Source organism: Adiantum capillus-veneris, chromosome 14 (assembly GCF_014529385.1).
Source record: "Adiantum capillus-veneris isolate H3 chromosome 14, ASM1452938v2, whole genome shotgun sequence".
NCBI lineage: Eukaryota > Viridiplantae > Streptophyta > Polypodiopsida > Polypodiales > Pteridaceae > Adiantum > Adiantum capillus-veneris.
Genome location: NC_140944.1, coordinates 126,402,183 through 126,474,271, shown reverse-complemented (window position 1 = coordinate 126,474,271; position 72,089 = coordinate 126,402,183). Strand labels below are relative to the sequence as shown.

The following is a 72,089-nucleotide window of genomic DNA, read 5'->3' as shown; positions in this document are numbered from 1 at the left end:
AGGTTGTTCTGTGTTGGCACATAAGCCAAGCTGATCTCTCCTGCTGAGAGCCTCTCCCTGACATAGTGGTAATGCACCTCAATGTGCTTTGTGCGAGCATGAACAACTGGGTTCCTCGCAACTGCCAATGCGCTCTGACTATCAGTGTAGATTGTGTTGGCAGTGTCCTGTCCAACACCCAAATCAGCCATAAGGCGTCTGAGCCATACACACTCAACCGTAGTTGTGAAGACTGCCCTGTACTCAGCCTCACAACTCGAAGTGGCCATAGTAGGTTGCTTCTTGCTCAACCATGATATACATGAACTGCCAAGCATGAAACAAAAACCACTTGTGGACAGTCGCGTGTCAAAACAACCAGCCCAATCTGAGTGCGAAAAAGCATGTAAGTCTGGCGGCAATGATCCCCCCTTGGGATAAAACAAGCCAAGATGTAAAGTGCCACTAAGGTAGCGAAAAATCCTCTTGACAGTCTGCCAATGCTTAGACCCTGGGCTATGCATAAATCTGCTGACCTGTGAGACTGAAAACTAAATATCCGGCCTCATGTTGCATACATAAATGAGGCAGCCAACAGCAGGATCTCCAGCATCATGTAGACTCAACTTCAAACCTGTTTCCATGGGAGTGGCAATAGGTTTGCAATCCTCAAGTCCAAACTTACATAGCAATGTCTCTATGTAACTTTTCTGACACAAGGCAATACCACCATCACACTGCTTAAACTGTATACCCAAGTAATGATGCAACAGCCCCAAATATTTCATCTTGAAAGTAGCATTCAAATCAGCCTTAAATTCAGCAATATGTCTCTCATTTGGTCCAGTGATCAGCAAATCATCAACGTAAAGAACCACAATGAGAAGTACATCACCCTCACGCTTTACATACAATGTGCTTTCTGTTGGACTGTTACGAAAACCTCGTTTAACCAAATGAGTGTTAGCTTTCTCATACCAGCACAAGGAGATTGCTTCAACCCATACAAAGCTTTCTTACATTTGCACACTTTGTCCTCTTGTCCTTTTATGACAAAACCGCGACGCTGCGTTACATAAGCTTCCTCAAATATGTCACCATTCAAGAAAGCAGTAACAATGTTTGATTGATGTACATCCCAACCAAATTGAGCTGCCAATGCACATAGAAAACATACAGTAGTCATACGACAAGTGGGAGCAAAAGTCTCTTCATAATCTATGCCTTTTTGTTGTGCATAACCTTTTGCAACAAGTCGAGCCTTATGGCGATCGATCTCACCATCCGGCTTGCGTTTCAACTTGTAAACCCACTTCGTACCAATGGCCTTTTTGCCAGGAGGCAAATCACATAAATTCCATGTGTCATTTTCTATAAGTGCATCATATTCTGATTGCACGGCAGCCATCCAATTTTCTGAATTCTATGCTTCATCAAAAGACAGAGGCTCCTCAACATCATGTAAGCTAGTGAGGCGGTCCGGGGCGGGCAACAAGAAGAGCAGCCTCTAAACACCCTTTGAGGCTCCCGTGCTGCTCAATTGGAGCTGGGGCAAGCACAATCAGAGACAACAACAACCCACAGCCAGAAACCAAACAAGAAAAGGGGCACCACCTAGTTGTAGATGCGAACTAGGACACACGTGATATCTCCTTGTACTCAACGCACAAAGAGAGGGGAATGCAAGATAGCCACACACACCAAACACAAACATTCACCACGCCAGAGAGAGGTAAAGAGCACAAATCAACTTGATCAACTCAGTCTTAGCCTTAAAGACTAGATGCACACAAAGCTTGATGAGAAATAGAGAGACAACACAAAACTTGACCTTGTTGCCAATACTCAAATTGTTTTAGGGTCACGGGAGCCCTCTCACCGAGCACCCTCTTACAATTTACCTTTTAGGCAAACAATTCAAAAAGCCCTCAAACCACCAAGCATGAAATGGCACAACAAACTTCAAGGACAATATACCTTCAACCACCTGATGAGCCAACTTATCAAGTCAATTTGGAGAGAAGAGTCGTAGTTGCAGCATACAATTGCACCCAAAACTATGAATCTTATTTATGGACAAGAGTAGGCTACAAGTGTGATTGCAGAGTATAGTATCACTCCACTCCTCTAGATGGCATAACTAACTTCAAGCTTCTCCATGCACCTATGTGTAGTGATGGAATAGAGCACTCACAGTGCACACACTCTACACAACTAGGCTTGAAGAGTGGTGTGTTATGTGTTGAGAATGGTGTGGTGTAGTGTGATCATGTGATCATTTACAAGGGAGAGAAGGGCTCTATTTATAGGTTTTAGAAGCCCTGATAAGGATTAGGCTTAATCAAGTTTATTTGAAGGAATAAAAGATTATGCATTTTTATTTTTTATTTTTAATGAGGGTGGGTCTCTCTTGTCCTTTGAGTCACATGGATGTGGGCTCAAGGGAAGAGAATTATTGAGGATGAAAGGAGAGAGGGATTGAGTGAATAATTGGGAGTGCCTACTCTAGTAGAGGGTGCATTTTACAATAAGGTTAGTGGTTAGTAGTTAGTAATTATCACTACAAAATATTTACAAAATCATTCACCAAATGGTGAGATATATGATGAGAAAAGTTAGAGAAGGGATAAGCTTGTAAAGCAAAGTTGAAGCTTGGAGAAGTTGACATTCACCTCTTTACAGCACCGGTAGAAGAAACGGTCAGCATGGCGAAGTAGCGCGTGTCGATGAAGCTATGTTATCTTCAAACCTTGGAAAATTCATGATAAAAGCCTTTACTTGCAGAGGTTATCCTTGGATTTTTGCTGATTTTTTGAAGTTCTTTACAAAGCTGAAGAGAGTATGGTAATATGGACATATATGTAGAGAGAAAGGGGGACACATAGGGTGTAGAAATGGAGGATGAAGGCTATGGAGGCGTGAGAGATGTGGAAATGGTGAAGAGGGTGAATTAGGACATGGGAGTTGCAGGTTTGGGAGTGGGAAGGAGAGGGAGGAGTGTGTGTGAAAGAGGAAAATGATAAAGTGGAAGAGGGAGTGTGGCTGCATAGCATGGGCAAACTGGGGTCCACCAATAAAATCATAGCTCACAGCTCGTAGCTCAAATAAATATGAAAAAATTTGAGAAAAAAGTTCAGCTCAGGAGATACAACTTTTGTTTGTATCACCTTTTCAAATTCGGGGAGCATGTGATCTTTAAAAATTCAGCAAAACCGACTGTTTTTTCCACTGCACAAGGTCCTTGTGAGGTTCTTCTTTGGATGATTCTTTTGAATACCTCCAAGAGTGAGCTCCCCATGGTGCATGCATGCATTCCACATACCCTTGACCTTATTTGGTAGGTCTATAATTGAAGATATTGTTGAGATCATGATATAAGTGAATAGTATAACTAAGAAAATCAAATATTGAGGGGTCTAAAAAAATATGTATATGTCAAATATAAATAATATAGGTGAAAAAAATATAAAGGGGTCAAAATAAATCTCTCTCATTATAAGTCTACCATAAAAGATGAATATTTTTTGTGGTCTAATTTATGAGAGTAATAGAGAATAGATGTAGGAAGGAAAAATGACAATAATGAAAAAATATACACATAAATAAACTAGTTTTTTTGGATTTTTGTTGGGATAGAGTTACACCAAAAATAAGAGAAGCTTGCATGAAATTATTTTTATATGGAATAAAGAGTATGCAAAATGGTAAGAAAAAATATGGTAATGGTGAGTCAATGTACATAGCATAAATAACACACCATAGGTATAAATATTTAAATAAATACCAAAATAATTATGAAAAATCCTTTTATTTAGGCCCTATATACAATGAAATATTTACACACAAATGGGCCATAATATACTTATATTTTTTATATTTTTTTGGCTCAACTAGCCCAGTGACTAGCTAGCTGAGGGTTTTTATGAAGATATCGAAAAAGTCCCCTAACTCACACACACCTATATACAGTGAAATGGTAGGGATAGCCACAGTGTTTGGATGATTTTGGTAGGGTGGGTTAACTCACTATGGCAATTACGGAGAGCCGAAAAACGGCTATCATTAGCCCCCCCCTTAGATAATGGTACATTCATGTACCATTTATCCGATCATACAACATGTAGATTGTGTAACGTCTGTCTTTGTCTGCTCTCATCTTTGAAGAACCTTTGTTGTATGATTAAGAAACCTTGTGTGATATGGAAGGTTCTCAGAGCCAATAGCAGGATGTAATGAAGTGACAGAGTAAACCTCCTCCATTGAGAAAGTTTCCATAAGCACCCCCCAGGATCAAAGATCTTGAAATATCTTTTCCAAAGAGATATGTATGGTATGGAATCACTTACTGATTTCGGTTGAAGAAACTTGTAGATTTTATTGTTGTCCATCATTGCATCTATCACTGTGAATGTGATATAAAAGATTGGTTGCTCTTCCTCCTGTGTAAAGTTGATGTATCTGCTACGATCTTCAATAGCTTATATGAGCAAATTCCTGAACTGTAGCTCATAAATTTCATTCAACCTGGGTAGGCTCATCAAGTCAAAATTTCTATGATCTTCATGATTTAGGAAATCTTGATCCATGCTTTCAACTGCTATTGGAAGATATTGCAAATGGTTTACCACATAAGTAGATAATAGACGAAGGTTTCTATTGCTTCCAACACATTGGAAGAGAATAGATTTTGGTACCGATTCATGAAATATCCACATGTAGCAATCAACAAGTTTTTCATCTATGATGAAGACCAGAAGCATCACAATGTGTGACCTCCATACACCAAAGAACCAAATGTAGAAGGTTTGGAAACATCTGTTCATCACCAAGTATTCATTTCCTCTTCCACTTAAGAAGGTATGGTGCCCCCGATGAAAGGTATATGTGAAGAGAGGAGAAGTTGACTTTGAAGAGGTGAAACCCAATGTGAAGATGATTGGGGCTTCAAAAGTTTGGATTTTTTTGCTAAGAGATTGTCCCATGAATGAAGAGCCACCCACTAAAACACCATTGGAGAGAATGATACCCTTCTGACATTTTCCTTTTATGATTTTATTTTTTACTACTCTCCCATGTTCTTCATCCCCTTCTAAGCCCCCCCTTTGGCAAGGTTGTAACTCTTCACATTGTACCACCTCAAAGGTTGATGGATTACTGTTTGATTTTGTGAAAACTTTGCCTTCTCCTTGTCTTGTTTCTTTGCACTCAGCACCCACAATTGGTATCATCCAACTATGGATGCATCACTGTTCCCAAAGCGTAAGCACTTGCTACTAGTAGCTGAGCCCTTGATGTATCTCAAGATGTGCTTCACTGCTTCCCAATGCTTTCTGCCTGGATTTTCCATAAACTTGTTGACCACTCCCACTACATATGCAATGTGTGACCCTGTGATAACCATGGTGAACATAAGAGTGCCAATTGTCAAAGAATACGACACTTTTTTCATCTCTACCTTTTTAGAATCCGATATGGGACAATCGTGCTTGCTAAGTTTTTTGAATGCAGCTATAGGGGTACTCAATGCTTTCCCCCCTTGCATATTAAAACATTGCAAGACCTTGTGAATATACTCTTCTTAGGAAAGTTCAAGTATATCATGTTTGCGATCTCTCTTGACATGCATACCAAGAAAGTGATGTGCATTGCCCATATCTTTCATAGCAAACTGCTTGCTTAAGGAATCCTTGAGAAGTGCAATCTCATCTTTTGACTTCTCGATTATGAGCATATTGTCAATGTACAAAATTAGAATGATGAGGGAACCATTGTTCAACATCTTTGTGTACAAGCAGTGATCCTCTTGGCTTTGTATGTAACCTTGGGATTGAATATACTTATTAAACTTGATGTACCATTGCCTTGAGTCTTGCTTTAATGCATACAAAGATTTCTTGAGTCTACACACTAGCTCTGCCCTTGTCAAGCTTTATCGCAAAACCCTCTAGCTGTTTCATGTAATAATCCTCTTGAAGATCCCCATGAAGAAACACTGCCTTCACATCCATTTGAACCAATTCCCAGTCCTCGATGGCTACTAGACCAAGCACAAGATGCAATGTAGTCATCTTGACCACTAAAGAAAAGATTTCATCCAAATCCATGCCTTTCGTTTGCTTGAACCCATTAGCAACCAATCTTGCCTTATACTTAGGCTCGAGATCATCTGTGATATACTTCTTCTTGTACACTCATTTGCATGGCAATTCCGGTTTGCTAGTAGGTAAATCTGTCAAATCCCAAGTTTTATTGGCTAAAATCAAGTTATACTCAGATTGCATAGCCTCTTCTTGCTTCATGCTATCATCCATTCAAATGGCCTCTTTGTAACAAGTGGGTTCACCACAATCAGTAACTAGCAAGTAGTCCAAACCTTGCTCAAAATGATCAGGTGTACAAGATGTACGAGTATATCTCAAAAGTGCCTGACTGCTGGATTCCTCTCTCTCTGGATCAACAAGTGTGTGCGTGTGTACTAGTGGAAAGTGCATCACTAACACGTCCAACATTCTGTGTAATAGGTGGTGAGGAAACATCCTCAAACAGTACTCTGCGATACTCAATGTCTTTTATTGGATTTTTATGCATCTTAGACTCTTTGAATATCAGTTGTGAGCTGCATATGACCTTATTTGATTTCGGGTGCCAAAGATGATATGCCATCGCTCCGTCTACACCATATCCAATGGATATGCACTTGTGCGATTTGGGGTCTAGCTTTTGTCTAAGCACTTTTGGCACATGTGAGAATGCCTCACACCCAAAGACACATAATCTATCATAATTGGGCTCTTTTTCCGTCCACATTTCCCACGGAACCTTATAATTCAATGGTGTACTAGGTGACCAATTGATCAAGGAAGCAACCGTCGCAATAGCTTCTCCGCAAAATTCTTGAGGTAAGTTGGCCGTAGAAACATAGAAGTGACCCATTCCTGAATGGTTCTATTTATTCTCTCAACACACCGTTTTGGGTGGGTGTGTAAGGAGTGGTAAATTTTCTTCTAATGTCTCTTTTATTGCAAAAGTCCTTGAACTTGGAGGAGATGTACTCACCTCCATTAACACTGTAAAAAGATTTAAGCTTTCTACCTGATTGGTTCTCTATCAATACTAAGAACTTCTGAAAGATACTAAAGATATCGCTCTTCTGCTTCAAGAGATAAAACCACACCTTTCTAGTAGAGTCGTCTATGAATGTTAGGAAGTATAATGCTCACCCTAAAGACTTTCCTGGCATAGGTCCGCACAAGTCGTTATTTACGAGATCTAGAGGACTCCCTAACTCTTTGTCCAAAGATGTTGATGTCAACCTAGTTTGTTTGCCATAGATACAATGCTCACATAAAGAGAAGTCAGATTAATCTAACATAGGGATATAACTAGAACGCTACAAAATTTTCATTCCCTTTTGACTCATATGTCCTAGCCGGCTATGCCATAACTCTGTAGACGAAAGCTTGGCTACACAAATAGAATTCTCTTTCACAGAAGAGACATAAAATGAGTATAATGATCCATACTTCTAGCCTTTAAGCATGACCAGATTTCCCTTCTTGATAATCCAAGAACCATGAGCAAATATGGTAGTGTAACGCAAATCATCCAGTTGTCCAACTGACATCAAACTCTTTGTGTCAAGTTGGGTAAGCGCTCATGAGTTAGTAACTCATCACACATGTCGAACATGTGCTCATCCTCTGTCTTAAAGTGCAACTGAGACGCCATAGGAGAGCTGTTGAAGTAGAGTCAATGGGAGGATCACCATGAGGTACACCCAAATTGTCCAGTAGCTTTTGCCTCTGTTGTTCGGCCTTGCGCATCGGTGCACCACCACCGAACACAGACCAATGGGGCACCTCCTGAAGCGATGGGTGAGTGACGCTCTCATCTCTCCGAGCACTTTTTCGAGGATGCCAAAGCCCTTTGTTCTCCACGTGCTCCAATGCAATGTGCCTCAAGCAGGGATTGCCCTTTTGCACTTGGTGCAAGGACAAGGGAGTTTTTCCTTGAGCCATCGATCGCACTGAAGGCCTTCCGGGGGTTCACGATCATCCAGTCGATGTCCTGCACACACAATAAATTTTTTATTTAGTAATGTGTCTTAAAAAATAGATAATTAAAAATATTTATTTTTAAATAAAAATGGACTTAGAAAATGCAATTAATAAACATCTAAAAGTACTACAAAATAAAATACTCATAAAAAATTAAAAATCTTCATAAAAAACTCAAAAGGCTAAGAAACGAAATAATTGATATCTAAGGGTAGAGGGGGTGGTTTGTATATCCCCCCTCCCCGAACCTCGGATACGTTTGTATCCGTTTGAAATGACTTGTCATAGTAATATTGGCCGTAATAAGCGCAGGAATAAGAGCAGTAGTAAATGCAGTAATAACAGCGGTAATGCCTAGTGCCTAAAATAGAGAAGGAGGATAGAGTATGCCGCTTTTTGGCTACATACCCTGCCCTCCTTGCTCTCCACCATCGCTGCATCTCAAGCTCACTTCCCTCCCCCCCCTACTCCCTCTCTCCCTACTCCATCTCAAACACAACCAACAACCACACACACACACACACACACACACACACACACACACACACACAAACACACACATGCATGTTTGGGTCGAGGAGGAGCTCGTCAAAGGGGGTTTTCCGTGCTCGTCATTGGAAGCTCAACCTAACCGGCAACCGCGCTACAACCAAAGGTAATCACAAAACATTGCTCCCCCCCTCTTTCCCTATTATTTTCTACTCCACAAACACACACATAGTAACATGTGCGCGTGCACACACACACACACACATGCACACACACATACACACATACATGCATAAACTCTAAAAATTGACGAGAAAGATAGAGATATCATGACATTTTTCATTTGAGAAATGGTTGTGTTGTTGAAATGTCTCTTCATATGTGGTAGGAAATATCCGCTTGTTTGCAAATGTTAGATTTGTTAGGGTATCTTCGTGTTATATTTTTTTGATTTGAGAGAGAGAGAGAGAGAGAGAGAGAGAGAGAGGGAAAAGAGGGCGAGAGAGATAGAGAAAGAGAGAGGAAAGAGGGAGAGAAATAGAGAGAGAAGTAGAGGGAGAGAGAGAGAGAAAAAGAGATAAGGATAGAGGAAGAGCTCTAGAGAGAGGGAGGGAGAGAGAGAAAGAGAGATAGAGACAGAGAAAGAGAGATAGAGATAGAGAGATAGAGAGAAATAATATATATATATATATATATATATATATATATATTGATAGCCGTTTTTCGGCTCTTTGTAATTGCCACAGTGAGTTACCTCACCCTACCAAAATCACCCAAACACTGTGGCTATCCCTACCATTTCACTGTACATAGGCGTGCGTGAGTCACGGGACTTTTCCCATATCTTCTTAAAAAACCCTCAATTAGCTAGTCACTGGGCTAGTTGAGCCAAAAAAATAAAAATAAAAGTATATTATGGCCTCTTCGTGTGTAAATATTTCATTGTATATATGGCCTAAATATAGGGATTTTTTATAATTATTTTGATATTTTATTTAAATATTTCTACTTAGGTGTGTGTTTTATTAAACCTATGTACACCTTCTTTCATCCTCTTACACCATAATTATATTTTTTGCCAATATGTACATACTCTAACCTCATATTTTTCTTTTATACAAATCACTCCCACATTTTCACCCTCACCCTCGTGAAAACAAAAAATTGATTTCTACTCATTGGTTACTTTTATTATATTATTTACTTGCATACCTTTTCCTCTTTCACCCAAAATAATTCAAGGAGGGACCATATCATATGATTCCAATATCTTTCCATATCCATAACTCCTCCATATTTTTATTATTATTTTTACTCATTATTCTAACACCATGTGCTCATTGAGCTAAAGTCCATGAATAGTCCATACACTAGTCCCACCATGTATATATTTCTTATTTCACCAATAATCCTCCTCCATGCATGGGTCAAGGGCAACTTGAATGCTTTGTATTATAATATGACAAAGGAGGGGCTCACTCTTGGATGCATTGTACAAATTCAACAAAGGAGGGGGCCACTAAAAGACTTTTGCAGGCATAAAAAACAGGCTTTTTGGTGAGAATTTTGGCACCTATCTCCACTCCGAATTTGGAGCGGTGGTCAAAAGAGAAAATATAGCCCACGCTTTGAATAATCACCTCAAATTTTTTCATGATTTTTGGAGCTACCAGAAGTGAGCTATGATTTTTTGAGTGGACCCTAGTCTGCCCACTTTTCTCACAAGTAGCCCTTAGTCTTCTCTCACCCTTCCACACACCTACTCACTCTTACACATCCCTCCCTCTCCTTCCCTCACTCAAACCTGCAATTTCCATGGCTTCTCCCACCCTCTTCACCATTACCCTTCTCTCTCATCCCTATAGTTCTTTTATGAACCTCTACATACATACACCCTCTCCATGTCTCTCTCTATTGCTTCTATGTTACAATTTCATTTACCTCTCCTAAAATATCTAAAATTCAGCATCTTAACCATGATAACTTCTGCAAATTGAGGATTTTTCATCAACAAATCCTCTTTTCATCGTGGTGGTCAACTGCGGCGGCGGCGTAAAGAAGCGAAGAAGAAGAAGAAGACCAGCGGTCATTTTTTTCCACAATCTACACAAGGGTGAGTTCAAGCTTCTTCCAAGCTTCACCATCTCAATGATTCTCTTTTAATTCACCCCTCTTCCTTCATCAAATCAACTCACTCTACCCATTGTAAATGTAACATTAACCTTCTAGTGATTACTAACGACTAACATACTAACACAAAATAGCATTGACCTAACCATAAAAGACACCTCACCTCAAGACATGTATAGTAACTCTCTCTCTCTCTCTCTCCCTCTCCCCTTCTTTAAAACTTACTTTCACCTTATCTACCATCAATAATGCTTTCTTTTGAGCCCACACCCATGACTCAAGCAGACAAAGAAGGCCCGCAATGTTTTGATATTCAAAAAAATCATAATCCTGATTTGTTAGCTTGTAAATTAAGATTTCCAATAATCTTAATGAGGGGTCTCCAACCTATAAATAGGCCCCTCTCCTTCTTGTAAAACAACCTCCAACATCTCACATAGCACCCCAACACTCTATGCGTGAGGAGAGACTTAGGTGTAGCAACCACTTGTGAGCTTCACTCTTGGTGTGAGAGAAGCCTTCAAGCTACACATTGCAAGTGAGAGAGCGTGAGTTCCACAAATCTCAAAACCACTATTTTACATGCTCTTTCATCATCAATAAATTGAGGTTTGGTGCATCAAAGGCGTGATTCGACGTTTAAATCTTCGTCCTTCCATTTGTGCAATACGGTTTGGTAAATTCAAGGTGACTTGTGTATTTTGAGTTTTATCAGTTGATCTTGATTTTAGAAAGTGTTTTAGTGTGTTTTTCATTGCCAGTTTTGTGTCCATTGTAAGAGGGTATTGTGGTGAGAGGTCTCCCACACCCTAAGACAGTGTGTGTGTGTTTTGGCAATGATTAGCAATCACTAAGCATTGAGTGAGTTTTGTACAAGTTCTACGATAGCATCATAACGAACCATCTCCATTTGCAAGTCACAAATAAGGTATTACGCAAGATCCTTTCCTCTCTCTCTTCCCTTTGCTCTAGCTCTCTCTGGTCCATTTCATGTGTGTCTTGGTGTGAGGTTGTTTGTGTGTGTTGTGTGGTGCATCTTCTTGGTTGTGCCAAAATCTCTCTTGCGTCCTAGTTCGCATACCATAACTAGGTGGTGCCCCTATCTTGTTTTGGTTTGGCTGTGGGTTTGTTGTTGTGTTGTGCTTGTGGTTGCCCCAGCCCCAATTGAGCAGCACGGGAGCCTTGAGGGGTGTTTAGAGGTCGCCTCTCTTGTTGCCCGCCCCGGACCGCCTCAATTTTGGTGCCCCCACTGAGGAAAGGCTTGTGTATCTTTTTGTGTAGGTTCAACCTTTAGCATAGTCAAGTAGGTTGCATGAATCACGAGAATTTGTATGATCCTTTCATTCCCATTGCAAGGCAAAAGGTACACATAATTGTTAGTACTAAGTTGCAATTTCAGCGAGTAATTCGTAGGATTTTAGGTCCTCTTAGGTTGGCCGAGATAAACGCTTCAGTAAACCCTTTTATTTTGCCTCTGATTAGGTACGACCTTAGTTTGGACGTCTATATTTTTGTTTTGTTTTGAGTATTAGGTCATGCATAGACCATGGATAATGGCCCAAGAATAGAGGTTTTCCCCTTCCATTTCACTCCACACATTAGAATAAACATTGCAATTAGTAGAAAAATCCATTTTCAACAACGTATGGTATTCATGTTTGGTGCCCAAAGAGTAGGAGAAATTCTCGCATCACCAAACCCTGTCATTCTACCTCTTATTGATTATCATAGGTCATTTGATGTGAATATTTTTATTTTGTTGTAGAATAGATTGCAATTTAGAAAATATTATTGTGTAAATCTTTTAAAGAAAGAAAAAACAAAAACGCATCACTTTGAAATCAATTCAATGGAGAGCCAACGCCAAATGTCTGGATATCCTCTTTTCTTTGGAGAGCCTGGAGAGGATGCAAAATTATTTCTAGCGAATTTCAAGATGTCTTGCCGTATCAAGAGGATAGTAACTGATCAAGAACGTGTAGAAATGTTTGAGGTGGTCCTTAGGAAAGATGCTAGCACTTGGTTTGACTCTTTGCCTGAGGAATTTAAAGGGAATTACACGGAAGTTTTGAATCGTTTCAAGAAATACTTCTTTGATCCCCAAAACACTCAGAAATTATGGCAAGACATTGTTTCTCATAAGCAAAAAGACTTAGATGACTACTACTTGTACAAGCAAGAGTTCCTACGTCTTTGGGCTCTATGGATACGAAATGTTGCTAACCCTGGTGATGGTGCAGAATTTCTAAAGAAGGAGAGGTTCATAGCCGGACTCTTTCTTGACCTTAAGGTAAAAGTTGAGGCGGGTGCACCTGCTACCTTTGATGCAGCTGAAACTAGGGCTGCTGAGAAATATAGGAAACTCAAGTGCTTAAGGGGGGAGGTTCCAATAGAAGGTCTTAGACCCAAAGGTAAGTCACAAGCATCAACATCTAAGGAGCTTCCTGAGGTAACGGTGGAAGTGATTGAGAAGTTAAATGAATCCTTAAGCAGCCTGTCAATTCACCTTGCACAAGCCGTAGGTCCAAAGGGACAAGCAAAGAAGTCTGAAGAGCGAGACCCACGACCTAGGAGAGTCTTGCAATGTTGGAATTGCGGAGAGTCTGGACATGGGATGTATAATTGTCCTTGGCCCCGTGGAGAGCCAGGGAGACCTAACTTGAATTACCCAGTGATGAATGCAGGAGAAGGAGCTGGTCAACAACCAAGGCTTCTACAAAGGCCAAATGGACCAAGACCACCTCCACAAGGGGTAGAAGGAGTTCCACCTTTGCCAGATCCAAATGTGCATGTGGTAGAGGTGACAAATTCAAATGAGGTTGACATGGAAGCCAATGGCATTAAGCGTGGCCGACGAAAAGGTAAAGAGAAAGAAGGAGTCACATCACAGAGTGACCATGGACAAGGCAAGAAGGCAAAGGAAACCAAGGAAACCAAGAGGAATCGACGTCGTATCAACCTCCAAGACTTCCCTCTTGGACATGGTATGGCTCCGTACAACTTGTTGGAAGACATGAGAGGTAAGGGTCCTGATATTTCATGGCCTCAATTTCTTGCATTATGTCCACAAGTTAGGAGGGATTTAACAAGGGCAGTTAGCACTAGGAGAAAGGTAAAAGAGAGTGTGCCTATTGTAAAAATTGCACAAGCTGAAATGAATGAGGACATTACACCGGTGCTAGACTGTTACATCAAAGGAAGATTGGTTAGGAAAGGTCTAGTGGATGGGGGTGCACAAATTTGCATCATGACAGAGGGACTCATGCAAAGACTAGGCATGCACATCCATGAGACACCTGAAATCAAAGTGAAAATGGCAAACAATAGCAAGGCTAGGTGCGTAGGAATTTGTAAAAACGTTTTTGTGGAGGCCTTTGGCATTAAGAAGGCAGTGGATTTTTATGTTATGTCGACCAAGGGAAGTGGTTATCCATTTATCCTAGGAAGACCATGGCTAATGAAAATGCGAGCTTTGCAGGATTGGGAGAGTGGGAAATTAATTTGCAGGAATGACAATCATAAGAAGGTTGTCTTTGACATGAAGGAGCAACGCCAAGAGGAGCTCCATGAAGAATCATCTCAAAGTGAGACAGAAGAAGGTTGGACCGATAGCACTTCAGAAGAAGAAAGTAGCAGCAGCATTACTGAAGAGGAGTCTTCCATCGAAGTCATGGGGGTAAGGTTTAAGCCAAGCAACCAAGAGACCTCTTGTCAAGGCTTGGAGGAGGTAGGTCCTCAAGAGAGCGAAGGTGTTCAAGATGAAGGGATGCTGGAAGGTATGCTATCAACAACACTTACAAAGGATGAAAGAGAGGAGTTCAAATGTGTGCTAAGGAAGTTTCCTAGGCTTTTCGCTAAAGACTACACCGACGTGCGTGGGGTAGATGTTGTTCAACACAAGATTGAGTTAAAGCCTGAGGCCACACCTAAAGCTCAGAAGCTACGAAGGCTAGGAGTTATAAAGGAGCAGGCTCTACTCAAGGAGGTAAGAAAGCTTCTAGCAGCAGGTTTCATTTATCCAGTGGAGAATTCAGAGTGGGTCTCTCCTGTTGTTGTCACTCCTAAGAAAAACGGAAAGTGGAGGGTGTGTGTGGATTACCGTCCACTCAATGAGGCAACAAAAAGAGATCACTTTCCCCTCCCATTTCAGGATGAGATACTAAATGAGGTAGCTGGTCATGAGAAGTACACTGTGTGTGATGGCTACTCAGGCTACTTTCAAATAGGTATCGCATTGGAAGATCAATTGAAAACAACCTTTATCACTCCTTGGGGTTGTTATGCTTTTAGAGTCATGCCATTTGGTCTGACAAATGCTCCTGCAACATTCCAACGTTTCATGAACATGGTGTTTCAAGCATTCTTTGGAAAGTCAATTAGGGTGTTCATTGATGATTTCTGCATTTATAGCTCAAAATCATTGCATCTACAAAGGGTAGAAGAAGGTTTAAAGAAGCTCTATGACATGGGAGGTCAACTCAACCCCGACAAGTGTCACATAGGTGAGGATGAAGTGATCTTGCTCGGTCACAAGGTTTCCTATAAAGGCATTGAGGTGGATCCTTCAAAGGCAAAGGCTCTTATTGAGCTCCCATCACCGAAGAGTCTTAAGGAGGTCATCTCTTTCATTCAAAAAGTGAAGTATATGTCACGCTTTATTCACTTAGCTTCGGAGTTGCTTCATCCTTTGCAAAAGTTGACACAACAAGTAGAATTTGCATGGTCTGATGAGCTTGAAGAGTATTTTTGTAACATTAAAGTCATTTTGTCAGAGCTACCAACACTCATGCCTCCTTGTTGGGAGTACACATTCTTTGTTAGCTCTAGTGTTGGAAGGGAAACAATTGGTGCTGTGTTGCTACAACAAGATCCCCACAGTACCAGGATGCGACCCATCTACTTTTCTAGTAGGGTCATGAATGCTTTGGAGAGAGGCTACACGGAGGCAGAACTCATGATGCTTTCTCTCATGTTTGCGGTGAGAAAGTTTAGATCCTACCTGCTACCAAAACCTTTTGTAATTCTCACTGCAGAGAATTTGTTCCCTTGGGTGTCATCTCAAATGAATCTTAGTACTAGGATCTCAAAGTGGATTATGGAGTTGCAAGAGTTTCAATACTCTTTCAAGGTAGAAGATAGTGTGCGTGCACAATTGGCAGGGATTCTCACTTATAGGGTGCATGAAAAGGAGATTAAGGTGCCTGAAGTAAAGACCCTACCATTACCACCACCAAAAAGTATTCCTAATGCTTTTACCTTGTTCTTTGATGGAGATTTTCGTCGAGCCACAGGAAAAGCAGGGGGAGGGCTAGTGTTGCTCAACCCAAGTGGAGAGGTGGTCATGAAAGAGAAGGTCAATCTACCAGGTTCAACTAGCAACAATGAAGCAGAATACGACACACTACTTCATGGTTTGAAAATGTGCATTGGCCAAGGGATAAAACGTCTCATGGTAAAGGGAGATGCACTTCTCATTGTTAAACAGATTTTAGGCATTTGGGCATGCAAGAATGAAAGCTTAAGGACAAAAGTTCATGCCATTCGTAGGATGTTTAATCAGTTTGAAGAAGTGCAACTATATCATATTCCGAGGAAACAAAATGAAGATGCCGATTTACTTGCACAACAAGCAGTTACATGTGTTGAGAGAGAAGTGCAGGTCATCATGGTGGCAGCAGCTGTCAAGCAACCGAGATACCAGGGATTGGAGTCATTGACTCCCATTATTGGCTACATTTTGGAGGGTGAGTTTCCACAAGACTTCACGAAGGCTCAGAAGAGGAGACTCATGAAGAAGGCAAGTTTCTATCTCTTCCTAGAAGGCTCCCTCTATCAAAGAGGGAAGGATCAAGTGTGCAGAAGAGTACCAACTATCGAGGAAATTCCAGCCATTCTAAAAGGTTTGCATGAAGAGGCATGTGGTGGTCATTTTGCCCAAGAATCAACTGTGAAGAAGATATTGCTTGCGGGGTATGTTTGGCCAAGCTTGCATGTGGATGTTCAACATTGGTGTAAAAGCTGTCACAATTGTCAGATAAATGGAAATAGAAGGTTGGTGCATGGCCCGAGGCAAATAGTGCTTGCAAATGGACCCTTTGAAAAGTGGGGCATTGATGCTATGGGTCCTTTGCCTAGGACAAAAAATGGTAAACTCTACATTCTAGTGGATGTAGACTATATGACTAGGTGGGTGGAAGCTCAAAGTGTGGCAAGAGTGAATGAGAGGATAGTTAGCAAGTTTGTGTACAATCACATTTGTTGCAGATTTGGCACACCTTTGGAGATTGTTTCTGATAATGGTCCAGGGTTTAGGAAGGGCTTGCTCACAGAAGTTTGTGAAGAGCTTCACATTCTGCATCGTCATAGCACACCATACTACCCACAGTCAAATGGTTTGGTGGAGAAGGCTAATGGTGTCATTGCAGGAATCATTAGAAAGATGGTGCAAAACAAGACAAAATTATGGGATGACTTCTTGGATGGTGCCTTGTGGGCATATCGAACCACATATAGGGAAGCCACGGAGTTCACACCATTTCACTTGGTCTATGGTCAAGAGGCTTTGCAGCCTATCGAGCTCAACATTCCAACAATGCGACTTCATGGCAAAGGAGCACAAGATGATCAAGAGGTATGGATGGATCGACTTCTTACGTTAGTGGAGCTTGAGTGGAAAAGAGAAGCAGCATACGAGTGCTACAAGAGGAAAGCCACACAAGCGAAAGAAACGCACGACAAGAAACTGAAGGACAAAGGCATCAAGGAAGGAGAGCTTGTGCTAAGGTATGACAATCGACTTGACAATCGTTTTGATGCCAAGTTTGAAACTAGATGGCAAGGTCCATACATAGTCAAGAAGGCTTTCAATTCTAGTTACTATCAGCTTATGGACTTGAATGGTAAAGAGCACTCCAGGAAGGTAAACGGGTATCGCTTGAAGCCCTATTTGAGTCGCCTTCTACCAAAGGATCTACCAAAGATCTGTCCAAAGGCCGCTGTCTCATGTAAGTATTGTTACATGAAGCATGAGTGTAACTCCAGCCAAAATTCTGAGGGGCCAAACAATGAAGATCTCGTCAAGGACTCTAAAGCACTCTCTTTGGAAAAGATGCTCTATGTTGGTACATGAATATACCCTCATAAATTACTTTCTACTCTTTTCTCCTTAGCTTCTCTCTCTCTCTCTCTCTCTCTCTCTCTCTCTCTCTCTCTCTCTCTCTCTCTCTCTCTCTCTCTCTCTCTCTCCCCCTATCTCTTTCTCCCCACCGACTACGCATTAGGTTGCACAGCTTTTAACGGTACCGTAGGCATGCGATGTGCAAAGTAATCCCTCGAATAAAGAGCTACTGTGAAGAGATGCTGCACAAGAAGCACAATAAAGAAGCTCTTCTTCATAGCACTCTATAGAAGCAAGAGCACTCTCACACTGCGCACAACACAAAATGGTGGCTATATTTGCAACCATAACATTTATCTCTACGCAAAACGATGGCTACATTACGTAATTGTATACATATTTGTGTGTACATATATATATATTTGTTTATGCATGTATATAGGCACCAAGTACGGGAGCATAGCACCCGAAGGTTAGACGCTTCCTCTTGGATATAGTCCTTTTTTAATTGTGGCATTGCGGTCATTGATCCACTCATGCATGGATTACCGCAATGTACCTTTGGTTTTACCACGGTTGAGACTGTGATGATATCTAAGGGTGAAAGCATGAATAGGTGGAAAGCTATATATGTGATATAATTAAATATCATAGCATGACATTGGGGGTGTGGTCACTGGTGCCATATTTCAGAAGTCCAAATTTATATTCTAAAAAATGTTATACTGAAAAATTCAGCCTTCACACACCCACTTTGTTTCATGAGTAGTTGGCAGCTTCAAACACCGTGCGACCCCCCGCCCCCCCGCCGACCCCCCGCCTCTCTCTCTCTCTCTCTCTCTCTCTCTCTCTCTCTCTCTCTCTCTCTCTCTCTCTCTCTCTCTCTCTCTCTCTCTCTCTCTCTCTCTCACGCGCGCGCGTGCTCAAGGTCTACTGTGCTTAGAGCTTCTACTGTGCAAGCTTAGCTTCTTCAAGGACGATTGCAATAACCGCTCTCTTCTCTTCGAGGTATGTCTCTTCCATTGAACATGTACACTCTCTACTGCTTGAGCACGCGCGCCCCACCTGGGATCATTTAGCTACATTAAGCTGCATTTGGAGCTGCATGAGTGCCACACCTTGCTGATTTGCAACAAGAGGCGAGCAAAACCTAATGCTGCTGCTGGCTGCATGAGAGGACATAGACTCCCGAGGTAATTTTCTAGTCCACAAGCTGCACGCAATCTTGGGGAAAATCCCATAGCACATCACTTTGAATGCCCTACTTACAAGAGTAGGCCCATGAAGTTCTTGTTTCCTTTTAGCAGGGATGATAAGCGAGGACACACCACGTCTCACGAGTTCATTGGATGATGTGTAGATATATCACTTGAGACTGCATCATGGCACCTTCCTCAAAGCATCCGATTCAAGCAAGCAGCAGTCTAGTTAGGAACATCGAACCACCTCTGCATACAAAGTTTTTTCGTCTTGCCGAGGAATTTCATATGGAGCGTGGATTGCCATTGGAGGGAGTTGATCCGCGTAGCTTGACAGGAAACAATGACATCTCTGAGGAGGACTGGGAAGCTGTCTTTATATGCCCAAAGCCTGTTCCGGGTAGCCAGAAGAAAGTGAAGGCATACCATGCTCGGTCCGAGTTCTTACAAAAGATTGTGTGGAGACACTGGGATGTCTACCAGGAGGGTCCCTTCATGTATGAAGTAGGGACTCAATTTGCAAAGGCCTTTGCATTGGAAAACTGCAGTGAATCTGGCAAACATCAAATTTCTTGAGCTATCTTTGCAGAGAGGGCAATGAGAGCCTCAGAAGAAAGACACAACTTGCAAAACAAGATCAAGAGGTGGGAAGAGCAGATGAGTGGTAAAGGGAGAGGTTCCAAAACCACTGCTGCCTCTACCAGATCATCATTTAAAACAGAAGGTACGTGTGTACCATTGTCAAGCGTGCCTACAGGAGGATGCCTGGTACAATTGGTAGAGGAGGATAGCAGGGCACTTGCAGAAATGAAGAATATTGTAGGGGGCAGATTGCAAGACTATAAGTCAAGACTTGAGGAATAAGTCTATGAAGAATATTGTAGGGGGCAGATTGCAAGACTATAAGTCAAGACTTGAGGGTGCAAAAGAAGCAGGTAGAGGATCAATTCAGAGAATTGCATAGGGCTGAGGGTGCTCAAAGCTCAAGCACTTTGGCCATAAAGTTGCAAACGGAGATTGATTGCGTGCAAGACCCTATAGCTCGACAACGCCTGATTGATTTGATTGGACAGTTCTCGAGTACTACTAGAGAGAACGTTGCTAAATTAGAATCAAATGTGGCTAAAGCAAAGGTGCATACCCTCGTGCATGTGCTTCACTTTGTTTTGGAGTATGTGGTTCACTTCCATGTGGTTATGTGGTTAGAGTGTTATGGATTGTATGGTTATGTACTGTATGAGCATATTCTATTTCTGCTATGTGCTATATAGCACAAAATATGTGGTATATGGTCACAACATAGCCATCATCTTCATGGAGTGGGTGGTTATATGCTATGTGTGGTTATGTGCTATGTGCTTTATAGTTCAATCTAGGTGTAGCATGTTTACAATAGTACCCTCATCTATTTGGAATGTGTGTGATTCTATGCTATGTGCTATGTGTGGTTATGTGCTATCTGATACATAGCACAATGGACATGTGTAATATGTGCTATATAGCATACCTGTATGCTATATGCTCACACTATAGCCCTGAAGTGTGTGTTAAATATTGATATGTGCTACATAGCACAATCTTTTTTTGTGCTATGTGCTAAATAGCATATTTTGTGTGTTATATGTTCACAATATAGAGTGTGTGGAATAGTGAATTGTGCTATATAGCACAATCTCTATTTTTGCTATGTGCTACATAGCACATCTCTAATTGTGATATGTGCTACATAGCACAATATTTGTGCTATATGCTATGTGCTATGTCTCATATAGCCCACTGCATATCATATACCCAACAAGCTTGTGCTATATAGCATATAGAGAAAATGTTTGGGCTATATCTGGTATTGTAAAAAGTCTCTCTGCTATGATCTACAATGCATACTCTATGTAGCACTTATAGCACATTATACTTGGACTGTGCTATGTGCTATAGAACACAGTGCATATCATATACCACATCAAGCTTGTGTTCATAGCATATAGAGTAAGTGCTTGTCTTATATGTGGTATTGCAAATAAAGGGATAAGGTTCACGCTGCATATTCTTTTTAGCAATCTGATTTTTTTGGGTTATTGAGACTTAAATTAGATGTGTTGTCTTCTTTGTTTCACAAGCACTACTTGCAAAAGTAGAGACCAACATAGCACAGGAATCAGAGCACTTTAAATTTTGTGTTACCATGGAGAGGACTTCACATAACGTGGGAGCCAGTTTGATGAAGCCTTTTCCTCCTGTGGATTTTAAGTAGAGCATTAGCAAGGTGGCACTTAATGGGTTCTACCATTGTGTAGGATGTGGATTCCCGTTCGATGCCAGAAGCTTGGATGTATTCTCCCTGCCTTGCACCCATGTGTATCATATGATATGTTTCGCGCATGTATGTAGGGACTATGGCTATTGTGTTGCACTAGATTGCAACATGCCTGTTCCCCCTAGAGCTAAGCATATGATTGGTCTGAAGGTGAAGAGTGAGATGAAAGAATCAAGTGCAGGTAGTCACTGTGTCAATTATTTATTACTACTATTGCAGGCCCACTTTCCATTGGTAGTTTAAAATCTTGCATTTAATGAAATCATTTGCAGGTACAAACATCGCAGCAGAGACCTATATACAAGAATCATTGAGGACAAAAACAGAGAGAGTCTCTACACAGGCCACTGGTAGGTACCAAAATCAGTATTTATGTGTGTATTTTGGGATACTCCAAGTGAGACTTTGTAAATAGCTTGCTTTGTAGAACAATCATCGCATGCTTGCTCCAACAAGACGATGCATTCCACAAGGAAGAATGGCCTGATTACCCCAGGGATGCAGCCAGGCCTTGAAGCGGAGTCTACCCGAGGGATGCAGCCAGGCCTTGAAGCAGAGTCTGCCGTAGGGGATGCAGTACGCGGAGTAGTTGAAGAAATCTTGATGGAAAAGTCTTCTTCAGTCAAATCACCTAGGCAACAACTAACTCCAAGAAGACTGTTGCGTTCTCCGTTGAGTGCCAAAGCATCACCAAGTGTGGACACTAGAGATGAAGCATCAGATGAGGCAGTTGCAGATGCGGTGAAAGAAACACCCCCTCCAGCGGGGAAGAAGCCAAAACCAAAGCGTAAGAAATCAACTCCCAAGAACTTAGGTGGAAGTCCCACAATAGATATACCTCTTGATTCATTTAGGAAGAGAAAGAAACCAAATGCAAAGAGTTGAGTGTGTTTTTGTTGTAACTTCATGCAATTAGAAGATGTCTTTAGAAGGCATGTGCAATCCATTGCACCCCAATTGTATCCATGCTCATTGATGAATCAAGTGTTGGAATTTGTTAGTGACATGTCTCTTAATTCTTTGCATTGAGTAGTTGCAAACTATTTGATTTATTTTATGTACATGTTTAGTAATATGTTTCTACTTTCTCTTGTCGTAGATAATCAAGAAGCTGAAAAAAGAGGAACTTGCATGAGACGCACTCGCTCTTCAGGGTTTCTAGATGAGGGGTCTGTAGGTTCACTGACTCAGTCTTATCCTGTGAACAATCCAAGAAGGGGTGCTACAGCTTCCAGGGGGGTTACAAGAAAAAAAAAAGTGTCTTTTGATACAGTTGAGGGGTCTGTAGGTTCAGTGGCTCAGTCTTATCCTGTGAAGAATCCAAGAGGGGGTGCTACAGCTTCCAGGGGGGTTACAGGAAAAAAAAAAGAGTCTTTTGATATAGTTGATCCCTGCAGCTCTACTAATACTACTGAATTTGTTCCAAATGTACCTAATGCAGTTGATGTGCAGGTTGTGCATGATGATGTGCATACAGATGTTGACTGTGCTAAACTTGAAAAGGGTACATTACCCACCCCCACCACAGTTGAATCTGGCACAGATGCCATTGATGATGCTATGGTAGTTGATGCATGCACAGATGCCATTGCTGATGGTACGCTAGTTGATGCCTGCAAAAATGACATTGTGGATGCTATGGAAGTTGATGCTCACATAGATTCTACTGCTGATGGCAATGTTAATGATGGTGGAATAGAAAGTATTGTTCATGCTATCATAGATGCCCTTCTTGATGCAGTTGTGGCTATGGGTACATATGCCACTGTTGAATCTCGCACAGATGTCATTGATGATGCTACCACAGTTGATGCCTGCACAAATGACATTGTGGATGCTATGGAGGTTGATGCTAGCACAGATGCTGCTGCTGATGGAAATTTTAATGATGGTGGAACAGAGAGTATTGTTCATGCTGTCATAGATGCCCTTCTTGATGCAGTTGTGGCTATGGGTACAGATGCCACTGATGAATCTGACACAGATGCCATTGATGATGCTACCATAGTTGATGCCTGCACAGATGCCATTGCTGATGCTGCAGTAGTTGATGCCTGCACAAATGACATTGTGGATGCTATGGAAGTTGATGCTAGCACAGATGCTGCTGCTGATGGCAATGTTAATGATGGTGGAACAGAAAGTATTGTTCATGCTGTCATGGATGCCGTTCTTGATGCAGTTGTGCCTATGGGTACAGATGCCACTGTTGAGGATACCAGAGGCATGGGTGAGGAGGTCCTCATTGAGAGAGAAGCTGAAACACGTGAGGCAGTGGGTGCAAGTGATGTCACAGCCCAAGCCGAGGTGGTCTGCCCAAGTGATGCAGCTGATGACATTGTTGATGCAGAGGAGGCAAAGGGTACAGATGCCGATGTTGAAGATATGGGAGGCTTGGGTGAGGAGGACCTCACTAAGAGAGTACCTGGAATAGGCTCAGCAGTGGGTAACGGTGATGTTGCAGCTTCTGCCGACACAGCTGAGGCATACGACAGAGAAGTTCAATCGGGAGAGGCAATGGGAGAAGTTCTCGTGGCTGCTACGGACATGAAAGAGGCAAATACACATAATACAACTGAGGCATGTATAGAGCAAAACAATGAGGCAGGGAAAGGCACATAGGTGCCCACTGACGGAGTAGCTCAATCGGGAGAGGCAATGGGAGAACATTTCATGGATGTTGTGGACACGAAAGAGGCAGTTGCACATGATACAACTGAGTCTTGTATAGATCCCATTGTTGGGAATACCAAAGGTAAAAGTCCAGAGGTCCCTATGGGTCGAGCGGCTGCTACAGATACAAATGAGGTAGGTACAAAGAATGCTGATAAAGAGGCAAAAAATGGACATGAATATGAGAGGCAAGAGAGGCCGTGTCTTGTGGTAATGCCAATACAGATTTTTGCACTGCCTCCTGCGTCTTTTGAGGACAAGAAGAGAAGGGAAAATTTATGCATCATATTGGATGTGAATGGGCTTCTCATAAGGAGGTATAAGGTCTCCTTCTACAAAGGAATAGCGAGAAGCAGTATTCCTGATTGGGCAAGATCAACGTATCAGGTAGTCACTGGGCCAAATTCTACAGGAAAGATGCAATTTGAATATGTGTTCAGGCCCAATGCATCAATCTTTTTGCATGCACTGCTGCAAAGAGCACAAGTTGCACTATGGAGCTGCATGACCCATGACAATCTAGCACTTGCTTTGAGTGCATGCTTTCCTAGACTGAACAAACAACATTTCCTCAATATTATCGGTCAAGAGGGGTGTAGAGAGGCGAGCTTCAATCTAAATGAAGTTCTTGGGATCCCTCCATGTAGAGATAACGCAAAGCCCATATTTTTCAAGTGTTTGAAAGACTTTTGAAAGCACCATCCTAAGTTCAACTCTGATAATACACTGGTGGTGGATGACACACTCTACAAGTGTCTGCTCAACCCTCCCGGGACTTGGGTCTGTCTTGCTTCATTTGAACTAGCAGATATTTGTCAGTCCCCAATTTACCTGGTTAGCACATTGTTCCCTTGGTTAGTCAAGTGGACAGTCTCACCCAGTCCTCACCCAACCCTAATGCTTATGCAAAGATGAACGAGTTTGAAAATCCTTCGGATATAGTGTCTGCTCGTGTCATCAGCCACTATAGAAGTCAACGAGAAGTATGTAGGGAAGGTTGATTGTGGTTATGGAATCATGTATACAGCATTTTGCGCACTGAATGTACTTGCGATTACTATACAAAAAACTGACCTGTTCAAAGTTATCTAAACTTAATGATTGAATGATGTAATTTTATTTTGGTGATATGATGTAATTTTATTTTGCTAATATGATGTTGTTATACTCTGATAGAGTCCTGCTACATGGCACACATAATAGCATAGATAGGACCATCGGGCTATTATTACACATAGTTATGCTATATAGCACTCATATTGCAAGAAATACTATGACATAATAGCATAGATAGGGAGATTGGCCTCTTATTACACACACTTACGCTATATGGCACACATAGTGCTCTCAATATGTAATATAACTCTTTCACATACCACACATCATATCATAGACAGGAACATTGTGCTATGTGATACACACACATTTGCTGTATAGCACACATGTTGCTATCTTACTACAATAGAGTCCTTTTATAGCATAGACAGGGACATTGGGCTATTATTACACACACTTGTACAATATAGCACACATACTAGCCTAGGTAGAGACAATGGAATTTTTTCAAGGTGCAACATGTTCACAATAGTAACCTCATTATTTGAAATGTGTGTGATTCTATGCTATGTGCTCTGTGTGGTTGTGTGCTATGTGATACATAGCACAATGGACATGTGTAAGGAGGTACTGAATGGTGAAGGCTATATAGAAAATAATATAAGCCTGTTAAATAGGTATCATGCTGCTTCATAGGGCATGGCATTGTAAATGGTTTCATGTAGTTCTGGAGATAAATAATATGTCTTTGAGGTAGCATTTACCAAAGGCATGTCAAACTTGATTGCCCGAACAAGGTGAGAGTACAGGTTAGTAACTCCCCTATCATCAAGTAGAGTGTAGTGATTTGGGTCCCCATCTTGCTGTTGATAATAACACCCTGTGACAACATAAGTGTTTTTATCACATTTGTTTTTCCACTTATCTCTTAAGATGCAATGTGTCATCCATTTTCTCTTTGTACATCTCAAAAGAAAGAACTCTACACCTTCTGCATTGCCAGCATCTGCATTGACTGCAAAGTTATCACCTTCAATGAGATACTCACTCAGCATATCCTAGGATCCTCAAACATTGCAGCTTCATCTTCTGGTACCTCAGAGAGTGGTTTCAATGCCTTATGTGTCCACTTGCCTGCATATGATTTGCATGAACAAGTCCACCAATGGCCCTTCATGCAAGCATCACAAAAACAAGAAAGCCGCCTGGTCCTTAATTGAGTAGGATCATGACGACAAAATCTTGAAATGCAATGGAGTGATTGAGATCCTGGTACTCTCTCACAACCCCATAGATTAGGCCTGTCCACTTCCGTCTCTTTTACTAGCCAAGATTTCCTGTTTATAGTAGGACCTGCTTTAGTGGATTGTGCATAAGAGCTACATGCAGCATTGGACATTGTTCTCGTAAAAAATGCAACCACGTCTACATCTTGCCTAAGAACAACTCCATTACTCTTGAGTTGTTCATGTGTAAGGGCTCTCTTTATCACAGCGCCAACGCCATCATGCTCCCCCTTGCCATGGCCAGAGCAAAAAAAATTCCATGTCATCTTTGTACCTATTAGTTGGTAATATCTAGCAACAAAGTAAAATGGCCTTGTAGCCTTGAATTGCGAGGCTGCACCATCTGACCACACCCAGTGCTTCTTGAAATTCAGCCCTTGGTCTTTAAGCCACCGATCACAAAGAAGAAAACAATGCTGGACAAATAGCGTATCATGTTGCCTATCATCGGAGATGTAGAAATGCATATGCTTGATAATAATGTCATCTTCATTGTCACGCATGTACGTTATGTGAACAAGGATGGTGCCTTGATCTGTATGCCAATGCATGGATTGTACTTCATTTTGCTCTTTGAACGAGTAATTTTTAGCAAAGTCTACTACAGATATAATGGTATCTGAAGGAAACACCTTTAAACATTCTCTGTATTGATGTGCTTGCCATCTGTAAGTGAAATTGTGCTCGATGAAGATTCTAATGTCATCTTTTATCCTCCCGGTCAGCTCACTTAAAGCCACCTGTTTGAGTGAAAACATCTTTCTCTTACTTAGACCATGCTTAGTTTGAACTTTAATGTCCTCGAAGACTTGCAGTGGAACTGTCTTTGTCATCTCTGAAAGTTCTCTTGGACAAAGGCTGAGCTTTTCCACACCACAGTTTTTGAATTGGTCCATCAAGCAGGTGTGTTTATGGAACATATCCCCCTCAGCCTTTGTACATACGCATGATTCCCACAACTTCGTGATCCCTGAAAATGAGTGCTCAACAGCAAGACATTCTGCATTCACCTTATCTGATTTGCAAACATCGCATTTACATGTACGTGACCTCCCATGAAAACCAAAAGCAGATGAGCGCATAACATTAAATGCATCTTTGAGATACATCAGTTTGATATGATAAACACAACAACAAGTATTTCGATCTTTCAACTTTCGCACGAACCAAGGCTTCAGCTTCTCAAAGGACCTTTGCCCAATTGTCACATGTGGGTGGCTATCTTTAAAATTCAAAAAATACTCTGTCCGCTTGAAAAAAAAATGCATTAGAATTACATTTTGCTATATATCACACATAATAGCATAGCTACAGATGCATTGGTATAAATACATATAGATATGCTATATAGCACATATAATAGCATAGATAGATAACTCAACTCTCATTACATGCTCAATTTTGTTATATAACACATAATAGCATAGATAGGGATTTTTAGCTGTTATTACACACACATCACACACGTCTGCTATATAGCACACATAGTGCTCTCATATTATAACACAGTTCTTCTACATAACACACAAAAGAGCATAGACAGGGATATTGTGCTATTATTACACATATCACACTCTGCATAGCACACATAATAGCATAGACATGGATACCGTGCTACTATTATACTAACATCTGCTATGTAGCACACATAGTGCTCTCATAATATTATAAAATCTGATAGCACACATAATACCATAGATAGATATATTGTGCTATTATACACACATGTCTTCTATATAGCAGACATGATGTTGTCATGCTCTGATAGAGTCCTGCTACATGGCACACGTAATAGCATAGACAGGATCATCGGGCTATTATTACACATAGTTATGCTATATGGCACTCATACTACAAGAAATACTATGACATAATAGCATAGATAGGGACATTGGCCTCTTATTACCCACACTAACGCTATATGGAACACATAGTGCTCTCAATATGTAATATAGCTCTTTCACATACCACACATCGTATCATAGACAAGAACATTGTGCTATTCTTACACACACTTTTACTGTATAGCACACATGTTGCTATCTTACTACAATAGAGTCCTTTTACATGGCACACTTATAGCATAGACAGGGAAATTGGGCTACACTTGTGCAATATAGCACACATAATAGCGTAGGTAGAGACAATGGACTATCTTGACACATTACTTGGCTACATATCACATATAGTAGGATGTACACAACTCCATAACACCCAATGGGTAGCTATTCATAAGAGTGAGATGTTTCACTTGAGAGTTATTCATTGTAAGAATGAGACATGTTTACCTGAGATTCATCAAGTAAGTGTATGGGATGCTCTTGATAATGTTTTCTGCCCAATCCTTGCCGACAAATATCTTTCTTGTTTGGAGACACCCTACTGTGCTCTATCCAAAATGTAATAATTGTCTGCTTCAATTCTCCGATAAGGACCCAGCATTTCCAGACTTCCTTTTGCATAAGTCGAACCTCAGCGTACTTGACATAGGATCGCTGTCAAGTCTACCCAAAGCTGAATATAAATTCCTTGGATGAACATTTAATAGATTTTCCACTTTATGTAGAGTAACACCTCTACCTTGGCTCCCATTATCATGCAGTAATCCATTCACCAGCATGCTGAATGTGCTTCATTTTAAAAACATCTCGTCAGATGATTTTGGAATCTTTAATTACTCTAAGGAGACCTTGAGTGCAGAAATAAGGCAATTTGCAGGAAGATACAAATCTTCACAAAATGGCAAGATTCTATCATCATTGAAAACACCTTGAAGAATTGCATTCTTATCTTCTTTCCCGTAACTGTGCAACTGTCTCACAATGTGTTGAACAATATTCTGAATAGTATGTTGCTTCTTGTCTTCCTTTGTGTGTACATCGATGTCTTCCCTATGACAATCTTCCACTCCAATGTTGACACTTGGCTATACTTGCTTTCTTGCACGACATCGCTTTCTATACTCACGTTTAGCCTGTGCTTTATACTTCCTCATTGCAATAATTTCATCCTCATTTAGACAAGCCTTTCTCTTGGAGTGCACTTACGTATGAATGGTGTCTATTCCATGTGCCTCATCATAAAATCTGTCGTCCACCATCCTGGAACAGTCTGCAGTAGTTTGAAATCAATGAAGTCGTACAAATCTTCCTGATTGTAATTTTGAACTGAAATCCATTTGTGCTGCATTGTTGAGTTCAAGAAGCTCCATTGCTGCTTGTGAGGAGGTATGAGCTGGAACCAAAGCGAGAGGAAGGGAGTCTCCATCATCCATATTCTGAACAGGAGAGTAGGAGAGACAGAGAGATGGAGATGGGCATTGGAGGCCATCTGAGAGAGAGAGAGAGAGAGATAGAGAGAGAGAGAGAGAGAGAGAGAGAGAGAGAGAGAGAGAGAGAAAGGGAGAGAGAGGGAGACGTCCACGCGTGCTAATCGCTCCATGTATTTCAATCCGAGTAGTGGAGTCGTGAAGTCAGTTATTTTACTTATATTCTTTTAAAAATTATTGACTTAAAAGCCCAGCTATGGTGCCATCCATAGCATCATACTTGGTGTCCATGGACACTAAGTATTTAAACACCATTCTATGCTTTCACCCCTAAAGAGGTGCACTTGACCTTTGGTACTACTAGCCTCTACTTAGGTCTACTAGTATGTATATGTATCTACGTGTTTGTGTGCTAATATACTTATGTACGTATTTATAGATGAGCGAGTAGGAGGGAAATCTAAATCTCATATTTCTCTTTGTGATGTAGATGTTAGACGAGAGACCACCTGGTGGGGAGCATCCATCTAGCTCTTCTTTTGGTTGGTTCACATCCCAGGTGGCCTCCCACCCGGGGTGGACATCGCCTCCAGTGGACCTGAGTCTTGAGGCGGTGAGAACAAGCAAAGAAATAAAGATTGTTTTTGGCTAGTTAACCCTAAACCATGAGTGCCATAGGTTTATTTTTGTTATTTGCAGGCATGGCCATCCTACACCTACTCTACTCAGGTTCCTCCATTGGTTGTAGATCCACACCTATAGCGGGCTATCTATTTACGAGAGCAGTACCTCCGTTTGATGGAGGATTTGTTTGGCTGCTACAGCTTGCGACCTATGGTCTTTCTCCGTAGACCACACCATGGGGGAATCAGGGAGAAACTCCTTACCTACAGAGCCTCGCACCGATGGAACCTCAGTCTACGGCCCCTTCTTATCATCCTACTCCCTTTCCATTGCAGGTTCCTACTCCCCTTCCATCAAAGGGTCCCACTCCCATTGCATCACAAGGTCCTATGCCACTCCATTCCACTCCTGCTTTGCCAGAACACCGTCGACAAACTTCCTCTAGCAGCGCGCGTTGACGCTCGTCTCAAGGCAGGGAGCGCCGTGAGAGACGAAGCGGTGGTGAATCTTATGGCTTCGCCTATTTTGGTAGTGGCGGGGGAACGGAGTCCCCACTCTTAGAGCGTGTTGCCCTTGATGTAGAGGACAAGGATACTGACACACCCATGCCAGACATCCCTGGGTGCTACTGTACATAGCTAAATATGGCAGCGAGGTGGACTTAGGCACAACACAGGACAAGGCATTTCAATTCCATCTACAAATTCTGATACATTCAATGTATAAGAACTATTTTGTAAAGTTTAGAGACCAATATCTCGATCATGCACGCTACATTCAGGACACGTTGCTAGCTAGATTTCCAAATGCCCCCGATCAACGTTTTTCACAACAGTGGTTGGAGGGCTATATAAAAACATTTCTGGAAAACAAGCAGTCTAGTGCATCGCTCAACAGCCAACCAGGTTAGAGATCCAGAGAGGATCTATTGTGGTGGAAACATGGTAGACACGGAGTGGGAGTGGGAAATGCAAGAAAAGAGGGATCAGGCGGCAATGGGCTCATCCTACAAACAACAATGCAAAGCTCGCGCCAGACAAACTCCCACGCACGATGGCTCGTGGAAGGACAAATATATAAGATTGATTAAATTATAACATCAATCGATGATTATGAAGATTGTAGTTGATGATTTGTTATTGTTATTGCTAACTTAGGAATATATCACTCTTACTTGACCAACCAGAGAGATAATCAAGTATCGGGAGTGACATACAGAATTTGATACTTGGTGATGGTTATTTGAGAATGACCACTTCTCTCGTGGAGAAATTTGATGCGGAGATTGGAACACTACAATCGGTAAGTTTAAACAAGTAATTTTGTATTAATTGTTTTGAGATGTTGATGATTGTTTAATTTGGTTTGGGTTTATGTAGAGTCAAGGTGATCAAACGTACGTGCCTTTGGACGACAATGAGATTGAGGAGGATTAGATAGAAAAATATTTGTCCAAACTTTTGTAAAGTCCCAATGTGGCACAATGTATATACAACTAGTTACATTTTATTGTAACTTTTTTAATAGCCGATCTTCTGCATATTAAATTGTCAAGGTAAAGTAAATTCAATTTCAATTCTTTGTTTTTTTTGTATACTCTTTCAAAAAACAATTGATTTTTCATTGTTTTATGCAGGTCAAAAATAAAGGTGCTCATTTGGGCCACCCAATTAGCGGCAATAAGCGCGGTAATAGCAACGGCAACAGACGCGGTAATATCAATAGGTATATTATTGCCTCCAAACCACTACTGCATTCAGAGTTGCGGTTATTGCCGCATACGAAATTTTATCTCTCTCCATTTTCCTTTGTTTTTCCATGGCAATACTAGCGGTTATAGACTACTCCTCTTATAGTGCATGTTGGCTCTGATGTGTGTATTATACTATGGGATCTTCTATGCTCATCGATTTTTTGGACGATTGATTCTCACAGATTTGCATGTAGTGTTGTGCACTGAGTTTGAAATTCCAATCGAGAGGAATTCCTGGATGGTTGATCATTATGGCTAGTCTTTTTGGTTTTGTGAGTCATTTTATGTCATCATGCTGTCAAAATTTTGCTGGAATTTGTAGCTAGTATCTATCTCTTTATGCCATCGACAAATTTGGTTATGGTTGATAGATTTATGGTGTAGTGGGAGTTTTATGCACTACTTTAATGCATGATTAGCACTTATGGTTCGACTCGTGCTATGTTGAGAGCGGTTTTTGATCCTTGCAAGGAGAGGTCAGTACATTTTTCTTGCATCTCTTTTGGCACCTGTTGTGTGTAGATCGTGCTATACTAGTAGTGACTACCATCACATGTATGTTGAGTTGTGGATATTGACTTTGGTATGAAGTTGTGGAGGCATTGTTTTGGTTTGTTCTTGGTAGTTAGAACCGACCATTTCTAAGACTGGGTTTAGAAGAGCCCTTTTTGAGAGTGTGGCTAGTCTTCTCCCCTTTTCCCTTCCCATGTGGGATAATTCCCATGCTACATGGAAACTTCCTCCCCAATCCTCCCAACTCCCTCATGCCCAATTAATTTCCAAATTCTCCCCCAAGCACAAGAACTTCTCGGACAACCTTCCCAAAAGCATAACTTGTTGCTTTGGTCACGGAATGACACACCGTAATACACGGTGTTGGGCAAAAGGAAAACTGGGAATCCTCTATAGCTTGATAGACCAAGAGCGTTCAAACTTCATCCTTAGAACCAAAAACTATACCAAAACAGATCTTCATAACCCCCGACCAAAAGGCCTATGCTCCCTTGGGAATTTACTAGCACATGCCCACCCAAAGGACCATAGAGCATAGGAGCAAAACCCTGTCAAAACACGGATTTACAACGCACGCCGACCAATACATATGAAGACAAGAGCTTCCCCTTTCCCAAATGAACACCACAAACCCACAACTTAAACCTCAATCTCACAATTCATAGAAACAAGCCCTCCGAATCTGCCCACATGCAATTTTTCACCAAGCTGCCATAGTCGTAACCCTGCGGAGAACTAGTCATAACCTGAAGAGCACAACTCCAATTGGGTCACTTTAAAGCTTGGAAAAAAGATTGAAAAATGACTGGCGAGAAAGCTGAAGATGACCAAAATTGATTCCGTACGCCACCATGAGCAAAATTGACGCGAACACAAAGCTATCCCAGCACTACTACACGTAGAGAAGGCTAGTCGAGGCAAAAATCTGCATCCAAAAGCCCCCAAGAGACACAACAAACTAAAACCTACAAATTTATGATGTTTGGCTGAACTTTTTTAAGTTTGTACATGAGTTTAAGTTATATACAGGGATCACTTCAAAAAACTCACTCATGGGCACTTACAGTAGCCTGACAACTGTCACTAGACTATCGACTTGCAGTGCATGTACATGTGCTTGCTAAAGCAAGATAAAAACCCCACAAAAAGAAAGCCCACACACCCTTTTGACATCAGGCGTCATGTCCGTATGTACAAATTTACCAAAAACGGGGTTCTCAAAATGCGCGTCTTTAATGCATCATAAGTCATCACCAATGGAGGTTGAGATGATTTCAACCAAAACTCATACTCATCATACCACATCCTTGCATCCTCTTTCAAGAAAAAGAACAAAATCTTGAGCATATTCATTGGATCTTCCTTATTTGCCATCAAACAAGAAAACTCCATCTTTTCAATGAATGTATTAGCATCCTCACCTACATAGCCATAGAAACTTGGAAACTCTATCATCATATCAAAGCTGTCAATTGAAGGTCACTTGAAGAAGATCCTCGGTGGCGGGCACCAAAACACTATTGGGAAACAAGCAAACTGAAACAACTCTATAGCGATGTCACCCAAGAGCATTGAAAGAGAACTACAAGACACCAAAAGATTTGCAAAATCCCTTTGAAACACCACAAGTCCAACAAGAGTAGTCCCCTTGGGAATTTACTAGCCGTCGCCCACCCAAGAGACTATGTCACATAGGAGCAAAACCCTGTCAAAGCACGGATTTATAGCACACGCCGACCAATGCAGATGAAGACGAGAGCATCTCCTTTCACAATCAAACATCACAAACCTATAACTTCAACATCAATTCCACAATTCATAGATACATGCCCTCCAATTTTGCCAGCACACAATTTGCCACTAGGCTGCCATAGCCATAACCCTGCAGAGAACTAGTTGTGACCTGATGAGCACAACTCCCATTGGGGCACTTTAAAGCTTGAGAGAAAGCTTGAAAAATGACTGGAGAGAAAGATTAAGATGAACAAATTTGATTCCATACTCCTCCATGAGAAAAATTGACGCGAACAGAAAGCTGTCCCAGCACGACTACACGTAGAGAACGCTAGTCGGGGCAAAAAACTGCATCCAAAAGCATCAAGAAGCCACAACGACCCCAAACCTGAAAATTTCTGATGTTTGGCTGAACGTTTTTAAGTTTGTACATGAGTTTAAGTTATATACAAGGCTCACTTCAAAAAACTCACTCACGGGCACTTACAGCAGCTTGACAGCTGTCACTAGACTAGCGACTTGCAGTGCATGTACATGTGATTGCTAAAGCAAGATAAAAACCCCACAAAAAAAAATCCCACACACACGTTTGACATAGAGCTTCGTGTCCATATGTACAAATTTACCAAAAACGGGGTTCTCAAAATGCAGCTGTCACTAGACTAGCGACTTGCAGTGCATGTACATGTGATTGCTAAAGCAAGATAAAAACCCCACAAAAAAAAATCCCACACACACTTTTGACATAGAGCTTCGTGTCCATATGTACAAATTTACCAAAAACGGGGTTCTCAAAATGCACGGAACATAGTTTGCAAAACACTGTTGGGAAACAAGCAAACTGAAACACCTCTATAGCGATGTCACCCAAGAGCATTGAAAGAGAACTACAAGACACCAAAAGATTTGCAGAATCCCTTTGAAACACCACAAGTCCAACAAGAGTAGTCCCCTTGGGAATTTACTAGCCGTCGCCCACCCAAGAGACTATGTCACATAGGAGCAAAACCCTGTCAAAGCACGGATTTACAACACATGCCAACCAACGCAGATGAAGACGAGAGCCTCTCCTTCCACAATCAAACATCACAAACCTATAACTTCAACATCAATTCCACAATTCATAGATACATGCCCTCCAATTCTGTCAGCACACAATTTGCCACTAGGCTGCCCTAGCCATAACCCTGCATAGAACTAGTCGTAACCTGATGAGCACAACTCCCATTTGGGCAATTTAAAGCTTGAGAGAAAGCTTAAAAAATGACTGGCGAGAAAGATGAAGATGACCAAATTTGATTCCATACTCCTCCATGAGAAAAATTGACGCGAACAGAAAGCTGTTCCAGCACGACTACACGTAGAGAAGGCTAGTCGGGGAAAAAAACTGCATCCAAAAGTATCAAGAAGCCACAACGACCCAAAACCTGCAAATTTCTGATGTTTGGCTGAACGTTTTTAAGTTTTTACATGAGTTTAAGTTATATACAAGGTTCACTTCAAAAAACTCACTCACGGGCACTTACAGCAGCTTGACAACTGTCACTAGACTAGCGACTTGCAGTGCATGTACATGTGATTGCTAAAGCAAGCTAAAAACCCCACAAAAAGAAATCCCACACACAGTTTTGACATTGAGCTTTGTGTCCGTATGTACAAATTTACCAAAAATGGGGTTCTCAAAATGCGCGCAACATAGTTTGCCAACCCCCCAGTCTGCTAGAGCATTCATGCTCAGCAGTAGCATAAACATGTTGTCCACCTGGATCAAAAGTCCATGCAACATAAGCACAAAATGCATGAATAAACACCATCCATATCAATTCTCTCATTCCCAATATCAAAGCATAAACCATATGTAGAATCCAAATCCTCGTTAAGCATAAAGTATTCTCAATAGATACCACATAGATACACCCTTTCATTACTATAGCATGCAAGGAAGCCTTTAACATATCATCCAAAATACCTTCAATTTTTACCTCAGCCATTTGCATAGCCTCATGCATATCCATTTCATTCTCTCCACTCTTTATCAAGCCTCTATCCAATTCAACCATATCATTCTTGATAGGTAAGCCATGTCCCATATATACCTTAGGCTCCTTAATAAGAGGATTGAACAAGGTAGCATCAACCATATTCACATGAGGCATAACAAGAGAATCTCCATCCTTTTCCATATCTTCTGAAGCCTCAATATTCTCTTCATCAATTAAGGCAGGATCACCCACACCATCATGCACACCATGAAGTTTACCATGGATAGGGTCCTCATCAACAACACAAGTAGTATACTTAGTTGCTTCATCACCCTTTTGCATACAATCACCCAAAGCATATACTCGAGAGACCTCATCATACACATCACCCTCTTTGTCATTTTTATCTTCCTTGACCTCTATCCTGTGATCTTTGACTACCTCATCTACAAGAGAAGAACTCATAGCAACAACATTCGTATCAGAAGCATACTCATCCTCATTGTACCATATATGAGAAGCATTAGCCATGTGACTTGGACATTCAAAATGATCATCTCCTTGGATTTGAGACTCATTCATGACCATGGTAGCCTTCTTGCCTACATCCACCCTACTAGAATCATCATCTTTGACATGAAGGTTGACATCAAATCTCTTAAACAACAAAGATGGCATACATTGAGCATTCTTCTTAATCTCATTATGCAGATGACATTCTTCTTTCACATGCTCAAGAGAATGAGAAACATGGAAGTCTTCATTGCATACATTGTCCATATTTATGTCTAAAACATAAGATACATTTGGCTTCACATCTTCTTGCAATCCAAGCTGCTTCACTCTCTCTAGCTTCCATTCCTTATGCTTTGCAACCTTTACTGCATCATCAAATGTAAGTGGAATTTTAAGCTCAACCTTTACCTTCAAATCAGCCCTCAAAATTTTCATAAACATACACTTTTTAAGCATAAGAGGAGGAGCATCACTTCCCAAAGAAACACACCATCTTCTCCACAAGGCATTGAACTCCTTGAAAAAGGCATTTACACTTTGACCATCACATTGCACAAGTCTTTCAATGGAGTGCCATACATTCGTTGGGTCCTCTACCTTCTTGAACTTCTCAAGAAAAACCTTCTTTAATGCATCATAAGTCATCACCAATGGAGGTTGAGATGATTTCCACCAAGACTCATACTCATCATACCATATCCTTGCATCTTATTTCAAGCAAAAGAACAAAATCTTGAGCATAATCATTGGATCTTCCTTATTGGAAATCAAACACGCAAACTCCATATTTTCAATGAATGCATCAGCATCCTCACCTACATGACCATAGAAATTTGGAAACTCTGTCACCATAGCCATCAAAGCTGTCAATTGAAGGTCACTTGAAGAAGATCCTCGGTGGTGGGCACCAAAACACTGTTGGGCAAAAGGAAAACTGGGAATCCTCTATAGCTTGATAGCCCAAGAGCGTTCAAACTTCATCCTTAGAACCAAAAACTATACCAAAACAAATCTTCATAACCCCCGACCAAAAGGCCTATGCTCCCTTGGGAATTTACGAGCACATGCCCACCCAAAGGACCATAGAGCATAGGAGCAAAACCCTGTCAAAGCACGGATTTACAACGCACGCCGACTAATGCATATGAAGACAAGAGCTTCCCCTTTCCCAAATGAACACCACAAACCCACAACTTAAACCTCAATCTCACAATTCATAGAAACAAGCCCTCCGAATCTGCCCACATGCAATTTTTCACCAAGCTGCCATAGTCGTAACCCTGCGGAGAACTAGTCATAACCTGAAGAGAAAAACTCCAATTGGGTCACTTTAAAGCTTGGAAAAAAGATTGAAAAATGACTGGCGAGAAAGCTTAAGATGACCAAAATTGATTCCATACGCCGCCATGAGCAAAATTGACGCGAACACAAAGCTGTCCCAACACGACTACACGTAGAGAAGGCTACTCGGGGCAAAAATCTGCATCCAAAAGCACCCAGAAGACACAACGAGCTAAAACCTAAAAATTTATGATGTTTGGCTGAACTTTTTAAAGTTTGTACATGAGTTTAAGTTATATACAAGGATCACTTTAAAAAAATCACTCATGGGCACTTACAGTAGCATGACAACTGTCACTAGACTAACGACTTGCAGTGTATGTACATGTTCTTGCTAAAGAAAGCTAAAAACCACACAAAAAGAAAGCCCACATACCCTTTTGACATCAGGCGTCATGTTCGTATGTACAAATTTACCAAAAATGGGGTGTCAAAAATGCGCCCAATAACGGCTTGGAGCCCATCATCTCAGCCACTTCTAGAAATCTTAAATCTCAGTATTTCCAATTCCAATAAGTTGGCCCAGTTTCCTTTGTCACATGCACCTGCAATCACTTTCTAAGTCCACTTCGGATGTTCATAACTTATGATGTGCAAGTCCAATTCCCGGGCTATAAAGCACGGCTAAAAGTATTTATTAGAAACCATGTCTTGGGGATTGGAACAACCTAAAACATCAATATCCAAGCCTGGCAAAATCACACCTTTGTACATGAATTTTTACATGGTCACTTCCAAGACTTGTAGGGCTATGTACACATATATACATGAGGCTAATGGGCAAGCTTTTTGGCATGATCTAATGACTTTATGCTCATTCAAAAAATGCTTGACAGCGTCACATTGTGTCTTCACTTTGCGCAAATAGAGTACTTGGATGGGTGTTAGGTTGTTGTTCTTTTGCATATGGGAGATACAATACTTTGTGTCTTCACTATGCAAAAATAGAGCAATTGGACGGCTATCCATGTGTTCTATTTTTGCATAGAGGCGCATAAACACAAAAAGGAACGTTACAAAAAAATATCCAAATGAAAATACTTACCTTTATGTTTTCTTAGGAACATTTTGAGGTTTGTAGTTTTAGAACCTGTACAAAAGACTTTCACAAAATACAACGGATTGATCTTAAAATTTTATACATAGCCCCTTGGAGAGCTATAAATAGAATTTCATCATGCCAATCATGTACCTTAGTACATGTGCCCAATGGTCAAATCCATGCATAACGGTCAAATCCATGCATAACGATCAAATCCATGCATCGCAAATTGTGTTAGTTTAAATTTTACCTTGGTAATTGCGCACTTCTATATATAGAGGCACTCACACTCAAACAAGATTTTTTGCAAATATTTTTCTATTCTCTCCATTCGAGACTCCATATTGATCCACAAAGTCAATTCAAGGTCGACTTACATCGGCCCTTCTTCTCTTGCTTCATATACTGGATTTCAACTGAACCTTCACGTTTTCTTCAAATTTGTCCTTGTTTCTTCAATTCAAATAGTTGGATTCTCATTACAAGGTAATCCATTGTCATATTAATGCTTTTTGTACAGATGTTGGTGAGCTCACATTGTGTTCTCGCTTTGGAAAAAGAGTGTAGTCGAACACATGTCTGACTATACTTGTTTTACATAGGGACGACATAAAAGCTACTTTGTTATTTTCTTAAAGATGTGTCTTCCTTATGCAAAAATATTGTAGGCGGACGTATGTCCAACTACACTAATTTTGTGTAGAGACAACATGTTAGGAGACAGATCGAATGGGCTTCCACATGGCCGGACACCACATTTGTACTCTATTAGTTCTTCGAGCTAGTGTAGTAATTCTCTGAGTAAATCTTGATTCCAGAGTAGCAGGTCAATTTCCCGAGTTGTAATGCTGTCATGGTATTTGTAAAGGTCCATGTGAACTGGCCACTGTCCATTTAGAAATCCATAGGTATAAAGATCAATAACTTTAATGTGAAAAGGAAGCTTATGTGTAGAAGGGAAAACAGCTCTGCTGTACATACGCTCGAGTTACTAAGCTGCTCCAACTTGTAATCAACTTTTCTAATGATTGGGTAATCCATTTTCAAATCCGAAACTTGCATTGTGTTCCTCCTTCCTTGCTCTTTTAATTAAGCATAAGCATTGTCAGTTTTGTTGAGGTTCATGACTACGTGTTAGTGAGCCTAATCTTCAAATTTGAGTGCACATTGTTTTTAGTCATTTTGACCATAGGAGAGTGTTCCTAGACCATAGGGTGACCTTTCTGGACTGATCTGTTGCAGTTCTTAGGATCTTTTTCATGAGGGATCATGATTTTGGTACCTTGTTGGATTGCAACCAGACTTGGTAGGATAGTGTCCCTAGGTGTCCTAGACCTCCTCCTAAAGTTTCGTTGGATTTTGAGTCCATTCGAGTGCCAAAATGGCGTGATGACCTAGAGTTGTGAGAAAGGACATAGGCAGATTTCCCTGATCATTGAGTATTGGTTTGCTTGTAGTGTTGTTGTTTTTGCTTGTTAAGGTTCACTTTTTGAGATCGACGATCTCAAAGAGTCTATGTGCCCCATCCGAGTCACTTCCATGAGTATTGACATTAAGGTAGTGCCCGATAGCTATGCTATAGACATCCGTCGCGGTGACCCGCTTACATTGGCACCGCTGCTTGGGATATGATCCTTAGATGGTGAGTGACCTAGTGCATATTTAGAGCATTCTTTTTTGAAGATTTTTCTCTCCATTCCATTTACACTTTAGCAGTGAAGCAGCTAGACACGGGGTTTAGTGCTTGGTAGAGTTTAGAAGTCGAGGACTTGCTAGATCTATTCTTGATAGGTAAAGAGGGTTGTGAGTGAGATAGCCAAAAGCATTTCATTCTTCAATTTTCTCATTGCTTTCAGAAAGTTGTTCCGTTTTCCATTTTGACTTTATTTTGTACCGTTTTGTTTGTTTTTATTTCATGTTTCATTTCACTACTTAGGAGTAGGGTAATTAGAAACCACCACCATCAAATTTGGGCTAAAAGATTGAGGGGAAAAAAGGTAAAAACCATATTTTGGCAAAAATGACCATAACTCTGAAACTCTAAAAATTTGATGGTACAGACCTTAAAAGTGATCCAAATTCAAGAACTTGTGGATCAAGGGCATTAGTAGACTCTCTAGAAGCAATGTGGAAAGTTTGGCCAGATTTTGTGAGGAACATGGATCGCGATCCATGTACCCCAGAGACCATTTTTGGTGAAAAATGATCAATGACATTGAGCATTAGTGGGATATTGCTTTGATCAAGTTTTATTGAAAGAAAAAGGCAAAAATCACATCAGAATTGATTGTTAGGGAAAAAACAACAAAACAAGTTGGGGTTTTACAACTTTTTGGGATCCAAATTTAAAAACGAGTGAGATTTGGCTTCTACAGGGGATAGAAAACCTGCAGAACAAAATTCATGAAAAAATGCTGCCAAACATGGATTGCGATCCATGTGCCTTTTGACATTTGGGCTGATATTTGACAAGTACATCCCTGATAACTAGTGGAGCAACTTTGCCAAAAGGGATCATAGCCAAAAATTGAAAAAAATTAATTAAAACACCAAAATTTTTCCAGATAGCCAAAAACCGCAGGACAGACAGAAGAACTTGCTTTTGAATGACAAAAACTAGTCCAAATCCAAAACTCTTGATACCATAGCATCTAGTAAACATGTTGATCCTAATGGTATCGAGAAAAGTCAATTTAGCTTCAAAATATGGATCGCAATCCATGTACCTTTTTTGAAGTTCTACACAAGAACTAGACCAATAGATAGGGGGTACCATTTGGAACAACTTTCCCAAAAGGCACAATGTCAAAAAGGTGAAAAAAGTTGGTCAAAATAGCCAAATACAGAAACTAGTCAAAAATCGCACGGCAAACAAAAAAACTCACTTTTGACTAGGAAAAAATTGTCCAAATTCAAAAAGATTTGGGAAAGAGTGTCACCACAACATGGACTACAAGTTGACCAAGTTTCATGTCAAAATGAAGTCAAACATGGATCGCGATCCATGTACCTCATGAAAAAAATTTGAATTTCTTTTGGCTGAGATTTGAGCAGTAGATAGCTGGTACCATTTGGAACAACTTTCCCAAAAGAACCATATGCAAAAAAGTTGCAAAAAGTGGTCAAAAGAGCCAAAAAAAGAACATTGTCAAAATTGCCACATTAGACTGTGGAAGTCAATTTTGGTTGTGCAAAACTGATTCAAATTCAAAAAGATTTGTGGAGCAAGCTACAAACATCACAAGCTATCAGCACACCAAAAATTTAGATACAAAAGTAGTGGAACATGGATCACGATCCATGTACCCCTGAGGAAATTTTGGACAGAAACGTTTCCAACCTGTAGCAGAGATAATTGTGAACAAAAGTCTCCAAAGAAGTTTTGTCAAAAAAGTCCAAAAAACTCATCAAAAGTGCCAAAAATAGTTCAAGGTGAAAACCCTAAAATAGACCCGGGGATTGACTTTTATCTGACCTAAACAAGTCCAAATATTACAAAAATCATACAACAGGGATCAGGAGACCAAGGGAAAGATGTGTGCCAAGTTCTAGTGCAATCTGACACATAGGTACATGGATCACGATCCATGTTTTGTTGTCACAGACTGATACCATATTTACACCATAGCTAGAGGACATCACAAGAAATCTAGTGGTCTTCTCAAAACTGAATTTGGATATAAAAAACCAGACCATAAGCCCAAAACTGCCAAGTACTCTGAGCACGTGCCAGAATTGACCTAATTTTCAATCTAGAGGTCCATTTTAAAAAAAATTGATACCATAGGATCTACTAATCATGTTGATTTTGATGGTACCAAAAAGAGTTAATTTGGGCTCCAAACATGGATCTCAATCCATGTACTCATAGTGAAAACTTGAACTGAAACTTTCCAGATCATTAGTGCATACACAAGGAAACACATCCCCAACTCCAATTTTGAAAAAAAAAAAGTAAATTTGGGTCAAAAGGGAGCAAAACAGGTGACAGACTAAAAACCGCAGTGTAGACCTAGTGTTGGCTATTTAACGTATGAAACCAATTCAAAATTTGATGAAAATTGGTACAGAGCATGCACATGACCTTGTCTACATACAATCAAAATTTAAAAAATTTGGAGGAAAAAAATTTGACAGAGGAATATGGATCGTGATTCATATACCTCAGCATAGTGGGGGTATCTGAGTTGGTGATCTTGTCGACATACTTAACTACATCTCAAATCTCAAGTTTGAGCTAAAAATGCCTTCTCGAGACCAAGATACAAGACAAAGTTCATGTGTTCTGGTCCTGGAACTGTCTTGACTGCTATTTCAAGTGCAGTTCACCAAAATTGTTGTAACTTCTACTAGACAACTTCAAATTGAGTCAGGTATAGCATGGAAGAAAGCTTGCGGACAATAGGACACAACTAGAGCTAAATTTTTGGTTTTAGAGCTGAATTTTTCCAGGTTTTTTAAATCCAAAATTTTAGGGTATCCCAAGACCAATTTCCAAAGACCAAAAAAGCCTCAAAGACCTAACTTCTGAGAGACGTAACCAGGGGCAACAAGGGATAAGTTGCACTAAGACAAGGTGGGGTTGTTAAGGGCTACCTTGAGAGTTTTGAGTGAGCCTTGACCATGAAAAATAATTCACCACCAGGGTTCTCTACTCCACTCAAAGACATGAAGAACATTGCAATGCCGACAACAGGGGGATTGGGAGAATACCTAGAGGATAGGCATCCTCTGATCAACAAACCAAACGTGAGATTCATTAGAACCAATGAATCCATGAGAGTTCTTATGGATTAAACTTATGAGGGCTTATACAGATTCACAAACGGGGATCCATATATCTTCTACAAGTGTGTAGGGCCCTATGCTAGGGAGTATAAAAACCTCTATGCATTCACATATACAGATGCCCACGGAGTGCAAGTTTTGATGGCATATAAGTATGGAAGAGAGTACAAACTTATCAATCAATTGACCTACAGAGATATACGTACAAGGGTCCTCCAATGTCGACCTACTTTTAGCCAAAAAAGATGCCAGAGTACACTTTAGAGAGGATTACACTGGGAGTTTCTCGAAGACTAGAGGAGAGGACAAGAGACGTCTTTCCAAGAGACCACAAATTGTTTACATTGGTGGCTGTACCATAGAGATTAAGAATATATCAAGTGGCTTAATGTGTCAAAACAAAATACGATGGGTCGGAGGATCCATATTCTCATGTCTTACTCTTCAAACAAGTTTTGAGAGATGAACAGGTTGTGGATTTCCATACTCTGTATGAGGGATTTGGATTGACATTGGAAGGAGCGGCTTTGAGTTGGTTCCAATCACTAAGCAGAGATGTTTTTCCCAACATAGCACAACTCTTACAAGAATTTGTTGAGGAGTTCTTGAAAAGGTGGATCAAACACAACATGGTGTCATAGATCTATGCTTTCAAATAGAGAAAGAACAAGAGAGTAAAGGAAGCTCTACTTCGCTTCAAATGATACATAGAGAGATGTATTGTGAGAGAGTTACCGCAAGATGAGAGATTATCAATTGTCCTCATAGAGGTCTTGAGGAATGAAACTCTCAAAAATGACCTACATCTAAAAGGATGCTCTATATCTAGTTGACAATTGTAAGGCTTATGGAGTGGTGACTGAAGATACAGACAACGCGACTAGTAGTGCCTCATCTTCGAAGAGCGAATCAACAAAAAAAAGATGTTCAAAATCCTTGGGAAAAATCATTGATCAAGTGGTTGAAGGGGTGATTAGAAGAATAAAACAAGGCTACAAACAAAATCTCAATGTACGACAACCTCAATTGAGAATATGTAATACTTGTGGATGGGATCATCTCAGTCCATGGTGTAATACTCAACCAAAACCACAACAAATTCTAGGGCAACAACCACCTCTTCTGAATGATGGTAGAGTTGTACTAAATTGCACTCAGCCAACACATGGGCCACAACCTACAAGAAATCAGTACTCCATGGATACAAATATGCTCATGTCATAGCCAATCACTAGTATGGTTCAAAGAACATCCTCACAAGGCAAGAACAACCATTGGTTGGATCACTAGCTATGAAACAAGAAGGTCCATGCTATGAGTGTGGAGATGACCATTGGGCACGAGGTTGTCCAAACAAGGGTCCACGAATAGAATTATTTGTAGTCTATGAACGTTGTGGAAGAGACCATCTACACCAACACTTTGCTAAGAATCCAAACTACAAAGGGAAAGCAACAATGAATGTTGTAGAAGTGATGTCTTCTTCAAGCGGATCTAAGGTAGAACCCATAATTCCTGTAAAGGTGATGACTCGAGCTCAAGCTCAAGAAGCTGCTAGAAATTCAGTTGTTGAGGAACCCTTATTGCCACCCCAAACAGAAATTGAAAACTTATCGTTGAGAACTACAAGAAATCATGGAAAGCCAAACGAGACAAAATGAAAGAAAAGAGGCTACATGAGAAAGCTATTTTGGAAATTGAACTACTCCAAACCAAAGAACAGGTTAAGCACGAGCAAGAAATGAAGAAAAATGCAAAGGGGCCTAAAGAGTCAAAGACTAACTCGAGAGGTTCAGTCTTGGTGGACAAAGTATTTGAACCTTTAGATGCAATTTTGAAGCCCTATGAAGCTAGGCTAAAACCCAATCAAACCCAAGAGGATAGATGGCTAATATATCCTCATCCAAGGTATGAAAAAAAGAGGTTTCCAATGTGCAAGGAGCTCATCCAAGTGGCCCAAGCTCTTATGGAACCACATATTTCAGATGCTCCAAAAATGGAGGTGCTAATCCGTGGAAAAATTCAAGAATTGGAAAGCCATGGTATTGTAAACAAAGACCAGGAAGATCCAGGAGTTGAGGCACCTTTAGATACAAGGAAAGTAGCCAATACAACAGATGGGGTGGGATCACAAAAGCAGTAATGTCTATTCTAGATTTAGAAGAACCATGGACACAATCCTTATGGGAATTGATTAGAAACCAAAAAGATGATAGTGCTACTTTACAGTCAGCACCTATCCCTGAGATAAGCATGGATCATGAATTTTTCCCAGGGGATAGAAGGTCTTTATATGTGGATGTTGGGTCTGTAGCATCTGAAGAGAGAAAACCACACTCTCTATAGACTTTGCCATCTTTCATAGGAGAACTCAAAAAAAAAAATCAGAGGTTAAAATGTTACCTTCTCAATGGAAAGCAAGACCAAAAATGATGGATACCAAGAGCTTGCATGAATTGATGTCTTCTCCTATACAATGCACACTTTATCTCTCAGAGCTACTAGAAATTAGACCGCATCTATGGGGCCAAATAGGCAAAAACTTGGAAAACATGTGGTTGAAAATCCCTTCACATGACCAACTTGCGAACTGTGAAGGAGAAGAAGAAAACACCACCTTACCACTTGAGTACAAAGGAGTAAATACGGTTTCTATATTAGATAGTGGAGTAGGAATTGCTATTGCAACCAAAGAAATATGGAAAAAATGGGGAAAGCCTGCTCTTACAAAAACTCGAATGAAACTGCAATTAGTAGATGGATACGTGGAGAGACTGATAGGAATATTAGAACAAAGCATTGTATCCTCGTGTGGAATAGAGTATACCTTTGCCATAATGAATTTGGATAAGAGTAGAAACTTTGATATCATACTGGGCAGACCATTCATGTGTCAGCTCAAAATGGTACAAGACTGAGGCTATGACTATATCTACTTGAGACACAAAGAGGTTACTACAAAAATTAGTCTAAAAGATCATAGTTGTAGAAATATAGAGAGAACCATGGGGGAAGAATTACACTCCACAATTGAAGAGAAAAATGAGGTACCTGCTTGGCTACAACACAAAGCACATATTTGGAAGTATGGAGCTTCGGAGTGTGAAAGTCTTAGAAAGGACGATTGCATCCTAGAGCGTTCTGTAGAAGATGAAGCTTACATTAAGGAGCCATTCCCAGAGGAGTTATTTGAACCGTTTGGATGGGATCAAATACAGGTGACTCTTGATGTTTGCATAAATGAGGTGACCAACACCAAATCTTGTGATGAAGATGGCTTTGACATAACTCCCTTATTTACAATAAAGGTGTTGAAGGAAGCTAATGAAGTTTTTGAGTGTGAAAACAAAAACAGTGAGACAGATGGATACGTCTTGGAGCACGAGGCAAAAGTAAAAACGAAGGAAACATAACAACCACGAGAATATGTCATCATTAAGATACCGAAGAATTGACAAAATCATTTTCAAAGAATCCAACTACAGAAAAAGTGCAAATGAAAGCAGATGAAGGAGCAAAGTTTCCAAGTTTAACGTCAAATGTTCAACAAACACAAGATCAAAACAAGAACAGGGATAAGGAAGAAGATCGACTTTCTCCTATGACAAAATTCAGAATATGTGGAGAAACAGGACTCAAAATCACATGTTTAGCTGTGATAGATCCAGAAGCGAGAAAGAATCTAATTGAGAGGCCGGCGGGTAGACAGACATGAAAATAACCTCCCAACCATCCTATATATAGGCCCCTGGCCCTCTTCCGTATATAGACCCCTTTACTGCATGTGTGTCTGGCACATTGCCCGGGCCGTCGGGCCGTGCCCGTCTAGTCCTACCCTTGGCATGACATTACTCCCCCCTTGGAGAAGCGTTTTCATTCTCGAAAACACAAGTGGTGGTATCTTCATAAGAACACTAATGTTTTCCACCGTGGCATCCCTCATGGATCCAACGGTTTGTTGAATCAGAACCCGATTCATTGAGAGGTTCAATGAAATCAAGAGTAACATCTTGATTTTCTACATTGTTGTCCCTGTGCAACCATCTTGGTTAACCGAATCATAATCAAAAGAGCGTGAAGGCTCCATTTAGAACTCACTTGAGAATGCTAAATGAGTTATCACAACTAAGAGGTGTTTAAATGCATACCCAGGGTTCAGACTTTCTGAAAGTACTGGAATGTGCAATATAACCTCGGCTCATCTTTCCATGAAAGTACTATGTTGACCTACTCATCAGTAGCAACCAAGTCCTTGACTTGCGATGGTTTCTTGCCAATAGTCAACCTCATCCAAACTGATGATTAAGGTTAATAACTTGAGAATAACAGGTAGAGACTAGAACTAGCAGTAACATGCCTTTCATCATATGAAGCAAACTCCAAACCAGAAAGGTAACAGATCTAGTTGTTTCACTTCTTGCTAACTTATGCACTTAGCATATCCTTTAGCGTGCTTTACTAACGTATGCACTTTGCATATCCTTTAGTGTGCTTCACTAACGTATGCACTTTGCATGTATCCTTTAGTGTGCTTTACTAACGTATGCACTTTGCATATCCTTTAGTACCAAATAGAACGCTTGTAAGCTGCCCATCCTACGCGGGATGAATAGCAATAGTAAGAGTGAGATGCTTTCCCCCAACCACTTACAGACAGTCGCCCACGATTGACGACAAACTATGACTCGATCATTGAGGATCCAACTATATACTCAGTATGGAATGGAGACAACCAACTAGGTTGAAATCAGATTGGAGTTTCAAGCAGCCAATCACGAACACCCATACTCAACCATCACCTTGTATGGCAGGGTGTAAACTCATACTAAATTTGCAAGAGAGATTGCACGGGCAGCACTTGCAAAAAATTGCAGAAACAATAATGTCTATGAATTTGCATTCCGCTCTGAATAAATTTGTGGTAAACACTAGGGCCCATAACACCTAGTGTGCATGCATTTAACACAAACATATCCGAACCGCAACTCCATGACGAGACTTTCCACGGTACGTACATGAAAGTCTTGCAACAAATTTGGACCATAATAGAATGTGACAACCCGATCACACCTAGGTACCAACCATGAGACATTCTCATGAATATAGCATATTTTGCAACAAAAGTTGGACCATAATAGAATGTGACAACCTAGTCACACCTAGGTACCAACCATGAGACATTCTCATGTACATAGCATACTTAGCTACACGTAGAAAATACCCTCCCTTAAGGGGGTTTCACAGCATTTGTAATCGTAACAAGTTTGTACTTAGTACCCAACAATTTCTGGCCACTGAAATTGCTCCTGATACTGTGTGCTTAAAATGGTCGAACCAATGGATGCGACTAGCACCTAGGGACTTCGTCGCGACACATTGGTAAAAAGTTGGCGCCAGTGTCAGTCCAAGAGACTCATATTCTCCACATGTGGAATATGTCTCAAACAAGGATATCAAGAAAAGAGACATCCATCAAGTACGAGCTGGTACTTGTGTGTGGAGGTAACTGCAAACACTCCGCGACAAGAGTGAGAGGGACCCTCATTATCATGCTCCACACTGGCTCAACTGAACTCCTTGAGTTCCTAGACCATGTTGTATCCCATGTGACAACATGTGCCAAATCGAACCCTAAAACTAGGTTCGTAACAGCATAAGGTATAGTGGATGCTACGGTCCAAAATACTCTGTTCCAACATGCCCTTGGCATGGCTTTGAAATATTCAAGCATATTTATACGACTTGCATTGGAAACCGTGGGTGTTGCCTGTGCAATCCAACCCCTTTGGTTAACATCTACGTAGTCAAACCCCTTGGTAAGACCCTCTATAGAAACTGCTCAACTAGCAGGCAACAGTAACCAACATAGTTAACCGTGTACATAATGATTGGAATCAACTCGAAAAGTTGAATTCGTCTGCTACCGTGTGGTAGATTGCGGAATTCTTTCCTTGAAAGTTTAACTGGGAGAGATCAAACTGTGATCCTCAATGCCTATGGGGTGATTTAGCAGTCACCCCCCGGGTCGTACCCCAAACAATATGTCCATAGACACTCCGTAGTGCTATAGAGAGAGCAAGAAATCCACACAAGTGAACTGCCTAGCTCTTGTGGACAGCCATGCCGTCTCAACTGATTGCTGCATCTATACTTCCTTGTAGAGATCAGGTGCTGTGAGTTGAAGATTTATCAAAAACTCAACTTGAGTGTCGCACTGAAAACATGTAGTGCAAAAATGACACTGTAAACATCCTAAATGACAAGACCATTGCTTGTCCCTTAATGTCGATGTACTTCCATGGGTAGATCTGTTCACTCTTGAAAACAATCACCCAAGGAATGCCAATAGTTGGGTCTTACCCTTGGCCTGACAATGGCTCTTAGCCTGTGTGGCTCATAGCCCTTGTGCAAATTAGTGTTCAATGGACGAACCGATGAAGACTAATTTGAGTAGCATCTTAGCCACGTGCTAGCTGAGAGTTAGAGCACCTTGGCTCAGGTTGACTCACGAGAAAAACACGTATCAAAAGCTTCTTAGAAGATTTTCATTATTCCCTTAAAGAGAGAGAAGAAAAGATAGAAATAAAGAGAGAGCTTGCTGGGCTGAGGAAGTTTCCTTAAACTACTATGACGTGTATACTTTGTTCCTATGCTCTTGTGCATCTTATGCCAAACGTGCAGCTTAGCCTGTAAGCATGCATCAATCTGCCTGTATGACGCTCTCATCGAGAGAGGTAACATAAAACACGAGTCACAGCTTGACCCATTGACCTTGTAGGGGGCGTGATTGTACGATGAGGACTTAGATATGGCACTTTGCCTACGAATTAAGTCCGAGATTTAGGTTCTTTTTAGTGGTGTTGTGCGTTGTCAGCAACCAAAAATCATGTTAAACAATCCATAACATATCTTGTCCTTGACAGAGTGTCTGGTGTTATAGCGGAAGCGTAATCCATGATGTGGTGGAGGTCAGTCCACCTCGCTAACATGCCTTGCATGCAAGGTTGTGAGCCCTTGGCTACTATGACGGCCTCAAGCGTGAGATCCAAAACCTTAAGTGCCTTGCACAGTCTGCATTGGTAGTGATACATCATAACGTGATGTTGCCACACCTAAAATGGGAGCAAATTTCTGATCGTACTAGCTCCCCAAACTTGCGTGCCAATGCCCTTAATACCAAGTCAATGGGAAATATCTTGGCACAAGAGAGAAGCCTTGCTTTGTGTAAAACTGCCAAAGCACTTTTCTTTGCACAAAAACAATCGTTTCCAAGTAAAAGTGTAAACATGGAAAAAAAAACTAATAAACTTAAAAATTGTCTAACCTGGTCATTGCTGTATCCAGTTATCAGGTGTATCATATACTCCGGCTTTGCACGTGATGAAATAACACGTGATGAAATAACATGCAGGCAAATTGATAAATCTCTCCAAGTTGTTATGCTCATAGCATAATCCAGACGGGGAAATCTCAATGTAAGATGCCGAATTGGAAGCCTTTCTTCCCTTAACCACTTAGGGAGTTCTTGAGAGCTCATAGCAAAAGGATATTTATGCTAACAAACAGATGTCATAGCAAAAGAAAATCGACCCTGTCGAGCGTTCATTGTGTACCTACTGGAATCTATGAATGATATCCTTAATCAATCATAGACGGTCATTGACATACCATAGTTATCAAGCACATGCTCAATAAATAAAAATCAACTGCGTAGCTTATTAAGTACACCTGCCGACGAATCTTGCTGTCGTAAGAACCAAAAATCGAATGAGTTGCAAGCAAAAAGGAAACTGAGAGATGATTTTCCATACACTGTTGCTTTGTGCAATAGATAATGTGGTTCTTGCTGCCAAGGGCCTTGCCCGATTCGAAAGCAAATTGAAAACTGTGGCCATGAGCAGCTGCGGACGAGCCTTGCTCCTTTGTCCCAACCAAAAATAAATAAACTTTGAAGATTGGAGAAAAATAGTCGTACTATCTTTCAGAAATCCGTAGAATGTTTCATTGCTGATTTCTAGCTTCTGAGAATCGGCTTAATGATTGGCCTTGCCAATCATCAAGCCGGCCATGCCAAACAGTTTCTTGCAATAGTAATTACTGGTCGGCCTTGCCGAATACCTCAATCGTATATGTCACAGGCCCTGCCTGGCTTGCCTTGGTTGCCATGCAACCTTGCCTACATGTAGTATCTGTGATTGAGGAACCAAGAAAAAGAAAATGAAATAATTTACCTCATTCTCATAATGGTTACCTTTCCCATAATCAAAACCTGCTTTGGTTTTGTGCTTCTTCATGAAAATTGGTGTCTACCGAAGTTCTGAAGCATTAAGGATGTTTGCCGATTTCAAACAGAACTTGATTGTTTTCAATTCTTTGCTCGTAGCTCCACGACCTTGTCGGCCACATAGCTTGTGTGTGCGAGTTTCCTTGAATTTTACTCCGCTGCCGACATGACATGCAAACATTCACAACAATTAAAAACTGTTATGTGCTTCTCCTGCCGGCATGACTTCATCGGCAAACTGTTGGTCGAAAACCTGTTCTGCTTCACGGGGTGTGCATGCACCCCAAGCCTAAAATAAATGATCAATTTAAACCTTGGACGTTTGCCGGTGTGAACAAAAAGCTTCACAATTGGACATGGCGGGCAGAACGAACTGCGCAGAGGGAAAGAGGGAGGTAACTCGCGACCTGTTGCTATGATGGTCATGCCGTAGCATCGATATTTTCTCCTAGATGCAGCGCGACCCCAACGATGCTCATAGATGCCAATTTTGCAGAATTCGACCCTCTGTCATTTCCCAACTTTGGGGTTGTATCCTGCGGACCTTCGTCCTCCTCTCCACGGCTTGGTTTGTGTAAGCAGTCGCTTCCACTGCCCTCGCTGTTGAGTTTTCCTCTCGACCAAACCTTTCTTGCATGCCTCATGCATGCCTTGCATGATGGAATGCATGGCGCCCCTTGGGACAAGATCGAGAGAAAATATGTATACCAAGCTTCCATGAACACACACACACACACACACACACACACACACACACACACACACACACACACACACAGAGAGAGAGAGAGAGAGAGAGAGAGAGAGAGAGAGAGAGAGAAAAGAACCATACCTCCAAGCTTCTCTCTCTGCTCCTCCCCATCTCCCCTCGTCATGCCTCCAAGATTCTCCTTGCTCCTCCCTATCTCCCCTGAGCTCTGATACCAATGAGAGGCCGGCGGGTAGACAGACATGCAAATAACCTCCCAACCATCCTATATATAGGCCCTTGGCCCTCTTCCATATATAGACCCCTTTACTGCATGTGTGTCTGGCACATTTCCCGGGCCGTCGGGCCGTGCCCGTCTAGTCCTACCCTTGGCATGACACTAATGACTTATGGAACATGAATCATGATGGGAAAACCACAAATCATTGAGCTAGAGGAGATAGTGTACACAAGTTCTAAAACGACAATTCCTAGCTTTGGAGTGGCAGAAACTGTACTCAAGTTGAGTATCGGGAAGTATAAGGATACTTTCCACATAATTGACTCCCATCATATCAAAGAGAGTCTGATCTTGACAGAAAGATGGAGCAACATATTCTTTCAACAAAAACCAAAAGCTTCAACAACAACATCATAAAAAGCCCCAAAGCACCTCAAGTCAAGGCAAAAAAGGAGCAACCAAGCATAGCAAAAAAAGGTAAAGCAAAGGTAAACATTGAAGTATATCAAACTTTCAAGACGACTTTACCCTCAACGAACTTCCATCAAACTTCCCGTGAAGCCTCTACATCAAGAGCCAAACCATCAACAATGCAATGGAAACCGAAATAAAAATTCTATCAACCAATGTTTCCATCACATCAAAGCATTAGGAGGGAGCCGAAGAGTGTCAACCAAGTATTGGTATCCAAAGAGCACATCAAAGTCAAAGACCCAATTTGGAAACATGAAACACAAGTTCTACATCAACAAAAAAGGTGAAAGGGTGGGTAGCATCAAACAAGTCAATCATTGCTCAGGGCTACGTCCAAGGAAACGCTAATGTTTGGGCCAAAAAGCCTAAAGTAATAGCCTAGATCTACTCACCTCAAAAAAGAAGTTCTACAAGGAGCGAGCCAAGCTTTCAACGAAATACAAAAAACTCAAGCAAGCAAAATAACAACAACAAAAGATAGACAAAAAGACCTTCCAAGCGGGCAACAGAAGAAGTATGGGTGTCGAAGTCAAACTTCAACGAAGCTACCCATCACAAATAGATGCAACAACGGATGATTCCAATCAAGCTACTCAAAGCACAAGGATTTTATGAAGGTAACACTCAGATATGGTAACCAAAAGTTGTAGCTCAATCTGGAATAACCAAGAGAAATCAGGCAGCACAAGCTCGTCCAAAAGCTAGCAAAAACAACCAACATCCAACAGAAGCCAATTGTAACTAAGGATGCTACAATCTCTAGATGGATACCTCGTCATCAACTCCAAAATCAAGGCTTCTACAATGGAAACAATCAGTTTTGTCTATCGAAGCCTTGTGTCCATCAAATTATAGAAGAAGGTAAAATGCCAAAGACTTCACACAAGGACCAAAAACAAGATGGGTTCCAAAATTACTCGAGGAAACTCAAACACAAAGAACCCACACACAAATTCAACCGCTTCTCATGGGAGATAAAGCAAAGGCTACATCAGTCACACTCGACAAGCTACTCAAGAGGAGCCAAAATATGCCAATCTACTCGATAAAATGGTGGCATCCAAAGACCAACACAATGGAAGAGGCCTAAATTTCCAAAACTTATGGAATTGGGTTTTTAGCCTTGAACAGGTAAGTCCAAGTCGCCATTAAAAATACATGGCATAAAAGTCAGAGTCGGACAGCTAAGCCACTAAATGAGTGAGGCACTAGTCCAAACCTTCATATAATATTCTCTGTGGTCTAAGTGTCTTAGCTATTCTAGGTACTGCTCAAGCTAGAAGAGTTGAGCATAATTGCGTTGTGTCGCTCATGCTGGTATAGGTGAGCATAAGAGTCTAAGTCATTGTAGTATAGTGGTAAGTGTAGGAGGAAGTCCAAAAGACACTCACGCACTCAACACAGTGATGTATGATGGACAAGCATCTGCATCAAAAAACCTTCTTGGAAACGTGGAAGCTATTGAGACATCCTTTGACGTCACATGTGCTACATTTTTTCCTTGAAGCACCAATCAACTAACCTTGTGTATGTACTGCATGCTTTTGTTCGACCAATTTCTCGTATGCATATAGAGTGTCCCATAATTGGCACTTGCATTAGACACTCTTCCTTGGTTTCTTCAAAGTACTCACCTTGCATGACAAGTACTTCAAGTCAAAATGCTCAACTCCAATAAGAGCGTATACCAAAGGTATTTTTTTCCCACCGGGTTTTTCCCTTTGGTCATCTAGGTTTTAGACCCTACCCCTAGAATCACATCATCTTCTTGTATATATTCCTTCTACATCAACAATAAGGAAATGGCTACCCAAATCAATTGACAACAGCTTGGAGGAAAAATTGCAAGTCTCCATACGCTTATTAAGAGAATCTTTTATCTCCAAGGTTGACAACAATGCTCCATCAAACAATGGAAAGTCACAGAATGTCCTACAACAACAAGCAATGAAAAATTCAGCAAGCGAGTTATCCACAACAACCATAAGCAGCTCACACAATGCTTCAACATTGGCTATCTATTGTGGAAAAATCAAATTGCAGTGGACCACGCCACAAAGAGAATTAGTTCTACAAGCTCAGACACATCAACATCCATCTTTACGGCAGCTAAGATTGGTAAAAAAGAGGAGAATGCAATCAAGAAGAAAAGATGTCTTAACAATCAAAGCTCAAATCACTTATCAAAAACACGACAACTATGCATCACTCAAGGAAGGGGGGAGCATCATCAACAACAACGCACTTCCCAAGATGAAGACCAACCTTGAAGACAGAGCTGAAGACAACCCTATGACAAGACTGCACAAGGTCGTATCAAGGGACGACACGATTTAGGAAGGGGGAAATGTTAGGAGACAGTCGAACAGGTGCCCATCTGGCCGGACACGTAGCCGAACACCACATTTGTACTCTACTAGTTCTCCGAGCTAGTGTAGTAATACTATGTGTAAATCTTGATTCCAGAGTAGCAGGTCAATTTCTTGAGTTGTAATGGTGTCTCCATGTGAATTGGCCACTAGCCATTTAGAAAGCCCTAGGTGTAAAGGTCAATAACTCTAATGTGAAAAGGAGGCTTATTTTTAGAAGGAGAAAGAGCTCTGTTGTACGTACGCTCGAGCTACTAAGTTGCTCCAAATTGTAATCAACTTTTTTAATGATTGGCTAATCCATTTTCAAATCGAAAACTTGCATTGTGTTCCTCCTTCCTTGCTCTCTCAATTAAGTGTAAGCATTGTCAGTTTTGTTGAGGTTCGCGCCTATGTGTTAGTGAGCCTAATCTTCAGATTTGAGTGCTTAGATAATAGTTTTTAATCATTTTGACCATAGGAGAGTGTTCCTAGATCATAGGGCGACCTTTCTGGACTGCTCTGTTGCAATTTTCAGGACCTTTTTTATGAGGGATCTTGATTTTGGTACCTTGTTGGATTGCAACCATACTTGGTAGGATAGTGCCCCTAGGTGTCCTAAACCTCCTCCTAAAGTTTTGTTGCATTTTGAATCCGTTCGAGCGTTGAAATGCCATGGTGACCTAGAGTTGTGAGAAAGGACATATGCAGATTTCCCTGATCATTGAGTGTTTCTTTGCTTGTAGAGTTGTTGTCTTTGCTTGTTAAGGTTCGCTTCTCAAGATTAACAATGTCAAAGAGTCTCCGTGCCCTATCCGAGTCACTTCCTTGAGTATTGACATTATGTTAGTGCCCGATAGCTATTCTATAGATGTCCGTCGCGGCAACCCGCTAACACAACACAAGTGTTCTTTTTAAACTTTTTTTGGTAGAGTAGTCGGACATTGGTCTGGCTATAATGTTATAATGTAGAGATGACATGAGTGTTTTTGTTTGACATTTGCTGGTAGTGTCAAAAATAGAGTAGCCGAACATTGGTTCGGATACACTATTTTCCCATAGAGGGGACACAATTTTTACCTTTTAGATTGTGTATTTTTTAACTGAATATAGAGGTCTAACATAGTGTTCCAAGGAAAATCAATGTATCTCTATGTCTTTATATATTCATTAGAGATAACTTTAAAAGTTTACTTGAATGTGTCCTCTCAATGTGAAAATAATGTAGCCGATGTATGTCCGGCTACAATGTTTTTGCATAGAGAGGACAAAGTATTATTTTTGGTGCAATATTGTTAGAATGTGTCCATTTGAAGTTAATGAATAGGTCTAAGATAGTTTGTTGAAGAAAACCTATAGTGACTCTATGTGCATAATTTTTTCTCCTTTTAGGTCTAATCTATAGATGTGGCAAGGACCAAACAAACTGCAAGGAAGGTTCCTAGAGAAAATGTCAAAGCAAGAGATGTCAAGGGAACACCAGCTTATTTTTCACCAATAGGAAAAGGTGAGATCTCACAAGGAGATAAGGGAGCTGCGTTCTTCAAGCAACATGAGTTGGTATGAAACTCCCGCCTGTAAAGAAAAAGAGATTCTCTTAGAAGGTGAGATGCTTGAGGGAGATAAGGAGAGCACAAAAGGCTTTTACGATTGAAATTTCAAGGCTTCCTTTCCAAAGGGTGTGTAGACAAATAGCAGAGCATCTTAAGATTGATATGAGATGGACAAGAGGTGCCTTGCCATGTATGGAGGAGGCTGTTGTGAAGAATTTTTAATTGATCTCTTCCAAGATGCATACATATATGCAGCCCACTATCATACGTCACACTTATGGACAAGGATATGATTATCTAAAGTATATGAAGGTAGAGATTCAAAAAAGTTCTTCAAACCAGTACCTCTACAAGATGAGAAAACCTTCAAAATTCTCAACATACCTCCATCAAGAAAGGAAAAATACCAAGATAAATCTATCTCCTCATTGTGTAAGTCCTGTCTCACTTGGTACAATGAGCACTTCGTTCTTATCTTCAATGTTGCAAAGTGTTAATTGTGCATCCATACATCAGCATCTTGAATGGGGTTCTCATTGAAATCATCCATGTTTTGATCTAAAGGAACCAAATCCCCCCCCAACAAGATGCCATCGACTATAAAAAATAATAATAATGAAGTTTTGGATATGGATCATGTATTTATAGGTAATGGAGCCATATTGCACTTGCAAAGGACTCCATTCACTATTTTTGACTATAAAAAAATAAATAATGAATTTTTGGGTATGGATCATGTATTTATAGGTAATGGAGCCAGATTGCACTTTGCAAAGGATCCCATTCACTGTTTTTGACTCCAACCCTCGTCCACAAATTCTAACACATCTTCATTGTTTAAGCACTTAGCCGACTTCATTGTTCTAGAGACTTTCACATCAAGATTTGCAAAGAAATTCACAAAGACAATGATGGGCATAAACATTGAAGCTCTACTCAGCTTGCTTGCAATGTTTGCCTTTAGACATTTTTGGATCTCATAAAAGATCTTTCACGTTGTCAAGCATTTTTTGACTCATCTCCTTGTAATCAGAGAAAGTTCTAGTGCTTGCTAAGAGAGATAAAAGGTTATTGCAAATGTAGAACATATGTGCTAACCAAAGAATTCCTTCCTTTTTGAGAGTGGAGCGAAGAATTGAGCAACATTCAACGTGCATTGATGTTATTAGGACTTTCAAATCAAGATTAGACATGATCATTTGGCTCTCGCTGCTTTGATTTTGCTCAGCATGGAGATGTCAAGTGTACATCTTTAATGAGTTTCCTTACATATTTGGATGCTTACCTCTACAAATGATGAAGAGACATGTATGCTCTAATCTTCCCAAAGCTTGATTTTGCCTATAATGTGACACTGAGGTCACATGGTAATGGGGAGTTTTAGGATTTTGCTGTGGATCTTGTTAAGGCTTGGACAAAGCCAACATTTTAGAAAGTCTTTCAGATTAGTGCCATCGGAGTTTTTGGCCTGCCATAGTGGCAGCCTTAGTGTTTGCCCCAAACTTGGGGCACTTAGGTGTCCCCCCCCCCCTGTAATTGGCCGAGGGAAGGTATTACCGCGTGGGCAGTTTTTCTCTGTGACTCCCTTTCCCTCCTGCGCTTTAGCCGCACGATGGCGGATTTTGCATCCTTCCTCTTCTCTCTTGTTGTGTGTGTCTGTGGAGCTGGTCTCTCGGTGCAGTGTTGGAGCCCGTTTGCGACTGCGATGACGTGGAGCCTCCGTGGAAGCACAACCCTCTCAGGTGCGCCATGCCGTGTCTATCCTGCTCGGATTCTGGGTCATCATCACATGATTCTTCACGTGGTGTTCCCATTTTCGGCCATGCTCTGTTGCGCCTTTGAATAGGCAGGGTTTGATGTAGTGTTTGTTGCGTGTTTTGGAGCTCCCCCTATGTCAGGTACTGCTCTCTTTCTTTGACATGTAGTTTGGTTTGTGTTCATGCTATGCACGGACTGTTCTCTTCTTATCCACTGCGTATACAGTCTATCGATGGAATATGACTCTCTCTGTCACACAGACTGGTCTATGTTGGGAGGCTCGCAGGTCGGGGTGCTTATCTTGTTCTTGTTGTATGGACTGCTGTGTTGTTTACTGTATGTTCTTTTTTGCCTGTGCATGCACATTGAAAATTTAGAGCTTGTTTATGATTGTGCTCTTGCAAAAGGGAAGAATCAAAAGATTGTCTGGTAGTTTTTTGCCATGGCATTTAGAAGTTATGTGCTTAAACTTTATTTTCAATTGTCTGCTCTGTTTTTTTGGGTTTTCTGAGTGTGCTCTTGCAAAAGGGAAGAATCAAAAGATTGTCTAGTAGATAATTTTTTTTCACCATGGCATTTAGAAGTTATGTGCTTAAACTTTCTTATCAATTGTCTACTCTGTTTTGTTGGGTTTTATGAGTGTGTTCTTGCAAAAGGGAAGAATCAAAAGATTGTCTGCTGGATAATTTTTTTCGCCATGGCATTTAGAAGTTATGTGCTTAAACTTTCTTTTCAATTGTCTGCTCTGTTTTGTTGGGCATGCCATGCATTGTGGTTTTTTTTTCACCTTATTACATATATTCACACCAAATGCATATCAACAGATTCTTTAAATCTTTTTTTTCTGGAACCGAGGGCGAAAATTTTCTGGGTTTCAGAATTGTTCCTCTTGATATAGGGTAGGTTATAAGTCAGTACACTTGTTCTGTTTGTTGTAAACATCTAGATCGCGTCAGATTTGGATTAGTGTAGAAGCTCTAGTGTGGTTGGTAGTTTCTTGTATTGTTTTGAGCTGCGTTTTATCGCAGCTAGAATGTGAATGTTCTACAGATGACAATTGAAAATGTAGAAGTCCTGGTATGGTTGGTAGTTTGTTGTATTGTTTTGAGGTGCGTTTTGTCAGAACCAGAACGTGAATCTTCTAGAGATGGCAATTGAAAATGTATTGTAAAGTCGTCGTATATCATTCTTATAAATTCAAGGTATATGTGTATGCCTTATGGAACGTGTGGAGTGCTTCATGCTTTGTGTCTTCTTTATATGTTACAACAAGTGTATGTCTGAAATTTATACAGTGAGACCTTGTTTACAATAAGTTGACTGGGGACACTTGTTCCATTTCTTCGTATACTGCCAAAATGCAGTTTTTGTGCTATGGTTGTAAGAGTTTGGCCAAGTAGGTTGAAGCTCATTCCTCGTGCAATACGTGCATTCAATGTTCTGGCAGCTACAATGTGTGCAATGATTTGGTAAATGAATTCTTGTGTGCATAGGCACATGGTCCATCTCGACTTTTGGGAATGCTTGTTTTGTTTGTTGTCGTGTTTGGAGTGGTTTTTTGTTGCTGATGGTTGTGTCGTTAGGTTTTATTGTGTCTTGCATTATCACTGGCATATGTTGCTTGTCGCCATTGACAATTTAGTGAGAAAGGGATCTAAAGGCGGATCGGTTGAGATATGCAACAGTTGTGGATTGAAGGCCTTCTAATTATCTGTTTTCTTTTGCAGGACAATGCTTGTTGTGTGTTTGGTTGGCATGTGTCCCTTCACTTGTGCGTGTTCTTTTGTGTGTGCAATGCTTTGTCTTTGTCTTTCAAGGGACTGAGAGAGGTTTCGTTGTGTACACTATGTGTGAACATGCTTAGCTCACGCCGAGCACTCCCTTCCCCTCTTTTATTTCTACTTATCCCTCTCCTTTTCTTTTTCTTTGTCTTTAAAAAAAGGAAGTTCGCGTTGTTTAAAATGTTGGCTCGTCGTGTGTCACGAGCCTCCTGAGGCATTCTCAGTGTTGATCACCCATCCCCCGCCTTTTTCTTCCCTTCTCTGTCTCTCTCTCTCTCTCTCTCTCTCTCTCTCTCTCTTTTGTGAAATATTCTCTCCTCTGACTCGGTGCCCTTAGCATTGCAACCTTGCATCTTACGCTGGTCTCTCCCCTTAGCATTGCAACATTGCATCTTACGTTGGTCTCTCTCTCTCTCTCTCTCTCTCTCTCTCTCTCTCTCTCTCTCTCTCTCTCTCTCTCTCTTCCTGTCCCTATTAACTCCGTTCGAGCTTGAAAGAATGTAAATTGTGCATCATTTGTTTGCTTTGTAGCCTCATGCTTTATGGTGGGTTGGTGGTTCGATATTTCTTGTCTCACTGTTAAAAAAGAAACGACATTTGCTTTCCTTGCTCTGTCCACTACTGTTTGTCTTGTGTGGCATTTCTCTATGTTGAATCGGTGATGCAATAAAGTTTCTTACTGCTTCAAAACGCCATTGAATCCCTCCCCCCCCCTCCTCGTTTTTGGATCCCCTTTTCCTTGTAAATTTTGTTCGGATGATAGATGAAAGAATCATAGTTGCAAAGCGTTCTTAGTCTTTATATTTGTTTGTGTCATGTAGACAAAGCAAACGAGTGTGCTGAAATATGGCCTATAGTCATGGTGGTGTACAAAGCATGGAGATTGACGGTATGGAGTATGGGTGTTATGGTGTTCCTCGTGCTTTTGGTGTTTTTGCTTAGATATGTTCGTTTCATAGAGCCAAGAAAAAATGTGAGTCTTGCGCGTACTGTGCATCCAAAAAGTGGAATTTCCAAACGTGAATGTGTACGGGTTGATGTGAGTGAGTCATCTGCAAGCACTCCGATAACTTCTCGCAAGCGTATTGTGTACAATGAACCAAACTTGGTTATCCAACCATCTCCCTCGAAAGGCAAAGGGCAAGCTTGCAGTATGTTTGATTCTACCTTCTTTTGAAGAAAAGCCCATGCAATATTGGTTCATCTTTTGTATTTTGAAATGTCCATCTTTTACATTAGGCGCACAAGTTGGATGCTCGAAAGCGCAAAAAGCAAAGATGGCTATTGTTAAGATCGAGAGACATGGTATATATTGAACCAAAAACATTGACTGTCTACCTCTGCCTTTTGATGTGAATATATTTTCATGTTCTCATATATTGTTTTGTAGATGCTTTAATTGATACTGAAGACGATGAAGTGAGAGTCAACCCTTTTCCGCAGCAAGAACCTCGTACTGAAGAACATGCTGTGCCTTTTTTGCATATAACAGACCTCTCTTACCACTCCTAAATTTTCAATTGAGGGTTGTGTGCTGAACAATTATGGTACATACAAGCTTTTCGATCCCAAAATTGTGAAGTTTTTCAAGGCTGATCTTGTGGATTCACACAACTCCAACACAGTCACTGTCGTCGTCGGTTCATCTCTAATAAGTCAATTTTCTTCCTTTCTAAGTGTTGGTAGTTTTGTGCGGATAGAGGGTTCTGCAATCAAAACAAAGAACAAGGCAGACGGTGGAACATAGCCTTTGTCTCTTTACTTGGATGCTACCTCGATCGTCACTTGCATTGGTTCATTTCGAATTCACTTGAGCTTTTACTCGGAAACGAAGATAAGATTCTTCTTGGATGAGGCTGCAAGTGCGGGTCTAGGTGGTGCGAAAAGTTACTTGGGTACGCTTGATTTTGTTGTTATTAAGAGTGAGAATTTTGAAATCTACGCCAACTCCACATCTGGAGAACTATTAGTGGTTGACGGTTCTGCTCCTAAAGATCGGGCAACTGTAAGTCTCACATACTGAGATCCTTTGTAGTTTTTAAGGCAAGAAAAAAACTTTGTGACGTTTGACGTTTTCTTTTTTTTCCACTTGACTTTTGTCAATGACCGCAAAGAAGGGTATAAATCTATCAAAAGGGATGTTGACAATGGAGAAGTGAAAACTTTTTTTGCAAGGAATGTCAGGGCTTTCTTAGGCCGTGAGAATACGCTGTCTGTCTTGGATCTTACAATCTTGGTGCCTGTCCACAACAAGCGTCTGTAATCTGATCTCTTACAAACTTACAAGACACAGGTTGAGAGTCTCGGTTATGGGAAGCAGGTAATGTTGTATAACTTAGTTGCTTAGAAACTGTTTCGTTGACTTTCTTTGTGTTTCTTAATTCTCGCTTTTGACCTGCAGGTGTTCGGCGTCTTGCGTTTCTCTAACATAAATAGTGTTCTCTTGGAGACATTGTGTGCCATTTGCAAATCGAATAAGGTTCATAAAACCACAGATATCACTTGCCAAAAGACGACTACAAGCTACGAGATTCCCAGGCTTCAAGTGAAGATCAAGCCAAGCAAAGGCCCTGCATTTCTGCACAACTAGTTGGTCTTATTGTTGATGAGGCCTTGGCTTTGGGCAAGACTTTTCAAAGCTCGTATTCTAAAAATCCACTGGTTGCAAGAGAGATCTTGGTATCGACAACACGCACTAGCACGTTCAAAATCAGTCTTGCAGGAGATCTGGCTGCTTTTTACCTGGGGTAAAGGTCTTGGAAGCATAGTAGGGGTCTACCATTGTATATAAATAATAGTGGTAAAGCTCTTGAAGAGTCATGAGCTGTTTTTCTTGGTTTGCGTGAAGTGGTCTTTAATGCATCAAAACAGCCTTGTAAAAGAAATCCTTGTAATAAAAAACCTCTGTAAAAACACTTGCAACTGGGTTATAAGGTCTTAAGGGTTTCCTTCTCGCATTGTTCTCTCTCTCTCTCTCTCTCTCTCTCTCTCTCTCTCTCTCTCTCTCTCTCTCTCTCTCTCTCTCTCTTTCTCTTTGTTCACTCATTTCCCTCGTGTCGTTTGTCTTTTCTTCTCTCCTCTCTCTCTCTCTCTCTCTCTCTCTCTCTTTAAAATATGGTTGTATAAAGGGTCTCGTAATCTCCAGCATTTTTGATCGGTCTCTCTCTCTCTCTCTCTGTGTGTGTGTGTGTGTGAATATTGTCCATAAAGACATCCTTGCTTGTGTTTGTCGGTTTTAGTAAAAATCCACTAGTTGCAAGAGAGATCTTCGCATCGACAACACGCACTACCACATTTAAAATCAATCTTGTAGAAAATCTGACCGCTTCTTACCGGGGAAAAGGTCTTGGAAGCATAAAAGGGGTCTACCATTCTATATAAATAATAGGGGTCTACCATTGTATATAAATAATACTAGCAAAGCTCTTGAAGAGTCATGAGCTGGTTTTCTTGGCTTGTGTAAAGTGGTCTTCAATGCATCAAAACAGCCTTGTAAAAAAATCCTTGCGATAAAAAACATCTGTAAAAACACTTACAACTGTGTTTTTAAGGTTTTAAGGGTTTCCTTCTCGCACTGCTCTCTCTCTCTCTCTCTCTCTCTCTCTCTCTCTAAAATATGGTTGTGTAAAGCGTCCCGTTATCTCCAACATTTTTGGTCTCTCTCTCTCTCTCTCTCTCTCTCTCTTTGAATATTGTCCGTGAAGATGCCCTTGCTTGTGTTTGTCAGTTTCAGTATTGCACATAGAGCTTCAGTATTTCCGGTTGCCCGTATCTTTCTCTCGCTATCCTTTTTCCTGGCTACAGTCGGATAAGAAACTCATTTTTTATTAGCCGGATTGATCTCTCTTCCGCCCTCCCTCCTCCTGTTCTGTCCATCCTCCTTGCACGCACACACAACGCTCTCTCTCTCTCTCTCTCTCTCTCTCTCTTATCTGTTGTTTTCCATAGACCTCTATTGTTTCCAATGGTTCCTCCCTTTCTCTCTCTTCTCTCCACTCATTGTACTCTTCTTCTTTGAGTTCCCCTATCTCGAATATCTTTGTATTCTTGTTTCTCTCTCTCGTCCCCTCCCCTGCTCCCACTATCTATTTCTCTTGCAGCAACGGTGTACATAAAACTCTGTTATTCTAGTGACCTCTCTCTCTCTCTCTCTCTCTCTCTCTCTCTCTCTCTCTCCCCTTTCCAAGAGCCTGAAAAAGAAACTTCTTTGGTCTTCTTCTCTGTTGCGCTCCTTGTGCCAATCACATTGTTGTCCAGAGAGCTTTCTTGTTTTGAATTTCTCTCTCTCTCTCTCTCTCTCTCTCTCTCTCTCTCTCTCTCTCTCTCTCTCTCTCTCTCTCTCTCTCTCTCTCTCTCTCTCTCTCTCTCTCTGTGCCCATTCAGTTCACTCGAAGAATGGATGCTTCCACTATTGACAATTTAAAAAATATTGGTGTCGATGAATATTTCTTGCATACATATGGTTTAGATGTTGATATATTCACTGTTTTTCAATACATTACAGAAACAACACTTTTACCAACGGATCTTCTAACAAACTTAGCTGCTTATACCTTGTTTCAAATGGGATTACAAACCACATTGACAAAGGTGATTAACACTCTCTTGGGAAATAACATTAATGCGAACGAGATAACTTACGATAAAGTCTATAGGTTGCTAAAAACCTCTCGCAGTTCATTGGCGTTAACTATTCGGCTGATCGAGCTTTTCTGTGAAGCGAACCACCTGTGCATCGATGTGACTTTACAAAGAGAACATCGCAAGAAGCGAAAGAAATTCATTGTCAGTGCATGCAGAAATGTTGGTACGAAATAGCGAATACTGATCAGAGATATTGATGGAACTTTATACGTGTTTCCTATGCACAAATCTGCATCAGATTCGAAAAGGTTTGAAATTTGGACACCTTCGGAGGTTTCAAAACTTCAAAGACTGCTGATTTTGTATCCTAATGATAGCAACAAATGTGTTGCCAAAGAGTATCTGTGTCAAGAAACCAACACATTTCGTACAAAAACAACGATAACAACAAAAATAAAACGCTTAAGGAAGTCCCATCAAAATATTCCTCCTTGGGAAAACGAATCATGCTCGAGAAAGAGACTACGTTCCAATGATGCACCTGCAGAAATATATCGAAAGTAAATACAGGATACTCCTTCAATCTTGTGCGAGCATTGTAATAGACTGCTTTTCAGCTACTACCAAATAACGTCCACAAAAAAAAAGAAAGCTAGTGATAATGTTATGCAAATTTGTGAACCTTGCAAAAGAAAGAGAAGAAAATCGGCACAGTGACTTACAAATCTTTACAAGAAATTGGATTGAATGACAAAATCAAAATTGTACAAAACTAAACAAGATAGAAGAAAGACTGATCTCACCTTGAATATTGTTCTCAAAAATACGAGAGTTGACATACGACGGACAATATGGTTTACATAGAAGCATTGTGAATGTACTGGCGAACGTTACCGAAACACAAAGAAGCTTGCCATGATTCATCGATGAGGAAAACTCAATTCTTATAGGTTTAAAGAGAAAACTAGAATACAACCATTGTTATTTGAGAGGATCAGTACGTCCACTGCTCACTCTTGAAGCGTTGAAAGAGATTTTGCATTCTCATTTTTACACAAAAGAGAGTATAAGTTTAAACGAGGATTGGTTGCGACATATGACCCTTTTGCAAAAGACGTATTCTATTCATTTTGCAATGTGCAATAACAACAATGAAGACGATGAAAATTAGCACGATATTCTCATTCATCAGTTCACGTCAGCACATCAAATCATTGACTACAACGATAAGATCCTACACGTTGCACCTTGTGAAGGAAATCATCACTTGGTTTATTAAATGATACATTCTGTGAAGAACTAGGTTTTCCAAGAATATTCTTTAGTGAACCGCGTAAGTATCACGATCTAGCAGTTAAAAATTACCATAAAATTGCAAAATGGGAATTGCTTCACGGTGAAAGGAGATTTGCATTGGATATAGAAAACTTATTCTTTAAAGCAGTGAAAATAATGACCCAACAAATTATTTCATCTATATGGGTTCGTCTAAGAAAGGTCAAGCTGGAAGGGACCGACACTGAAGAGTTGTTGCATGATACAAATGTCGACAGAATTATTCGATCAAAGATAGGTTACAGAGACTATGAATCTTTGAGAGCTTCTCCAGATTACAATTTTTTTTAAAAAAAAAGTATCTTCGCAATGATAAGACAACTAGGTCCTCCTACCTTCTTTGTCACTTTCTCGGCTGCAGACATCGGTTGGAAAGAACTAATCAATTGTTTGGAAAAACTCACTTCTATAACCAAAGATGACAATGAAACAGAAAATTCTCACATTAGATGACTCATACGATCGGACCCAATAACATGTTCCAGATATTATTTACACAAATTTCGAAGCTTGAAAAAACTACTCAACAAAGAAAAGTGAAAGACTACTTTTTCGTTGATCGAACTCCAAAGTCATGGTAGTCAACACGATCATGGTCTAATATGGATTGAAAATGCACCCCAGCTAACTGATACAGAAGAAACTAGCATGACGACATTCATTGACAAATGCATTAGTACTGACAAGAACCTTTTTCGAGAAGATTTGAGAGACGTTCAACGACACTCACATCGAAAAACTTGCTTGAAAAAAGGAAAGAGATGTCGCTTTGATTTTCCCCGATACCCGATGTCGTGTACCTATATACTTAGTCCATTGCAAGAAGAAGAAAAGAATATTAAACAACACGAAAGAAATCTTAAGAAAATCAAAGAATTCCTCAAAACAACCAAAGCCGAAGAATTACCAACTGATTTTAAGGATTGGCTGAAAAAATTAGATCTTTCTTTTGATGATTACATATTGGCAATTCGATCGAAAATTATGACACTGACTGTGCTGATGAGACAAAGAACAGAGGACATTTTCACAAACAATTTCAATCCAAAAATTTCAAAATTACGAAACGCTAATACCGACATCCAATACATAGTGAACGCGTACGAAGCTGCTACATACTACTCATTATACATAACAAAAATGGATAGCACATTAATAACATCTATTAAAGATGAGATCAATATTTGTATCGCCAATAATGCCAACACTGTTGCAAGATTGCGACGCATCGAAAATACAATTCTGAATATGCAGCAACTAAGTGCACAACAAGCTGCTTATATTGTTTTGTCTTCACCTTTACACAGTTCTACTAGAGAATTTATTTTCATCAACACAAATCCTCCGGACCAGCGTTCACTCATTTTGAAAAGAAAAGATACACTCAAACAGTTAGATCCAGACAACGGAGACATATTTTTTGAAAACATCGTCGACAAATATAGCAAAAGCCAACGCACTTACACAATATCTGCTTGGTAGAATTTTTCTCATGCTACAAGCATTGTGGACGTAAAATTGTTCCATTGAGAGAAAACCGAATCATTCGTTATGTCTGGTATGACAAACATAGAGATCCTGACAACTTTTATCGAGAACAATTCCTGTTATATTTACCTTGGTACAATGATGAGAACTAGTATCTTCATTGCTCTGAGACATGGGAAGATACATATAAACGTCATCTAGATCTTGTGTCTTACGAAGAGAAAAAATTCAACAAAGATATTGTGAATGAAAATAGTATCTCGCAAACTGCAACAACATCGACATCGCGTTCCTTTGGTTCTTCACATGAAAACATGCACGATAACATCGTCTCAAATCTTCCAGATTTAAACACTGCCAACAATAGAAAACTAGCAATAACAAAGCTGATTGCGATTTCAAATAAAAAATTTCATGAAGGCTTATGGATGCTGAATATCCAACAACGTCTTCTGTTCGATGATATCATTTTGAAAAAACGAACAAATCCAGACAAACCAATGCACCTGTTTCTTACTGGAGGTGCTGAAACTGGTAAAACATTTCTGCTACTGCTATTGGTTCAAGGCTTGCTACGACACTAAAATTTTAAATTGCCTACAAACATTGAATCTGCTGAAATTTTATTGATGGCGTACATTGGAAAAGCAGCATTCAATATTGGTGGAACCACGATACATTCTGCTCTCCGTCTCCCACTAATAGCGAGCGACCAAACCTCTTTGAGCGCAGAAAAATTAGATGAACTATCTTCACAGTATGTGAATTTCCAATTGCTGGTTATCAATGAGATGTCCCTTGTTGGACGAAGTCTTTTCCAACAAGATGATGCACGATTTCGCGCTATAAAAAGAATACATGATAAACCATTTGCAGGCATGGACGTTATCCTTTGTGGAGATCTTTGTCAAGTGAGTCCTGTTCGTGACAACTGGATCTTCTGATACCACAAAAACATATTCGACACATTGCTAGTTTTGTTTTGGCACTTGCATATCAAACGTTACAAACTAACACAGCCAATACGACAAGAAAATGCAAGATTCATTGAAATTTTAAATCAAATACGTCAAAGTCAGCACACAGAAGAAGATATCAAACACTTGAATGATTCTTACTGCCGTGAACCACCTCCATGGAATAACTATTCTTATTTATTTTCTGATAATAAAAGCAAAGACGCGTACAACAAGGACATATTCAAAATTACACCAGGAATACCAGATATATTTGAAGCTACCGACAAAAAATCCAAAAGTTGTTAGAAACATATAAAGATTCCAGAAGATTTGAAGCAATGCAGAGGCTTGCAAAAAACCTTGCATTTGAAGCCAAACTTAGTCGTGGAACTATGCGCCGGAAACTTGAACATTACAGATGGACTTGTAAATGGAGCTGATAAACTTTACAAGAGTCATTCACAGACATCGACAAACAAAAAAATAATTTGGATTGAATTTTACAACGTCGAAGTAGGTCAACGTACAAGATTTCAGAACCAGCATCTCTTTACAGAATCTATATCGAGAAAATGGACTCCCATAAGAAAAATCACAAGAGAGCTTCAAGTCGAAAAAATCTGTTGAATGTCGTATCAAGAACACAATATCCTGTCCAATATGCATCGGATCGAACTATTCACAGATCTCAAGGATTGACACTTCACACGTTGGTCTTCGATCCTTCAAGAATAAAAAGCCATGGATTGATATATACAGCGTTGTCACGAATAAAAAATCCGCAAAACCTGTTTCTCCTCTCCATAATTGATCCAAAGAAAATAAAAACAGATAAGATAGTGCTACAAGAAATAGAACGCCAGAAGCAAGAAGCAACATGGAAAATTCTAAACAAAAACTTGACAGACTTTGCAGGGAACAATATTGTCATTCAATCCATAAACACAGTGTCCTTATCTACACATTGCTATGACATTATGAAAGACAGTAGCCTTATGTCATCGGACATTCTGTGCATCCAAGAAACGCACACAGAAAAATCAAGAAACGCATTTCCCGGATTGGATTATATATCTTCAGAAGGACAAACAGGTGTTCTTATACTTCACAAAGGTAAGTCTCACTTTATCGACACATATAAATCAATATCAGACGGGATTGAAATTGTTTCATCAAACATGTTTTTTGCGAGCAACAAGAAATTAAACATTGTTTCATTGTACAGACATCCTTTGTCAAAACTGTCGTCCCTTTATGAAGCACTGAAGAAAACTTTGTGTGCATTAGATATGGCCACGGAAACCATTATCGCAAGAGATTTCAACATAGACGCAAGCAGTAGCAATGGTTGCTTTATCTCTCTACAACATTACATGACACTATATGGATTTAGACAGATATTCAAAGAACCAACAACAATAAATTACTCAACATTGGATCACATTTGGATCAATTCAAGCGTAGAAAAATCCTCATGCGGGACAAACTATTGATATTGGTCTGATCATTCCATCACTTACATTATCTTGCCACTGACATATGGCAGGCCCTTGTGAAGTTGAACTTCACTTCTCGGCTTGTTTCTCACGTGAACTACCAAAAGAAGGGAAGCACGAACTGATGCAGCGGAAGAAGCCACTCAGGGGATCATGGAGTGCCATGAGCATCCAGGGCTTGCCACCAAGCCACAAGGAGACGAGGAGCTGCCAGAGGCCTCCTTGCTGACAAGAATCAGGCTCTTGAAGTTGGGGCTCGGAGAAGTTTATGAGGGAAGACAGCCCACTGGTGGTAAAAAAGGAGATTCAAAGGGGGGGAACCCACAAGGGAACGCTGCACCAGAGAAGAGGGAGAGGCCAAGCTCAGAGAGGGGTGGCCGACCGCCAATTAGAAGGGGGAACTCACCAAAGCTGTTGACACACAGAGAAGGAGAGAGAGCTGAGACATGTGAAGTCTAGGGGCAGATATTCAAAGAACCAACAACAATAAATTACTCAACATTGGATCACATTTGGATCAATTCAAGCGTAGAAAAATCCTCATGCGGGACAAACTATTGATATTGGTCTGATCATTCCATCACTTACATTATCTTGCCACTGACATATGGCAGGCCCTTGTGAAGTTGAACTTCACTTCTCGGCTTGTTTCTCACGTGAACTACCAAAAGAAGGGAAGCACGAACTGATGCAGCGGAAGAAGCCACTCAGGGGATCATGGAGTGCCATGAGCATCCAGGGCTTGCCACCAAGCCACAGGGAGACGAGGAGCTGCCAGAGGCCTCCTTGCTGACAAGAATCAGGCTCTTGAAGTTGGGGCTCGGAGAAGTTTATGAGGGAAGACAGCCCACTGGTGGTAAAAAAGGAGATTCAAAGGGGGGGAACCCACAAGGGAACGCTGCACCAGAGAAGAGGGAGAGGCCAAGCTCAGAGAGGGGTGGCCGACCGCCAATTAGAAGGGGGAACTCACCAAAGCTGTTGACACACAGAGAAGGAGAGAGAGCTGAGACATGTGAAGTCTAGGGGCTTGAGGGCAACCTGAAGGGAGCATTGATGTGTAGGAGCTGTGGAAGGGCAGGACAAGGTGCAGCTCATACGAGGTGCTCAGGTGAGGACAATGCTGCAAAAGAAGAGAGGGGAGGTGATCAAGGCCTTGGGGGCACTGTCTCAGGAGAGAGCTCCTAATTAACAAGCTCACGATGTGCAGCAGAGAAGAAGGGCTTGCCAGTAGCTCATGAG

The 72,089-nt window shown here is 40.7% G+C and overlaps 1 long non-coding RNA gene and 1 pseudogene across 2 annotated transcripts; both read left to right on the top strand.

Moving 5' to 3' along the window:
- The first annotated feature begins 31,576 nt into the window (after positions 1–31,576).
- On the top strand, positions 31,577–58,262 carry LOC147443093 (uncharacterized). The gene is made up of 3 exons (XR_015190309.1): positions 31,577–31,747; positions 31,829–31,917; positions 57,289–58,262. It is a non-coding gene; the product is annotated as an uncharacterized LOC147443093 (long non-coding RNA).
- Positions 58,263–61,815: 3,553 nt separating this feature from the next.
- LOC147443092 (uncharacterized) lies at positions 61,816–63,867 on the top strand (annotated as a pseudogene). The gene is made up of 6 exons (XR_015190308.1): positions 61,816–62,139; positions 62,228–62,293; positions 62,379–62,910; positions 62,983–62,992; positions 63,077–63,308; positions 63,390–63,867. The product of XR_015190308.1 is annotated as an uncharacterized LOC147443092 (transcript).
- Positions 63,868–72,089: the final 8,222 nt, after the last annotated feature.